Source organism: Mustela nivalis, assembly GCF_964662115.1.
Source record: "Mustela nivalis genome assembly, chromosome: 2".
Lineage (NCBI taxonomy): Eukaryota > Metazoa > Chordata > Mammalia > Carnivora > Mustelidae > Mustela > Mustela nivalis.
In genome coordinates, this window is record NC_139021.1 from 168,003,325 (window position 1) to 168,074,292 (window position 70,968).

The window sequence follows — 70,968 nt, forward strand, 5'->3', positions numbered from 1 at the left end:
TTCTTCCCATTTTACAGATAAGCAGATGGAGGCTCAGAGAGGTGGCTTGACTTGTTCAAGGTCACACAGCAAACAAGGGGCAGAGGTGGGCTTTGAACCAGGTACTTGGGCACTGAAGGTTTGTCTTCTGCTAGCACCTGGCTTGGAAGGAAGACCTAGTGCAGACTGAAGCTGACTGGTGGGAGTCGGACAGCACGTTGAACTGCTCTCCCACTGTGTGCGGAGCTCTGGCCAAGGCTCCTGGTGGAGTGGGGGTGGGATAGGGAACAACAAGGAATCCCTTGGCCCTGGCTCCAGGGAACCTGGTGCTGCCAGGGCTCTGGAAACAGACACAAGTGAGTCAGTTAATGCACTGAACAAAGGCCTGGGTGAGCCTCTCTGGTCCACCTGGAACAGCTTCTCTGATGAAGAGAGAAGCACCTTGGTCCGTGATTCACCTGGCAGTGGATGCTTTCATTCAGCACTTCCAAGGGCCAGGTTCCTGACCAATTTCTGTTTCCAATCTCTATTGTAAGTAACAAAGCACCCCAAGTCTTAGTGGCTTATGACAACAGTCATTTGTCCACAATGCTGCAGCATGGACAGAGCGTGAGGAGACGCCACATCTCCGGGCACCTGAGAGGCCCAGTACCTGCTGGGCGCCCTCCAGGCCGGTGCTTTTCCTCCCCTTGCCTGGGGTCGTGCGTGGGGCTGCACCCAGCTGGCAGGGGTGGCCTGGATGGACGCTGGGATGACTGGGCTTCTCTCCCTCACCATCAGGGTCACCTCCTCTCCTCGTGGTTTTGCCAGCAGAAGAGCTGGACTTCTTAGCTGGAAGCTCAGGGCTCATAGGAAGCTTCCAGGCCTGAATAATGGGGTCATCTTGTTTTTCCCCCAGTTGCTCAGAGGTGACAGTGGCTCCTCTGGTCAGTGGAAAAGCAGGGCCTGACACTTGTAGAAGCAGGATAAAGCAGCCCTGGGGGGAAGCTGCTCAGAGGCCTGGCCCTGACAATGACCGTAGGTCCTGGTGGTCAAACACAAGGAGGCCAAACACAACTCTGGACCTGGGCTCTGAGGTTCAAAGCACACTTACAACCTTTTAGGCTGTAACTTTTAGGTACCTCTGTTTTCTCCTCTGCCCGATGAAGATGAAATGGTGCTTAGCCCCTGTTTTCATAAGAGTTAAGTGAGAAAATTACATGGAAAGCACCTGTGTCCAGTGCGTGGTGAACGCTCCTCGGTTTCTGCTCTTACTGTCAATATGTGCTCCCCGTAGGCCAGGCATCCGACTCCCTCAAGAGCTGGGAGGGCACCTCAGCAGGACGGAACCAAGGCTGACCCCACTGCCACCCTCAGCCCCCTCCCAGCCCTGGGAGGGCAGCCGGAGCCACAGTGTGAGCTCACACAAGTGCCCCGTTGCTGAGCACCTCGTCCTCACCCCCTCCGGTCAGGGCCTCTGTACCTGGACCCCAGTCTGGGGGACGTCCACGGGAGACCACGGTCCTCCAGAAGCCGGGTCCTAATGACCTCACAGTCCTCGCCGCGTGCTGCAGAGCTGGAAGGGTCTGACTCAGAAGGAAAGGAGGCTGCCACAGAGTGTGGGGGTCATGTCCCTTTCCAAAATCGGACTGGTGGTTTGGTGTTAAGCTCACACCATTTCTCACAGGACCCCGAGGCAAATTTAGGGAGCATCCGACACCTTGGAATATGGGGGGCAGGGGAGGTGCTCATCTAGTTAGCTAATCAGCCATATTTGCTGTCCATTCTTTTCTTTACTCCACAGAGATTACCTGAGCACACGTGCCAGGCACTGTTCTAGACAGGAGACTGAGGGAACAGGCCTCATAAAAGCAGACGCCAAGAGAAGGGTGCCTGTGCCTGTGAGTGGGCAGCCTCTTTGTGGCCTTGAGTCTGGTCCCCACCCGTGCCTGGCCCAGGGACAGAGCACAAGAACTCCTCAGTCAGACTCCACTCCCGGCTCTGCCTCTTACTCACTGACTAGCAAACTGGCTCAACTCTCTGAGTCTCAGTATCCTCATCTGTGAAGTGGGAGCACATTTGGGAGGACCAAGGAAGCAACAGCCAGAAAGGAGCAGGGCTGTGGCAGACGCCTTCCAGCACACTCCAAACGGCCTCTGTCCACCCTCTGTCCCCATCTGCCATCAGCACAGCCCCACCTCCTCAGGCTGGAACCTTGCCCTGCCATCCCACTTCCTGGGGCTACACACAGTTTTGCTGACAATAGGCAAGTCACCTTCTGGCCCCAATGGATGCTAGAGACCTTTCCTGTAGGCCATTTGCCCCCTGAGGCCTGAGGTCACGGAGATCTTACAACCTGAGATCAGAGACAGAAGAGGGGGAGGGGGCAGGGACCATATATCGGGGACCTGTCCCAGCTGTTAGCAGGGATTCCTTCCCAGCCAAGAACAGATGGGCCCAGCCTTCCAGAGTCAGATCCAATCGATGGAGCACCTGGGGTGGGAGCCAACACCAAGGGTGAGGAATTCGTGTGACCCCATCATCTCCTGTCAGGAGACTCCCACGCTCCTCTTCCTGCAGCTGGGAAACGAAGTAACAGGTCATTCTGAGGGGCGACTGCTGACAGGCCCTTCTGTAACATTTATTTAGAACTGGCAGCCCTTCTGCCTTCCAGAAGGGGCCAAGGGAATGCTCCGACATGTGCGGAACACCTCCCAACTAGCCAGGCCTTCTTGCCGGCACACTTCCACAGAACCCCCACCAGGATGCCCGTTTTTGCGATGAGAAAACTGAGTCTCCGTGAAGTGATTTGCTGAGGTCACCCAGCAAGCCCAAGGCTGGGGAGCACAGGATACCTAGTTCCTCTGACTAGTTCTGAAATGCAGATGTGATGGGACAGGAAGAAAAAAAAACAACAACCATAAAAATGAACTATTAAACGATAGAGCAGCCCTCTTTAACTTCTGGGAGAACCTTCTATGAATAGGATATAATAATGCATTTAGGATGCTGACAAACGCATCAAACCTTTTCTGGAGGGATGCGTAAGAGGCCGTGAAGGGCACAAACCTTTAGGAAGAGGAACTAGAATCAGGGAGGGAGCCATGGGACACTTTGCCTTCGCATTCTATGTCCTTCTATAGCATTTCTGTTCTTTGCAATATGCATTTAAGAAGCAGGAACAAGGGGTTCCTGGGTGGTAAGGGTATGGATCGTTTTTTAATTTTCTTCTTGATTTTTTTCCAAAGTAAAAAAGAAATACGTTACTTAAAAAAAAGGGAAGCTGATGACAGCTAACTGAATCCCCCTCAATTTTTACAAACACACTTATTCATCTAATTAAGAACTCTTAAGGGGCACCTGGTTGGCTTAGCCGGTGGAGCTCACGATTCTCCATCTCGGGGTTGTGAGTTCAAGCCCCACCTTGAGTGTAGAGATCACTTAAAACAAAACAAAACAAAACCAAAAACAAACAAACAAAAAACCTCTTTGTAGGGAAGATCAGAGGGCCTGGGTAATGGGGTAGGATGGAGCCCTGTCCCCATCCTCATCTGGTGTCTGGGAGTGCTGGGCACAGGCAAGGTCTTCCCATCCCAATTGCCATTTTGGTCCAGTGCACAGAGGATAGGACACAGGACACACCCAGGAAGTGTGCACAGAGGATGTGCACACTTCCCTGACCCCCACCACCCAGTCTCGGCCCTCCACACCTCCCATTACTTGGCTCTCTGGTCCACGGTCCAAACTGCCAGCGTTCTTGTGGAGTCCATAAGATGCTATCTTCCCTGTTCCTCGAGGGCAAAGAGAGAGGATGTTGCAATTCTCACATATCTCCCATTCTAGCTCATTGCCACAGAAAGCTGGGGAAACTGGAGAGACTGGAACAGTGAGGCAGGGAGGACTTTAGGGCTTCCTGGAGGAGGTGGACATGCACCGACTCCTGGGGCCCTGCAAGGGGAGAAGGAAGGACCTGAAGAGCTGGCCCCACCTCCCTCTCCCACCTTGTGATCTTCCTGTTGCCCTTCTCACAAAGGCACCCTGGCCTCCTCCTCCCCGTCCTAGAGGGCATAGACCCCAGCTGAGGGCCACTGTGCCTTCCGGTGGGACTGAGAGCACAGCCAGCACGGGGCATGTGCGGAGCTGAATGACCCGATGGTGCCATCTGAACGGCTGGGTTCAGCTGTGTCTGATGCCAGCTCCGTTGGATCTGTTGCAGATCACGGCGGTTCCAGTAGGAATTTTCCGTCACTTGCAACCAGAAGAGTCTTAAGTGGGGTGTCACTGCTCCATCCGCCTGTGCTGTGCCACAGAGCACTGTGTGTTCTAGGTGGAGGCAAAAGAGAGATGCCTTGGGACCTGGGTGGCCAGGAACAGGGGCCACCGACAACAGAGAGATCTGGGCTTGGGCACAGCAGGCTGAGCTCTGGCAGGATGCGCGGAAGGAGATGCCCAGCAACCGGTGAAAGAAGTGTGGGTGCACATCTGGAAGGTGCTGGAGCCTCTGATCCAGAATGGGAGGTGTGGGAGGACGCGAGATCATGGCGGGGTGGGCGTGGGGACACGGTCAGAAGGAAAGAGGACCGAGAAGACAAGGGAGGCCAGGTCACAGGGACTAGGAGTCTTGCTGCAGCAGGAGAACAGTTAGGCATGAAAGGCAACCAAGGCGTAGAAGGGGGGCAAGCTCTGAGCCGCTCTCTCCCTCAGTTTCTTTTTTTGTTGAGTGGGTGCACAGTCTCCCCGCGTTGTCCTGTGACGAGGATGGAGAAGGCATGGCAAGCTCTGAATGCCAGAGCTCGAGAAACAGGAGCTGGCCTCTGTCCAACAGGGGAACAGAGACAGAGTTCACAGCCTGGATGCAGAAGAAGAGCTCCAGAAGGGGTTGCTTCCTTCTGGGCTCCCCGGACCCGGCGCTCACCTGTTGTGTTGAGCGGCCTGTTGCCAACTCTCTCCGTCCAAGACAGTGGGAACCCCTCGAATTGGAACCAAGACTCACTCCCTTTGCACTCCAAAGCCCAGCACGTTGTGGGCGGGCCGGGGGAGCACAGGCTGAGGGGTGGGGGCGGGAGGCAAGGGCTGTCCCTGGCTGACCCTGCAGTGGGGGGGGGGGGGGGGATCAGAGGCGCTGTGGAATTAGGCTCCCCAAAAGTCACTGGTAACTTACTGGCTGTTGGGCCGCACAGGGTTGACCTGGGATCTGCAGCGGCTCCATCTGTCCCTGTCCCTCCACAGGTCACTATCCACCCTCACCCGCCCCCAGCAGGTGAATGGAACTGGGGGACAGGCGGCTGCCAGGTCGCACCCCTCACTGGTCTCCCCAGGGGTGGACCGAACAGCCCTTTCTCCGGCTCAGTGGGCAGGTAGCCCCGGCTGCTGACCCTCTACTTGCGAAGGGCTCTTACCTCCAACTCTGCTAGAATTTGGCACGGCTGACTTCCTTTCACCACTTCGACAAAGGAACTCAACACCACAGCAGAGCTCATCCCCTACGGACTCACACACACAGGCCCCCTCCGTGGTGGCGCCCAGGGCACTTCCTCCAAAGCAAGCCCCGGGGGAACCAGCATCTTTATAACTCCCACTGAAGAGAGATTCCAGAGGGCAAGTCTGACGTGGGTTGGGGTGGGGAGGCCTCTGAGAACCCACTGCTCGTGAGTTCTGACCTTGCACAACCACTAGCCCCGAGGCCCCACATTCCATCCTTGGGGTTTAATTCTCTGGGCTTGTGAGTCCTCCCTTCAGCTACCCCCGGGGTGGGACACATTCACCTGAGGGAAAAAAACAAACCCACAACTGCTCCCTGTGGGCAGAGGGAGGACTGGGACTTGCTGGAGGGCAAGAGGCAGAAAGGAAGGAGTGGAAAAGTACCCCAGAAAGCCTTCCCCTGCCTCCAGCCTGAGGGGTGGGGCCGAACTTCCACCTTTCTGTCCTTTAATGCACTTTCACTGGGCGCTGACTCCGTGCCTGTTGCCATGCCGGGTGCCAGGGACACGGATTTGTTCAATCAAGTTCCTTGGGCGGGGAGGCGGGGGGGGGGGGTAAGACCCTTTCTCTCAATTCACAAGAACCTCAGAGCCTGGAAGAGAGAAAAGGGAAGCTCAGAGGCTACAGAGCTCCCCCCTTCCCTTGGACCCCTCCTGTCCTTGCCTCTGTGGCCCGACTTTCAGTCTCAGGGCAGAGGGGACACATAGGCTGATGGGTCAGGAGGGAGCAGAGCTTGGGGCAGGATGATCCGCTTCTACTGAGATAAGCACAAGTCGTCCAGGGCAGACATCTCTTCGTCCTAACCCCTAAGAGTGGAAGATGTTCCCCATCTCCCTGCCCCCAAGTGATTCCCAGGGATACTGTTCTTTCGCCTCACAGCCACACAGGAACCTCTGCTCCGCACTGGAGCCCCTCTTCACATTCCAGGTGAACCCTAAAAGGCACAACTAGTGTCCTTTGCCTAGAGCGGTGACTCTCCAAGTCTAGCAGGAGGACCGAACTCATCAGATCACCTGGACACTTATTAGAAAAGGGAATCTCAGACCCTACCCTAGGTGTGGGGGTGCTCCAGCAATCCACTTTAACAAGCCCCCCACACACACCCCGGTGATTCTGTTGCCTCTAGTCGGAGAACCACTGGCCCAGAGGATGGTCAGGCAAGAATTTACGGGGGGCTGGGTAGGAAGTGGGGAGAGGGGACAAGGTCATCCCAGCGGCCTGGCTGGAACAGGAGGTGGGCTTCTCCAAGGAAAGGAACTGTGTTAGTTTCAAGACTGGGGCACTAGTCCCCCCTCTAGCCTGGGGATTCTTATAGTGGGCAGGTGCCCAGGTGGAGAGAGGCCCATGGTTTTCAGGGCTTTTCAAAGGGATCTGATCCCCCAACTATCAAGAGCCTTTCTTTGACAAGCTGTTAAGTTATTTAATGCACAGTTAACATTTGAATACATTCCTACTGGAAAAAGTCAAAGCATAGTGAAACATAGGGAGCATCAAGGAAAGTGCTAGACCCCTCCCCAGAGGCAGCCACTGTTTTCTGTTTTTACTTTGGGAGGTCTCTGTACACAGTAGGTGTTTTTACACAAACAGGATAATGGTGGGTGTGTTATGCTTCAACTCCCCACCACCTCCCGTCTAATAACACATCTTAGGGAGCCAACCCAGGGCTGGGCTTCTTCTTGACAGTGTCTCTCGTGTGTAGCTACTGAGGCAGGAGAAAATGAAGTTCACACCCCATTAGAGTATCCTCCTTTACTTGGGCCCCCCACAACCCCACCCACCCCCACCCCCGTGATGTCTATTCTACCCCATGCAAGGTATGCGCAAACAGGAGCGTGCGTGTGTGCCCCCCCACACACACACACTGCCGATGATCCAATGTGAGGAAACCCTCCCTGGTCCTTGCCCAGGCTGACAACCCCTGACCCCGCTTTCGGCTCCTGGGCAGGCATTCCTCAGCCCTGAGAGGATCCTCCCTGGAACCTGGGGGCAGACGGACAGATGGACAGACGGGCACTAGAAAGCTGTGTCGCCACTGAAAGAGCCGTGTATGTGCATGCATTTATCCCAAGTGGGAGTCCCAAGCTTCCCCTCAGAGTCCCAAAAGCCTCCGAAACCCCCAAAAGGATGAATAATCCCAGTTGTAAGTGGATTTCCTCTTAATGGGGAAGAACAGATGGGTAAAAATCATTCCTGCCTCCTTTCGAGCGCTTTCTTCCTCGTTATCTCAGAAGTGAGAGGGAGGGAACCTCAAAGATGGCTGATGAGGGAGGCGGGAGAGCAACCCCCGCTCGCCGGGTCAAAGGGGGTCCTCCCCAGACCCAGGTCCTCCCGAGAGCCTCAGAATGTGATTTGATTAGGTCTTCAACAGGGGCGTTGTTGATACAATGACGTGGAGCTGAGGTCCTGCTGAGGTCGGGTGGGCCCTTAATCCAATGACCGCTGTCCTTTCGGAAGAGACCAGACATGGGGTCACAGAGGGGAGAAGGCCCAGGGAGAGGCAGGCAGAGCACTGGTACAGAGGATGTAGGTACAGAGGATGTACCTACAGGCCAGGAAACTGCAGGATGGCCGGCAGCCTCCAGAAGCTGGGAGACGGGCCTGGGACGGTGGCTCCCTGGGCATCAACTCCGTCCTGCCCCCACGCCCCATCTGGGACTCCCAGCTTCCAGAACTGGGAGAGCTGCGTCTCTGGTGCATCTCTGTTACAGCAGCCCTAGGTACTACAGCAAGATAGAGGGGCAAAAAGTAGAGTCCGACACTGGCTTCGGGGGAGACCCTGGAGCCTCTTTCCCAGCTGGCCCAGCTGGCAGGATCTAGAAGGGCCGAATGTCTTCGGGTCAAAGAGTCGACACCGTGTGCTCGGTTGTGCCCCCTGAGGTGTGCAGGCAGCTCTGGGCCCGGAGAGACTTTCCCTAATAAAGAGCCAAATCAAACACATGTTCCCCTCCAGGCCCCCGAGTCACCTGCCACTTGGCAGCGAAAGGACGTCAGCCCGGTTCCTGGCTGGCAGCAGCGCTGACAGGCGCCCATCTGCTCCGGAAGCCCCAGCCCGGATAAACACAGCCGGGCTCTGCCTCCCACGGTGGGACCAGCCGGGCCGGCCGTGCGCAAGGCCCGGGTCTCAGGCCTTAGCCCCCCAGGGCCGCTCCCCACCCCGCCCTGGCCACACCCGCCGCCCCAAGAGCAGCAGCGTCCCGGGAAAATGGGAGGAAAGACCCGGGAAAGGAAAACTCACGGCAGGACCCCGCCCACCCTCCACGTCACTTCCTCAAAGCCCCCCCTGCTGGGCCCGGGGTCACTGCCCCCTCCCACCTGCCCTCCCCTCACTCCCGCCCACATCAAGCCATCTGCCACCCTGACACCACCACCCCCCCCAGCCTTCTGACTCAGCGCCCAGCCCTGAGGCTGCTCTGTGGGTGGCCATTCCGGAATTGGGAAGGGGGCCTGAGCTGGGGGTGGGGCAGGGGGGAGAAGACACGTGCAGACCCCAGGTGGCCTTTCCCAGAGCAGGAAACCCTGACAGCACTGCCTCCGTCCAGTTCTTAAGGCAGACCCACTCTCCAGCAGAGGTGTTGCCTAAAACGTAATAGTCTAATTAGAAAGCACCTAATTCGGTTCCTTTTTGGCCTCCGGGTTCCACCACCTGTTCTTCCAGCCCTGACCCCAGGCCTGACTGGGGACTGTTTTCTCTAGCGCATTCTGCCATGACCCCTTCACAGGCCGCTCCCAATCCCTCACAGCCCCCAGAACGGGACATGGACTCCCCACACACTGTTGAGTGGCTAAATTCCCATGAAGGTACGAGACATTTCAGGGCAGCTCCCTGCAGACTTTGAACAAAGGCTCTGACTTCGAGTGCTTATCCCAAAGCACTAGCAGCAATGATGACAGTGTCAGTGACCTTCTGGGAAAAGGAGTGAGTCAGGGCGGAGAAGGTCACCCCTACAGTACAGTGGGACAAGGGCCTTGCCCTGTGCATCTTGGGCGGCCTGTGGTTCTGAATCAGGCACGGCCCCTAGAACTTGGCTCTAGAGGAAAAAACCTGCAGGCTGGGCCTGTCCCGCAGCAGGGGAAGGTTGTAGTTTGGAGCCTGGCTCTGCTCCTGCAGGGGAGATCCAGCCCCTGAAAGCCCGAGTCCCCAGGCTGTGGGAGCCTGCTTTGGGCTGCTGTCTCTGTTCACTCGGGCTGAGACACTTCCAAGGGTCCATCCAAGCCTCCTCCAGAGCCTCTCCTAAGCTGCATGGAGATTTCACCTCTTTGGCTTGAAAGAAGTTTCTTGGCGTTTGGCCCTGGTTCTCAATCTTACCTAGCAGCCCTGGGGGACATCCCCCTGCAGATTCTCCTGCAAAGCCAGGCAGTGGTGCTCCTTCTTCTCCCAAACCCTGTTCCCCCGAAACAAGCCAACAGCCTGGTTCACTTCAGAGTGGTTGTTCTCCTGCGGGTAACTACACAGAAGCAGCCACACAAAAGCAAAGAAGACTGGGAGGTTCCGAGAAACCTCAAAATTGGAAGAGTCTGAACGTGTGCAATCCCGGCTCTACAGCAAGACTCCCTCTCTGCCTCAGTTTCTTTAACTTCAAGCAGAGTTCCTAAGAGTACCCGCCCCAAAGGTTGTTGTGAAGGCGAGATGAAGCCGAGAATTGGGAAAATACAGCTGGACGTGACCTGTCTGGTTCGTACCTCCACGGAAGTGCTCTTGGCCTAGCAACAGTAATACTAACAGTCACCTTCACCATCATTCTTTCTGCGTCCCCAGAGAGCGTCAGAAATTGTCTGAGGGTTCAGTCCATACCGCCTCCCTGAAGTCTAAGCTCCTTTACCTGCATCTTTCTTTCTTCCCACTCTCTTTTCCAAGAGACAGTTCAACACCCCCAGGCATGCCTCTCCCTGCCCCCTGGGCATTGGGAGATTTTCCAGACCAATGTGTGCTGCTTCCCGGAGCAGCAAGGTGGGCAGAAAAGTGGCCCCAGCTGGAAAATCAGAGTCTGTGTTTCTGCCCAACTTCTTTAGAATAATAGACTTGGAGAAAAAAACCCAAAACACTCCACTCAGAGAGGTTCTCTGTTTGCCTGGGTACCCCCAGCCTGCTCCATCTCACAGCTGCAGAAATTATGATTTTCCTGAGGCCACACAGCAAGTAAGAAGCGGAGATTTCACCAGCACTGAGCACCTGTAACACCTGTAACATGCCAGGTACCGTGTCCACCCACTTAGTAAAGACCTGGGCAGTCACACCAGGCTCCAGGCACTGCTTAGAGCACCACGGACGTAGAGACAGGGAAGAGCACTGAAATTCTTTGGAGAAAGATCAGACCCCAAACAAGTCGCAAAGGTCCCCGTGGACACTGATAAATACTATAAGATAGTAAATCAGAATGGGATGGAATGGTGGGCGAATTTAGGGGAGGGGTGCCCTGTTTAGTAGTGAGACAAGTAACACCAAGCAGAGAACTGAATGATGAGGCACAAGGTTTGCAAAAAGTGAAGGAGGTGTCTGTTAGAGAGAACTGCAAATGCAAAGGCCCTGGGGCAGGAATATGCTTGCGGTCTTTAAGGAACAGGAAGAAAGCCAGTGTGGCTGGAGCAGTGAGAGTGAGGGGCAGTGGGAGAGGCAAGGAAAAGAGGGAGACAAGGGTCAGGTCCTGCTCTGGATTGTATTCTAATGGCAACGGGAAGCCATAAGAAGGTTTTTAAGCAGGGCAAAACTGTTATGACTTATGGTTTAGAAAGATTGCTCAGGCAGCTGCGTGAGGAGTGAACTGAAGTGGAGCAAGCAGCTGAGGTAGCTGCAGAGGCTGGGACCACCATGCCCGCTGGGGGATGGGAGCAAGCAGAAAGCAAATACCTTGGGGGGAGGGGGAGAGGCAGAGGGTGGTTGGGTGATGGACATTGGGGAGGGTATGTGCTACAGTGAGTGAAGTGTGTAAACCCGGTGATTCACAGACCTGTACCCCTGGGGCAAATAATACATTATATGTTTATAAAAAATAAAAATATATATATTTTTAAAAAGATGCTATTAAAAAAAAAATACCTTGACAGTAACACTAAGCCTGAGGCCTGGCATCCTGAGGCCTGGCATCCACCAAGTGATACTCAACACAGAGCTGGGAGCCTGTGAAGGAGTGCTGGCCAGAGTTAGGAGATGGGGTGTCGATGACAGGCAGCTGAGGAGACTCCCTTTCCCAGGCTTAAAGCCACAGGAGACCAACTGCTTTGGGGCGGGCATGGGCAAGGCCAAACCCACTTCCTTCTTTCGGTTCCCTCATATGTATGATGTCTTTCCATTCTTAAAAGGTCATTGTCAGAGCCACTATCTGTGACATATAAATGTTCCAGAAATAAAAACCTGGGAGTAATTAGAATAAAAAGCAGCTTATATTTATTTTTGTATTTCAAAATTGTGTTTAACTTGAACCTACACCTGACAAAAACTTCAGAGTGTAAGAGCACACAGCAAGAAATATCTCTCCCTCCACCCCATGCTCAGCCCTAGAAAATATTCTGCTATCTCTTCATCCTTGTCTAGAAATATTGTCAGCATATACAGACATGTATATTCCCAATCCTATTTTAAAATATGGAGATAGCATAGTATATGATTTTGTACCATCTTTTCACCAAACAATGTTTTGTAAACATCATTTCCTATGAGTCCATGAATACTATTTTATGCTTTTTCACTGGCTGCATCATATACCATTGTACAGCTCTATCTGATAGAAAAATAGGTATTGAGATCATTTCCAGGTTTGGGCAAATAGAAACCAGGTCTCCACAAACACTTTCATATATAGGTCTTTGGTGTTTCCATTAAACAAATCCCTGGACGTAGAATTTCTAGCTCAAGAGAGAATCAATCACTTCTTTTTTTTTTTTTTTCTGTCTAAATAAATATCCACAAATTGCTGTTTGGAACTGTTGGACCAATTCACTTCCCAGTCTCACCCCCAGCTGACCCTGCCAGCATCCCCATCATGATGTCCACCCAAGACTTTGTCTGAGGCATTGATCTTCGCCAATCTCGTGATGCCTGACGATGTGTGCCTGGTCAGTGTAAGCCCACCTTCACCGGCATGGTGGATGTTTTCATTCTCACTCTGTGGATCAGAAGCTAGCCCCAGGACAAAGCCCGAGTCCCAGGAGAGGGGCAGAAACCATGGGTGGGGCCAACAGTGGGGAAGCCAGGGCAGAGAAGATGATGGTTCCCTCCACAGACACGCAGGCTCTGGCAATCAAGATAGGGGAAGAAGGTCAGAAGCCAAGAGACCAGTCAACCGTCAGGTCTATAACCCACTCCTCCAGCACCAGTGCTGCCTCGTCTGCACGCCTGCCTGGGCCAGCCTGAGGCCCGGATGTGGGTGTCCCAGAGCCACATTAGGGCCATGGGAAGTAGGTAACTTGATGGAGGAGTAGGGAATTTAAGTGCAGAGATAAGAGTGGATGTTGACATCTGGGACCAAAACCCCAAGTTTTCTTTCATCCCAGTGAAAACAGGTTGGTGGCTATAAGGCAGCAAAATGCAGGCCCCATTAAAACTGAGAGAGAGAGAGGTCTCTGTCAATAAACCACAGTAGCGAAATGAACCTAAGTTTAGCATCTCTCAGCCTGTTTGGGAACCTCTTGACTGCCGACTCTTCTAATGGGCTCCACTTCCGTGAACTCAAAGGTAATGGAATCAGCTTCAGCAAAAACAATGTGCTAAATAAAGAAATGCAATCAGAGCTGCTGACCTTCAACAGAAAACTCTTTTTGTAGACCTTGGACTTGAAGTGAGGAATGTGTGCTTTGAGAGTGTGTGTGTGTGTGTGTGTGTGTGTACATGTGCACTCACGCGTGTGAGTGTTAAGATTAAGAATTTCAGGTGTGGCTGGAAACAGTGAGAAAGTTCTACCATGTTATTCAGACTTGCCTATTTAAAAACAAACAAACAAATAAACAAAAAAACAACTTTGAGAAAAGAGTCAGAGCAAGGATGGCAAGAAAACCAGACTACTTTGAAATGGACATTAGGGCCCATCTGGATGTAGGGGCTATTATTCATAGACAGGATTCCCAAGGAAGTGGGTTTTCAAAGTCTCCTCCCAGGCTCATGGGACATGCCTGAACAGGCATTTGAAAAGCTCCCTCTGGAATGTTCCAAGGTGGGCAGTGCCAGGCATGAGTTCCCCAGTACAGGCCCACACTAGACGTTTGTGTCCATAAAGAGCTTGCTGAGCACTGAGGCTCAGAATCAGGCAATCATGAAAGCCTCCAGAGGGTCCCAGGCCCTGGAGAAGCCCAGAGAGCAATTTCTGCTCAGCCTGGACCATCGGGGATACTGGGATTCCAGACAGTCTTCACACCTCCTCCAACTTCCAACTACTTCTGTCTTTCAGGTCACTGTCCCATCCTCTCCACTGTCTCAGGCAATCAGTAAATGAACCAGTTCATCAGTAAATGAACAAGTCCGAAATCCTTTTAGGTACAGTGGGGGAGACAGAAGTAAGGCACCAATTTAGTCAAGATGCTGGTAGTGGGAACTCTTACACAAGGTGGTGGGAAGGATAAGTAGGTACAATCGCTTTGGAAAATGATTTGGTACCCTCTTGTGTGGTTGAACTTGCACACACCAATAATCTAGCAAGGACTTCCTCTCCTGGGTATATACCCTGGGAATCTTGCACTTGTGTGAAAGACATGTACAAGGATGTTCAAAGAATAGCTTAGAATCGTAAAATTATGAAAAAGCCAGGTGTCTGTGACCAGGAGAAGGAAAAAATTCTGAATTATGGTCTAAGCCCACAACAAAGTATTACACAGCAGTACATTATAGCTAACTATAATGTAACTATAGTTATGTGCAATAAGATGGATGAATCTTAGAAATAACTGGTGTGTAAAAAAAAAATGAGTTTCAGAAGACTATGGATATGAAACCACTTTTTCTAAAGCTTAAAAACAATCAAAGCTAACCAGCTTTTTTCTAAGGAGTTCATGCAAATGTGCCCCAAAATTGTTCTAGTAAGAATAAAATGTAGGACAGGTTATGGATGAGGAGGGGCCCACACGCAGGGTCATGTCTGAGTCATGTTCTAGTTCTTAAAAAAAACAACTTTGAGAAAAGAGTCATAACAGGTTACAAGGGATCATTTTATTATTATGTTTTATTTTTTTGCCTATGTCCTTTTATATAAAAAATACACACAAAAAATTTAAAGCTTTTATTTACTTATTTATTTATTTGAGAGAGAGAGAGCTGGGGGGGAAGGAGCAGAGGGAAAGGGACAAACAGATTTCACACTGAGCACAAGCGCAAGCACAGATCCCACAGATCCCACAACCCTGAGATCATGACCTGAGCTGAAATCAAGAGCCAGATACTCAACTGACTGAGCCACCCAGGGGCCCCCACAGTAAGCATTTTTTTCAAAGATTTTATTTATTTACTTGACAGAGATCACAAGTAGGCAGAGAAAGAGAGGAGGAAGCAGGCTCCCTGCTGAGCAGAGAGCCCGATGTGGGGCTCCATCCCAAGACCCTGGGATCATGACCTGAGCTGAAAGCAGAGGCTTTAACCCACTGAGCCACCCAGGCACCCCCACAATAAACATTTTTAAAGAAAGAAACAATTCCTGCTCTGAAGGAGATTGCTATCCATATAAGGAGCCAGAAGCACAGACCCTCTCCCTGACCAAGAAGACATTTTGTATGGGATAGTATAAGAAAAAAGCCAATGAACGACTGTCCTTGTTTGGACTCTTGGCTGCAAATGCCAAAAACCAAATTCAAACTAGTTTAAGCAGAAGCAAGTAGTAAGTAAATAACAAGTAGATAAGTAAATCTGGCTCATTAATTGAGGTCAGGTCAGCTCCAGGAACTCTAGAAACGCAAATAATGAACAACTCACATCTTTAATCTCTCCACTTCTCTCCGCGTGCTGGCTTCATTTTTCCCGCCACGGACAGGTAGCTTCCATCTGGTGAGGGGAGAAGAAGAGATGCATGTAGATAATCCCAGCCTCTCTTGCATCATGCCAGATTAGCAAACCCAAAGGAAAGACAGAGAGGTTTTTCTCCCTGTGTTCCTCATCTAAAATCCCAGGCAAGGATTCTGATTGGCCTGCTTTGGGTCACATGCCCATCCCTGGGCCAATCATGATGGCAGGAGAAAGAGCATGATGTGATTGGAGGCCCCATCTAATGTCAGGGAGTGGGATGGGGGAGCTCCCTGGAGAAAAGGGTGTGCTGTCGTCAGAGGAAGGAGTGGAGAAGATGCTGGACAGACAAACCCAACCGATGCCCACTCTCAGGGGTCAGACGGCAAGGGTAATAGGAGCTCAAGGAGCGGAGACAGCAGGGAGGCTCTTGGAAGAGAAGGTCCTAACTGTGGGCTGAAGAAGGAGCAGAACTGAAGGCCCTGGGTAGGGAGGCGAGGAAGCGCCTGCCAGAACCTGGAGGCAGGAGACTGACTGTGTAATGCAGGAGTGGCTCTGGGTGACCCTGGGGGAGCCATTTTAATTGTTCTGTGGGTTGGTCAGCTCCAGAGTGTAAAAACAAACCCTTATGGGAGGGATTCCCTGGGAATGGAAAGTCGGTTCGCAGAAGGCAGAACACAGGATGTCACAGAAGCCCGGAGGACGCCCCCACACAAGCCTCGGGCTGACTCAAGCGGACGTCTGGGGCCATGGCAGGGGCAGGGCGGGAGGAGAACACAGCTCTTCCTTCTAGAAGGAGTTGCCTCGAAGGATGGTTGCCAGCTGGGCCAATTTGCCTCACCACCCCCAGACTATACCTCTTAGCTAGTCATGTGACAGAGGGCTGACTCAGCATGGCGACCAGTGCCCAGCAGACCCCGGGACCACTGGAATGGCCTGAGGAGAGGCAGGGACCCCCAGGCCCAGGAGTTCCTGCTTTAGAGAGATCGACAATGCCACACATCCATTATGAGTCTAGGGCTGTAGCGTTTGCCCTGGATTTGAATCCCCATTCTTCCATTTGACAAGTAAGTGACCTGAACGATTTGCTTCACTGTGAGTCTCTGTAAAATGCCACAAATACAGTAGTTGTACCTATCTGAGGAGTGATCGTGAGGCTCAGAGGAGAAGAGGTTATGTTTGGCACGAGTTTCTGCATCAGTGTTTGCCATAGTTATAGCCTTGATGTCATAACTTACAGAGTCTGTAAGACGAGAGCTGTGGGCCTTGGACGGGATGGACAGCTGCTCAATGACCCCTTGTTGAGGACTCTATTACATCTGAAGCACTTCCCCAGCTCAGGGCCTTTGCACATGCTGTACCCTATATTTGAAATATGCTTCCCTCGGACTCATGGTTGGCTCCGCATCACCCAGACTTAGGATAAATGTCACCTCCTCACAGAAGCCTTCTCCAATTGCCCTAACTAAAAAAGGAACCTCCCCCAACCCCCCACGCCCTCTGTCCTATTACCCTCTTTTATGGTCTTCCTATCATTATTATCCTCTGATTTAAATGTATATGTTTTATTTGTTTTTATCTAATTCCCCTCTGGAATACAACCTCACCATGGACAGACACCTGTTTTACCCCCTCTATCTCTAGGCTACCACGGCAGATGACAGGTGCTTGCATGTTTGTGAAATGAATAAAGGAAGAATGTCCTGATAACGCTCAGACCTTACCTTTCAGCCGAGGCTCGAGGCTCGGAGAGGTTCCCTCACATCTCCCAGGGGCTTATTTGCATCTGGCTCCTCAGGGTTTCTGGCTGTGAAGTCCTGGTTCAAACCAAGCAATGAAGACAGCAGAGCTGGGCACTCTCCTCCTGATCCCTCCATACCAACCTGGCCCTCGCTGGAGTTCATGTGGTCCCTACAGAACTGCTGTATGGGGTTCAGGCGAGCCAGCTGGGGATTAGCAAGAAAATCCGTTGGTCTATCAATGCGCCTTCGCAGACTGCCTCCGTATCTGACCTTGGGGAGTGTCCTAGGCTGATCTGGGGAGACAAGGCCTGCTGGATACCCTCCTTGGCCGCTGTCCTGAAGCCTTCTCTATAGCTCCTAGTAGGTGGTACCATGTCTAACTCTGAAGGACAATTTATGATTTCAGACTGATGAAGGTCATTGAGATGAAAGTCCGACCCTCCAGTCTGCTGACCAGCTTGACCTTCTCTCCCTGCAAGCCACTGTTTTTCCAGGTGTAGTCCATGCGCCATGTCTAATAAATCACGAGATGCTTGTAAAAAACAGAACGAAACTAAACCAAACAAAAAGCACAGGCTCCCAGCCAGCCTGGACCTGCTAGATCAAAATCTCTGCAGTGGGTTTTGAAAGCTGCATTTTTCTCAAGATTAAATAACTGGGCAAGATCACACAGCGAGTGCCCGCTGGAGGGGGATTCACTTCACACAGTTGGGCTCTAGAGCCTGTGCTCCTAACTTTTGCCCAGTGGAGGCTCTCCGTTCCCCGAGGCCACCTGCCCCACCAGGGACTCCGCAACAATTGCCTCGCTATCTTCCATCTGTAGCCTCCCCCTTCCAACAAGCAGGTCCAGCCCCGCTGCTCATGGCCTCCTCCTTTCTTTGGCTGTGTGCATTGAATATGTCTGTCTCGCCTGTAAACTCAGAGGGCAAGCATTTATACGGGTCACTTCTGCAAATCCCTGGAAGCCAGGACCAGGCCTGGCCCTGACCAACTCCAGTGTCCATAGGTGGCTAGAAGGATCTAGTCATCCAACCAATACTTCTTGTGGCTACCATGTGCCAAGCTCTTTTTAGGTACTCAGGATTCAGCATATAAAGCCAAATAAAAATCTCTTTCCTTCAAAAAGAGCTCCCGTGTTATGGGTGAAATGTACATGTGAAACAATAATGGCTTCTGCAAAGTCTGCTGGGAAGTAAATGAAACAAACCATGAATGTGGAGAGAAAGATGGAGCTCTGTGAGCTGAAGCAATCAGGGAGGGCTTCCTGTAAGAGAGTTCATCAGTACCCACCTTCCTTGTTGTTGAAATCACCTAAGACAAGGTCTCCTGAAGGCTTGGATATTCTTCCTAGAGCCTCAGTCCTAGCGGCCAATGCTAAGGCCCTGGTGTATCAGGTACTGTTCCTACAGTTCCCAGCACCTTGACTAGGATCTGCAGGAGAGGTATGGAGTTCTTGGATAGAGGAGCAGGACAGTTATTAGTGGTAACGTTATTCCAAGTTAAATCATTGTTGGAATCCAATCCTGACCTGCTTCTCTTGGGTTGTTTTAGAGTTAAATGCTTAACTCAGGCAAAGGAGGGGAATCTATTAATAGGAAACATCATTGCTGTTTGGGGTGGGAGTAGTCTCAAATAGTCCCACCTCATGTCTTACCTTAGTAGTCAAGAAGCAGAGGTAGGAGATAATCTGGGAGCTTCTCAGATTACGCAGCGCCTGGTGAAAATAACCGGATTTAACTGTGAGATGGGAAGCCACTGGAGGGTTTTAAGCAGGGTGACAACGAAAGATCACCTGCTGTTTCAAGCATGGACTGTAGGGAGGATAGGGCAGAAGCAGAGATCAGCTAGGAGGCTACTGTCTGGGTCTGGGTGGGGGTCGGTGTGGCTTGGACCAGTAGAAGGAGAGGAAGCAGAGAGAAGTGGACAGACATGACTTTTGGACACATTGGATGTGGCAGGGCTGAGACACGAGGGAAAGAAGAATCAAGGAGGACCCCAGGTTTGGGGTAGATAAACGGGGTGCCATATTCGAGAAGCGGAGACAGAGGAAGAGCATGTTCAGGGGACAGAATCAAGAGTTCCATTGTGTTCATGTTGGTGGTGGCAGAATAAAGCCCCTCTAAAAATGGAGACTGTGACTATGTGACTTTCATGGCAAAAAGAGCTTTGCAGATATGACAAAGTCAAGAATTTGGAGGTGAGAAGGTTATCCTGAACCCAATGTTAACACAGGGGGCCTTTAAGTGAAAGAGGGAGACTGGAGAGTCAGAGCGACTCAGTGTAAGGAAGACTGAGCCCCCATGGCTGGCTTTGAAGATGGAGGAAGGGAGCCATGAATCAAGGGAGGCACGCAGGCTCTAGGAGCTGGAGAAGGTAAGGACATGGCTTCTCCCCTAGAGATTTCAGAAGGAACATGGTCCTGCTGACAATGTGCTTTTAGCCCAGTAAGACCCATTTCGAACTTCCAACCAAGTTCTATTTTACCTCTCTCTCTTGCCCACAGAATTCCATCTATAGGAGCATCCGTGAATACTCAGACAGGCTGGCCTTTGGACCTGGAATGTTCTTTCCCTGATTCATACATGGCTGGCTCATTTTAATCATCCCATCATCAGCTCAAACGCCGGTTCTTCAGAAAGACCGGTCTGGCTCCTGCTCTGATCGCTCTTTCTTCTCTCCAACCCCGACCACAGAGGCTGGCTTTGCTGGGTGTATTCACGCATTTCCTGTCTTCCCCACTTCCGGGAAGGCCCATGACAGCAGGGAACTCATTTATCCTGTTTACTAATGAATTCCTAGTACCTGAGCAAGGGTCTAGAACATAGTAGGTGCCCAATAAATCAAATAAAAACAGATGCTATTTAAAGAAAGAGTGCCTGACTGGCTCAGTCAGCAGAGTGTGCAGCTCTTAATCTCAGGGTTGAATTCGAGCCCCGTGTTGGAAATAGAGATTACTTAAAAAACAAAATCTTTTAAAAAATACATAATAATAAGGAAGAAGAAAAGCTAGTCCTTGGTTTGTATCTGCAGAAATCTAGAATTTCAGTGCTATCCATGAGCTCCTCTTGAATTCACTGAGCCTACTTGGTGCTGCTTCCCAGGAGAGATGGGCAGACACCAGTCTCACTCCTTGCAGGAGTTCCCAGGAGGAAGGCGTCAGAAGGAAGGGAAGGCTGAGAACTCAGATCCAAGACCCTTCTGACAAGTGCTGCACAGCAGAGATCCCCAGAGCCCACAGAGGCCTGACTCCACCTGGGAAGAGAAAGGAGGAGATGCTTTTTGAGGAGGCTGGGGGTCTGCAGCCAGGAGAGCAGTCCAGAGAAAGCTCTCTTAGCTCTTTCTGAGAAGGCTAACCCCATTAATTGAAGACATTTCTGTCTTCCATTTAGTTTGTAATCTAGCCGTGGAAACTACCACCAGATGTGTCCTGCTCGGCATCAGGAGGGACACAGTGCCGAGAAGTGAAGGGCTCAGGGTTGGGGTCAGGCAAGCCTATGCTATATCTGCTCCCACTTCTGCCCTGACTGTTGGGCCTCCATTTCCCTATCAGAATTTTGCCTCCTTCCCCAGGTTTTTGTGAGGCTTGAAGGCAGATAATAAATGTCAAGTGCTCAGCACAGAGCACTGCACTCAGTAGGTGTTCAGTAAAAGGCAGCCATTGTTATTAAATTAAGTAGATGGGACACAGGGTGGGACTATCTTCATGTTTTTGAGATTCCAGGGTGGCATGGGGGGACCTGTCTAGGAGACTCAGTGAGGCAAAGGGTCTGTGACAGGATCCAGAAATCTGCCATTTCACACCACCACCCCCCGCAGTGATGTTGAGGCCACTCAAGCCTGGGAACACTTGCCCAGGCCGTGCTCAGCAGTCCAGACTCCTCGGGTTTTATCAAGGCAGCAGCATTTGGGTGCCTTTCTCTTGGAGGCTGGATGCCTTAACCTTGCCTTTCAATGTGCAGGCGTTGGGGAGATACCTGGACGGCAGATTCCCGGGCACTGGGTAAAATGCAGGCCGTGGGACCTGAGGAGACCCACAGAAGAATCTACAAGGATGAGCCCTAGAAATCTAATGAGAATGGAGTTTCTGACAACACGGGCTCACTCTGCCCGCTGCTTGGGGTGCCTGTTCCCCATAATCGCACCTCCTGAGGTCCTGTGTCTTCCAAGGCCTAGACACCACCTTTCCTGTCCCGCTCACACCCAAGGCTGAGCCTGGTCCTCTTGCCAGGCCCACACTATCTGTGACTGAGAGTATCTCGCCATGCTGCAGGGTCTGGGTACATCATCTCCCAGCCCAAACCCCTCCCTCACACACGTGTGCATTCATCGTTCTAACGTCAGCTCCCAGCAAGCAGTGTGCACTCAGCAGGGCCTGCATGAACGTTCCACGTATCAATGGAGGCGGTGAATCTTTCTCCCCTCCCCTATCCCTCAGCACATTAAACATTTTGGAAGGCAAGGTTTCCATGCAGACACTGGCCTTGCCCTACCACCAGCCTAACTGCTTGGTGAACCGAAAGTCTCCCTTCCTGGGAGCAGCTAGCAACTAAGGCTGGGCTCTTTGTCTATAATCCAGATGAACAACTTCTTAGCAAAGCTGGGATTTTACATGCTGATCCAGTCTTCTTTAATGACTGGAGATTCTCTGATTTCTACTCTCCAGCCCCGAGGGCTGGCCACAGCCAGGAAGCCAAAGGCAACCAGCACCTGGAACCAAGATCAAAGACCCTTGGCTACACATGGTCCTTATGTTAAAGCTACAACCAATGGCTTCCCATCTGGCTTAGAGTCAAGTCTTTATAGGCCCATAAGGCTCTAAATGATCGCCCTCCCTACCCCCATCCGCTAATCCTCTGCTTCTTATTTCTTGGACATGATCTCCTGCAACTCATTAAGACAAGGATTTCTCAAAACTGGTCCTAGCAATGTTTGGGGCTGGATAATTCTTTGAGGAGCAGGGGAGGCTGCCCCATGCACTAGGGGATGTTGGACAGCGTCGCTGGACACTAGTAGCACCCCACTACAGTTGTGACAACAAGGAAGTTCTCCAGACACTGCCAGCTGTCCCCTGGGGGCAACTCAGGAAGCAAAATCACCCCCTGTGGAGGCCCACTGTCTCCACTACTCCATTCCAGCCCCACGGCCCTCTTTGCTCTGTTCTCCTTGCTCCTCCCTCAAGGTCTTTGCATTTATTTGCTCTTCTTCACCCCCACCCCCCACCCCTGCCTGGATAGTGCAGAGCTCTCTCCTGCACTTCCAGGTCTTCACTCAATGTTATCTGCTCTAGGAGACCTTCCCTATTTAAAATAATAACCATCGGGACACCTGGGTAGCTCAGTGGGTTAAGCCTCCGCCTTCAGCTCAGATCATGATCTCAGGGTCCTGGGATCGAGCCCCACATCTGGGCTCTCTGCTCAGCAGGGAGCCTGCTTCCTCCTCTCTCTCTCTGCCTCCCTCTCTGCCTACTTGTGATCTCTCTCTGTGTCAAATAAATAAATAAAATCTTTTTTTAAAAAAGCCGCAACCATCCCAATAATCCCTAGAACTCTTCTTTGCTAATTTTTTTCCATGGCATTTCATTTATTGCCATCCCACATACCACAAGCCTTACTCATTTTGCTTAGTTGTCTACCAACCCCCACGAAAATGTAGCCCTCTGATTATGAGATTTCATTTGTTTCTTGGCTGTTTTGTTTAGGTCTTCTCTGCCCACTGCTGCATCCCTGGGCTCAGATCCGTGACTGTCACACCGCAGCACTCAGCATGTAGTCACTGAACAAATGAATGAATGCGACAGCTCTGGTTCCTTCCTACAGCAGAAGCTCCTGGCTCAAGAGACAGGACCAACCCGGGTCACTTTTCCAGCTCTCTCGCCATCTAACCCATGGGGCACTGCCGGGAGGGGGGACTATGTGCTGGGCCTGAAAGCATTTTACCCTTTCCTGCCTCAGTGTTTCTTTCAACTGTCCACTTTTGAAGACAGAGAAGATCACATGGGGCACGGGCTTTCAGAGCTGGCTATTAACAAGCAGACGTTCTCTTTTTTTTCTCGCCTCTGTTTTTATGGCTGTACAGGTCACAGGAAGGCATGTGGAGCCTCATAATATCCCTGCCCTTGGGCCCAAGCCACATATATATAAATATTGATATGTATATATGCATATACATATATATTATATGTATGCACACACAAGTTATACAAATAATAATACCAGCTGACCTTTTCTGAGTGCTTCCTGAATTCCAGGCTTTGTGCTAAGCATCTCCTTGCTTAACCCTCTAACACCCCTGCAAGGTTATCTGTGCTACTCACACAGATCTGAGTATGAAGCCATATAGCATGGTCTGACTCCAGTGTCCCCTCTTTCCTAACCACTAAGATAATGCCGCTCTCAAAAGATGTATTCATTACCAGAAAGGTAAGGAGTAAGCAGGGAGAGCCCACTGCGCTCCCCAGAAGGAACTGTTGTTAGCTGATAAGTTTTATACCAGCACAATGCAGGTAAGTGCATGAAGAGGTCTATGGTATACAAACACACAAACCTGTCTGGGTAAGCGGGTTTCCCTTTTTTCTGCAGGACTAGCACCAGACTCTTTGTTCCACTTGGTTTTTTCACTATCTAACAACACATTTTGGTCCAGACCTTTCCACTTTACTAAGGTGATGCCCCCACACCCCACCCCGGGAACTTTAGGCTGGTGGGCTGGCTTCTAGGGCTTGGGATGAAGGGATGTCAGGAAGACAAGCTAAGGCTGAAGCAGGGCGTGGTGTGTGCGATGTGCTGGCCAGACAGCAGCTGTATGCACTCGGGCTCTTAACGAGATCCAGAGATGTCTTTGGAAGGGATGTTTGGTTGTTGCTGCTTTTGCTTTTAGCTTAAGTGGTTCAGAGTACCTTTGCCTTAGCTGAGAAACGAGTAGGCTTCCCTGCCTTGATGAGAAATTCTCAGAGACAAGCTCTCTCTCCTGAGCAGCCCCAGGGAAACCCCTGGAAACCAGGCTAAGGGAGCCAAGGGCTTCCATTCTTCTGATCCTTAAGGAGGAGAAGCATGATACCCCGCTCAGCTTCCAGGCATAACCAGCTTGGTAGGTGCCCAGCTCCCGGCAGTTAGTTCATGTCATCCGCACAGCCCTACCAGGTGGGTCTCACTACCTCCATCTTAAAGATGAGAAACTGACGCTCAGAGGAGTTAATGACTCACCCAGGAGCGCACGGTGAGTACGAAGTGCTGTGTCTTTCTAAGGCCTGGAAGAATCACAGCGAAGGCTGCAGCTGCTTGAAACCTTGCAACTCCAGCTCCTCCTTACTCTGTGTAAGTGAAGCACAGAGCCCAGGACCCAGACAACGCTGGCTGCAGGCTGCATGGCTGATCTAAGGAACTGGCTCGGTTCTGGTTTTTCAAACTATATTTGCTGTAACAAACCTCCAGGGAAGTTGGTGGCACTGAATGAAGGAGAGTCAGTTCTGCATCCTGGTGGCCCACGGGCGTTGGAGTAACCGACTTCCGACTCTTCCGGAAGAGGATTTGCCCACAGCTAAACAGAATTAGTTGCCTGCCAATATGAATCAAGAGCGGGGGATCCTAATCTGTGGCTTCTCCCAAAGAGAAAAGCTCCACACCTGCCAAGGAGGGTCGGTTGATGGAGCTGCCCCAAGGCCAGTATGGGGAGTAGGGATATGATTGCCGGAAACCTTAGAGTCCAGAGAAATAGACCTTGATCCTTGAAATAGACCCAGTCACTCCAGCCGGCTGCTTACCAACAAGGACGGTCCCGGAATCTGGAGCACTAACCCCAGGCTGCCGGAACCATACATGGAGCTGCCTGGAAGTCCTTTTTTCTCAATCTGTTCGTGAAGCAAATGCAACCCTCTGTCCAAAGGGGTGTAGGGGAAAATGTCCTTCAATAGGAGACCTAGGTAAATAAATCATGCCAACTCTGTACCGTGGGATCACCCAAGCCCCCCCCCCCGCCAAGAATAAAGATATCCACGAGATGACGAAATCACTGAGGCCTATGGGTAAATGGCCGTGGGGGGTTGGTGGGGAATGACTGGCAAAATGATGAGCAGAATAAAGAACTGAAAAGTAAGAAAAGATACAAAAAGGGTACCACAACTTCGTGGGGAAAAATTTGGAAAATACAGAAAAGTGAGGGGTGGGGGGATCACCCCTCCCCCACCCCCCACTCTGACAAAGAACGGTTATAGGGTTCCATAAATTTCTCTCCGGTCTCCTTGCCAGATGTGGTTGTGTCATATAAGGTGGCGGTCAGCACACACCAGAGCTGGACCAGGGTGCCAATCCCCTTCCCACCTGTGTGAGCCTCAGTTTCCAAATCTGTTCCCTGGGAGTAACTGCCCCCCCCCCCCACAACAATCAGGGCTGTTGTATTGATTAAATGAGGCCAAATAGGAAAAGCACCTAGGAAGTGGCTTTAGGAAATAGCGCTCAATAAAGGCGGCTATTGTTATTATGTGTAACCTGCCATTTCCCTTAACATTTTAGCATAATTGATTCTGAATGTTATTCAGAGGCCTTGAAACATCACATTTAATGGCTGCTGGATATACTGATTTCTTTGCCATTCTCAAGAGAAATGTTTTGGCTGCTTCCATTTTTACCTTCTTATAAATAGCTTTGTGATGAACACTGTTGTGAATATAGCTTTACCTCCCCCGGATTTTGGAGATTTTCCTTAAGATCATTTCCCAGAAGTGGAATTACTAGGTCAAAGGGTAATAAACATTTTTCGACTCCATATACAGAACGCCTGCTTGCGCGAAGCAGGGATTAGTTCCTGGACCTAGCCTCCCCCACCTTCTCTCGGGTCCCAGAACTCCCCTGCCCCCCACCAGGGCGATCCCCCTGGAGATCACCTGGCTGCCTCCCTCTCCCACTTCCTTGCTGCCTCCTGTCTCCTTCAGCTACAGAGCCTTTCTCCTCTCTGTCTGAGTAACTGCTCCCTGGTTTTCCCTTCTTACACCTTTCCCCCACCTGCCCTGACTGCTTGGGCCCTCAACCATCTCCTCTCCCCCTGATTTTCACCCCCACCCCTCCCTGAATCTATAACCAAGCCCAGCCTGACTTGTGGACCTTTCTCTTTCAGGGTCGGGTCTGTAACAACCAATGGTAGGCCCCTAAAGTCAGCAGTTGAAGTCTTGAGCTCCTTTTTCTTCCCCACTCAGCCCAGAGCTGAGCAGTAGGGGGCTGGGACCATGCTGAATTTCAGGTATTCATGGGGCAAAGTGTCTTCCTAGGGTCAGCTATGGAACAGCCTAGAGATTATGGCTGCGAGGGCAGCTCTTTAGACTGAGGGAGAGAGAGAGAGAGAGAGAGAGAGAGAGAGATGTAAATAATCAAATGGAACCATGAAGGACAGGGCCTTTGATGCAAGTTTGTAACAGAGGAAAGGGAAGGGAGGGGTCAGCCCAACCTGGTGGGCTTTGCTCAGGGGATGATACTTGAAGGCTTTGCTGTGTGACCCTGAACAAGTCACTCAGCTTCTCTGAACCAGAGTGCCCCCATTTATACCAGACTCACCTTCCCTGTGAATGTAATTCACAGGTTAAATAAGGTATTCAGGTGACCTTGCCTAACCAGACCCATGCAGCAGGTGCTCAATAGGTGTCTCTCATGGTGAGACACACACAGTCTCAGCACAGACATGTGGGTTAATAAACTGTCTGGGGTAGCACTGACAAGGTGCTTGAGGTCACAGGACTTGTGCATTTTAGCTGGCCTGTTCTCACTTGGGAATTAAGTTGCTGGGTGCCTATTTCTTCCACCAAGAAGCAAGTATCTTGTGGGGTCTAGCTGCCTGGGTCTTGAGTCCAGAGTCTGGAGGGACATGCATAAGGGCAGACAACTGTTAGGTGTGATATATGCTTACAAGGAGTTTGGTCATGAATCATCTTTGCCTCCAGTGCGGTGAAGCAGTGGGTTATAATGTTGAAAGTGCGTCCTTTTAACATCCTTTTCCTGGGCATGCAGCAAACCGGCTCCCACTTAGGCTGCAAATCATCCCGCCCTAACAGGGAGGACTTCAGATAAGCTGGCCAAGGAACGGAGGCTTCCGGGGGTGATGTCACCCAGGGCTCAAGGAGCACCAAGGGCACCAGGCTGAGCTCTCTAGTTATTCATCTTCCCTGTAGTCAAGGCAAGCGCAGCACAGGCCCACCCCTACAACAGATGCAGCTCAAGGTTATGGCCAAGGTCAGGCCTGTTAGCAGTGTCTTTTTGTAGTAGGGGTAGAGCAGGGATTATTGGTCCCAAGTTTTGATTTAATGCTAAGTGAATCCTTAGACACCATCTAATTCAATCTCAGTTTCCTTCTGTGGAAGGAAAAACTGAGGCTCAGAAAGGTTAAGAGATGTGCCCAAACATGCCGTGAGTTATAAAGCTACAACTTGTACCTGACTTCTGGTACCTTGCTCTTTCCAAACCCCACAGATGCAATTAAGTCTCATCATTCTCTGTTCTACCTGGGGTTAGCTCTCCATCCACCACCCCCATACACACTAATCACTATAATATTGATTATTGTCAAATTGTCAAATTCTGAGTATTGTCTATTGTCAAATAGAGCCACTCTCTATCGGGTAAGTTCCTGAAGTTAGCACCAGGCTAAATGTTCAGGATGTATTACCTAATTTAAGCTTCGACACCTCTAGGTGTTAAGTACTAGAACACCTTGCTACTCAAAGTGTGGTCTGTGGGCCAGCAGCCATCAGCACCCCCTGGGAGCTGGTTGGAGATGCAGCCTCTCAGGCTCCACAGTGACAATCTGCATTTCAACAGGCTCCTCTGATTTCATGCATGTCAAGTTTGAGAAGGGCTGTCCTAACCCATAGCACTTTGGAGGGCACAACCCTGATGCACAAAGAGGGGAAGGGGTTCCCACCGTGTCCGTTTCCCACCGCAGGTCAGGCAGCACCTTGGCCAAAGACCTTGCTCTGAAGGCTGGAGGTTTAGTAAAGTTTTCCAGTAGTTCTGGGCCAGGGAGATAGCATTCCAGACCCCACCTCTCTAAGAGCAAGGAAATGCCTGATGATAAAGAAGATCCCAAGAGTTTTCTGAGGTACTTTCACATCTTTTATTTTGTTTCTACTTTACAACTTATTAATTATCCCAGCTTGACTCAAGGAGAAACTGTAGCTCAGAAGATACACTCCAGCCACTTTCAGAGCCTGGGTCTGATGCCGGTGTTCTCTGCTCCAGAACCCAATTTCTGTTTCCCCAAGCACCGGGTGGCATCCTAAGCGGAAGAGAGGACTGTAGGTAGCATGCGGATGAGAATCCCCCATCTGAATTGTCCTGTACTTTAATTTCTACTACAAAAAATAGAATTAGATTATCAAACCCCAGATCCTTTCTTTTGTTTAAGATAGAATAAGGGTTTTTTGTTTGTTCGTTTAAATGAGTCTCTGTAAAGTTGATTTCAGGAATGACAGAGGAGGTAGTATTCAGATATTACAAAAAAGACTGGAGTCTGAGTCTGCAAACACCACAAGACACAAAGGGAGAGGGAAAAAGCGAAAGGGAGGGAGAGAGGGAGGTTGGGAGGAGAGGAAGAAGGGGGAGGAGGGAGTGGAGGGAATAAGCCTCCAAGCAGAGCTGTACCCAGAGGCTGTGGACATTTCAGGTCTGGGTGGTTTCTCCCATCGTCCTTGCCCCCAGGGTGTCTTAGTGTGTAACTAATGTAAGGCTCACTCTAGGGCACACACTCACCGCGCACGGGCACACACCAGACATTTGTCTTTCTGGCTACAATCTAGAATTGAAGCTGGGGAGACCATGATCCTTCTAACCTCCTCCCACCCCAGCCTACTTCCTACAGCATTCAAAAATGCCCCCACTTTATCAAGACCAAGTTTGAACAACAGAATAGGCATTAGGGTGAGGCTGGACTGGAGGACAAAAATCCTGCTCCCATCCTTCAGAGACAGCCTGTGGCTCCTCCACTGTGGGGGAAGAACTGCATCTCTCTGCTTTCAGGTGTTTGCTCTCCCACATTATCTCTTCCTTTCTCTAACCATGTCCAGGGACTCTTTTTCTTTCTTTCTTTCTTTCTTTCTTTCTTTTTGGTAGAACCCAGGAACTTTGAATAAATGGAGATTTTCTCCTGCACCCTAGTTTCTTTTTTTTTTTTTTTTTTTAAAGATTTTATTTATTTATTTGACAGAGAGATATCACAAGCAGATGGAGAGGCAGGCAGAGAGAGAGAGGGAAGCAGGCTCCCTGCTCAGCAGAGAGCCCGATATGGGACTCGATCCCAGGACCCTGAGATCATGACCTGAGTCGAAGGCAGCGGCTTAACCCACTGAGCCACCCAGGCGCCCTGCACCCTAGTTTCATTTGGGCATCACAAGTAAAGAGTCCTGGCAAATAAACAAAAAAAGTCTTCTAGGAATCTGGAAAACCATTATTGTAAGTAACCATTATTGTCTCAGAAAAGAGATGGTAGGGAAGGGAGAAGATGACTATTCACATATTTCAAACAGGATCTAGACCTCTACTGTGTGTGTCTCCAGACCTAGAAGCAAAGGGTGGAAGATACAGGGAGGTCGGCTTCAGTTCTGTGACCCGGGTCAACTGTAAAATGGAGGCAATAGTACTTACATCATAGGGTGGTTGTACGAATAAGTTAAGTGCTCAGGGTATCCCTGGCATTTCATAATATCTCAGAACATGCTTGTTTCCTTTTTTGGCCTCATTCAAAAATGTCTCCTGAAGCAGTAAGCTTCCTTTCTGGAAAATTTCAAGGTAGAATTAAAATTCCTTACTGCCAAGATTCTGTGCTTCAGTGCCTCTTACCACTTTTCATATAGAAAAATAATGGCTCACACGGAATCTTCACCATGCTCCAGGCACACAGAAAAGGGCTTTTTGTATGTGCTTTATTTCATCTTCTCATCAGCCCTATGAGGTAGGTACTATTATTAATGCCTCCCCTCTTTTTTTTTTTTTTTTTTCTCTGAATGAGAGAATTGAGGCTTAGAGTGGTGGAGTAACTTACCCAAGGTCACACAACCAGTAAGAGGCAGACCAGGGACTTGAACTTCAGGATGTGTCACACTTGGGAGTGTGATGGGAGAATTGGTGGCATTATTTATCAAATCTCCACTCCTCTTCCAGGCTCAGGGGCTCTAATACTCTGGGCTTCATCCATCTCTTTTTGTAAAATGTCTTCATTTCTCAAAATTTTCAAAACCACCCTATTTTGCAACTATCATGTGAACAGCTTCTTGTCTCTCCTACCTTACTATAAGTGGGCGTGGGGATTTTTACTCTTAAATATCTCCCCACACTCAGTAAACTTTCCGAAGAACAAGTTCATAGGCTTCTAATAATTCTTTGATTGCCAGTGGAATGAGGCAGCTCCTCTTCTCTGCCTTACCTACCCCCATCTTTTCTTCCTGTGCTGTTAGAAAAGTCTTTTCTTGGCTCGAACAAATACTACAGTCTGTTCAAGGAGCTAACATTTATTGAGTTCTTAATAGGTGCCAGGCATTGTTCTAAGTACTTTACATATATTAACCTATGAGCTAAGTCCTATTTTCACTCCCATTTTACAGAAAAGGAAACTGAATGTACCAGTGCATCAGGATTTATCCGAGTAAACAAGTCAATGCTTTGCCGATGGGTAGTATTAGCAACGGTGGCCATACAAATATCTTTTGCTTGCATCATGCAATACAGCTTTATGTACACTCTGTCATCATCAGTCACCATTAGCAAACAGACACTAATGTCCTTGTTTTATAAAAGAGGAAACCATGGCTCAAAGAGGATGAGAGATTCTCACTAGTCACACAGCAAGTGGTGTCTGGACGCATGAGAAAGCACTGTATTGACCCCATTTCAAGAAACCTGGGGGCAAGGGAGAGAGGTCCATGGGGAGAAAAACACCCTCCCACACAAAAGGCACTTACAACTATTAACTAAAAAATAAAAGCTGGTCACAGCAGAGACTGGATGGGAAGCCAGATCTTTGACTCCTAGTCCAGTGCTCTTTTCTTTATGCAAGAGACTGGGAAGCAAGTCTGGGGTCCAGATTTGGCTGGCAGGCTTGATTTGGGATGATAAGCCTGAGAGAGCAGTGCTCTTAAGAAAAAGAAGAGGGGGGCCTCGGTGGCTCAGTGGGTTGAAGCCTCTGCCTTCAGCTCAGGTCATGATCCCAGCGTCCGGGGATGGAGCCCGGCATTGGGCTCTCTGCTCAGCAGGGAGCCTGCTTCCCTTCCTCTCTCTGCCTGCCTCTCTGACTACTTGTGATCTCTGGCTGTCAAATAAATAAATAAAATCTTTAAAAATTTAAAAAAAAAGAAAGAAAAAGAAGAAAAAGCAGCATTTTTATGTTCCTGCATGTTCTACATTTTCCACAATGAGCATGTGCTGCCTGCATCACAGAAACAAATACATGAAGAGGGGGACAAAATTCATCCTTCTGAGGAGATCCCTGGGCTGGCCCTGGGTCCCTCCCTGGCATTTTGGGGTCCTCTCTGATCCATCCCCACTGGCCAACCGGGCCCACCTTATGGGCAGGGGCCTGGGAAGCAGGGCTGGGAGGGATCCTAGAAGCTCCTACTGAGGCTGAGATAAGCAGAGACGGACACAGGATCCCTGACATTGGAAGCTGAATGCTGTAGGCCCACAACATTTCTCAAAGAGCCACCCATGACCCTCCAAAGGGTAAGAATCTCAGATCACAACGATGAACCGGGGCCTCAGGGTTAGGAGGACTGGTCAAACAAGCACCAAGAAACCTAAAAAAATCTCCTCGTCCCCCTCTGAGTATAACTGGCAGGGGGGAGAGGCCCTGCCTCATGTACTCACAATTTTAATTTAAGCTCTTTTTTCCCCTGGCCCATCCTTGTCCCCATTCAAAGCAAGCAGGGTGGACAGGCAGGATTATTCATATAATTCCAATCTCAGACACCCTCCTCTTCCTCCTAGGCCCGTAGCCAATGAAGACCAGTTCCTGACCCTAGGGACTGTGTGCCCACAGCTTCCTATCTTGCCTCTTTACCCAGGGTCTAAGGCTCTGATTGATATGCTGTGGCCAACTTTCTTCCCAGGTGTTTCCTAAAAAGCCAGCTGCAAGTCTCAGCAACCACTGAATTCTACCCGACCCCGTGGTTGGAGCTCTCACTATGTGCTGGTTGTTATGACACAGTTGCGGCTGGTGGCACAGACCCTCAGCGTGGCCTGGGAGGTTAATGGCAGGACAGATGACACTCACGTGTCAGGTCGGAGGAGGGAGAAACGGCACACAGGTGAGACTCCCCAGGAGAGCAACTGATTCACAGGTTGGGGATGAAGAGCATAGCTTCTTGGAGGTGCAATGGCAGCTCTGGAAATGCGTGTGAAGGTGAAGGGTCCCTATACAAGAGAATGAGTTGTAGTCCTGTCAAAAAGGTGGAGTCGGTAAAATGCTGGGTGAGTTTAGGAGACAGGCAACCGCTGGAGCCTGGGTTGGGGAGGAAGGACAGAAGGTTAGAGGTGGATTATGGCCAACTGGCCAGAATGAGGAGGACCTTGGTGTACTACTAAGGAATTTGGACTTTATCAGACAGTGTGTAGGTGTCATTGAGGGTTTCTGAGCAGAGCAGGTGGGCTCTGTGCTCAGATCTACGCTTAAAAAAAAGATCACAGTGCGGAGAGAGCAAGGAGAGGTCTTGGAGGTTGGGAAACAGGACACTACAGCCCAGTACAGGAGATAATGGAGCCTTTTAACTACAGCCACGGCCGGGACCAGCTACATAATTTATGGAACCTGGTACAAAAAGAAAATGCAGGGTTCCTCGTCCAAAAATTAAGAATTCCAAGAGAGCGACAGCGGAGCATTAAACTAAGCATGAGGCTCTCTGTAGCAATACAGGTCAGACACCCGTGAAGCCGGCCCTGTCCCAGGATGGGAAGGGGAAAGGGAACGACAGAAGAGAAATCTGGAAGGCAGGGTCCTGGGACCTGGTGATCTGTTGGACAAGAAAAGAGAGGCTGACAGATGACTTTTCTGCACCGGCTGCCAGGTCACCCCCCCTTTACTGGGCACCCCTTTGGGTGGTCCATGATCACCTCTAACTTCCTATTATGTCTGAACATCACACCCCTCTCCGCTGCTGCTACTCACCCAGATCTGTTCCTGTAGGTTCCCTATCTAAAGGTGTCACCGTGCACCTAATTACCCCAGTTGAAAACCTTGGCGTCACCCTCTACTGTCTCCCCATGCCGTCCCTTCCGGCAATTTACTTCCTAAATGTTTCTCCCATCTGTGTGGCCTCTTCAATCGCCGCTATCACTGCCAAGTTCCGGCAGGCCCTTATCAGCTCAGGCCTGGATTACCCACAAAAGCCTCCTATCTGTCTCCCTGATTCCAGTCTCCACCCCTACCCCCACTCTCAAATAAAATATCCTCCACAGTGCTGCCTCAGAGAGGTTCCAAGTGTCACCTGACCAGGTCACCGAGCAAGACCCAGTGCTGCTGCAGCCAAAGGATAAGATCCAAACGTCTTAAATGGCTCACAAGGCCCTCCGCCATCTGACCCTGCTTAATTTTCTAATAAATGCCAAAAGTGGTTTCGTCTCCCACATAGCTCCAGTGCAGGCCAAGCCACCAAGCCGGAATTTTGTTTTGTTTTGTTTTTCTTTACCTCTATCAGTTTCCTCTGCCTGGAATGCCTTCCACCCTCCCCCTCCACGGCCTGGCTAACCTCAGTTCATTCTTTGAAGTTCCTGTCAGCTCTCCCCTGGTCTGGGAGGCCTTCTCCAGGTCCCCACTCCTCACACCCTGGATGCTTTTCCATGCCGACTGCAGGAACTTACAGATGCCAGTGGCTACGCCAAGCCTCCTCTCTGCGCTGGGGGCAACCCGAGCAGAGAGTGGGTCCTGCCCACTTTGGTGTCCGGCTCCCAACACAGAGCCTGGCTCTCTGGGCGCTGCAGGCACGTATGGCTCTGGCTGAACTGTCTGGTGGTGGAGGTTACTGGTGACACTGGAAGATGAGCCATCTGCCCGGAAGGCTGGCAGGAATAGCCCTAAAGAGAAAGAAAAACCCCATGTCCCATCTTTAGTAAGTCTCCCCGGGCAGGGCCAGGACGGCGCCTCCAATTGAATGCAGCTGTGACCTAATAGCAACTATCTAGTGTCTAGTTTGTGTTTGATTTCAGAATTTGACTTCTGCTTCCTTCTAAAAACCTCATTCTCTTATGTCTATAGTAAACAAGAAGCCCCACCAGAGCAGAGGCAGCCTGTTTTCCACTGGGCTGACTCCTCCCCAGTCCGGTCATGGGTTAGACGGTAGAGAGACCCTGGCACAAAGCTGACCCTCAATAAATACTTGCTGAATGGGTGAATGTGTCCAGTTCACCAAGATTGGGGATGGGAAGCCCGAAGCTGCTGGGGACTGGCGGGGGCAGTCAGCCCGGGATTATTCTTGATCCACAGATAATCCCCCAAATCCAGAAGCCACCTGGACAGTTGCCTGGACTGAGCTCCATCAACGGATGCATGTTGATGCTGCAGCTGGTTCTGTGACAGATTTTCCAGGGGCCAGAAAACGGATCCTCAAAAAACAATTATTCTAATTATTATTGAAGTGTGACAGAGAGAAGGACTGTCAATCCTTTGAGAGCAGAATCTATTTGGGGAGATTAACTGCTGGCTCTTCTCTCCATTTTTACTTTGAGGTACTTTTATTATGGACCGTGTCAAGCAAACAGACAAGTGGAGAAAAGAGTATCATGAACCCACTGTAAGGTACCCATTACTGAACTCCAGCGGTTACCAACACAAACTCGAGGTCATCTCATCTATAATCCATCCCTTGAAGCAAATCCCAGCTAGCATCTCATTTCACGCGTTAAGACTTGGGTGGAGACCAAAATCTATTTCCGACTCATCTGGGGGGCACCGGCCCTGGGCTCCCCTTGGCCCAGCCTGGCTCCGTGCCCCGCACGGCCCCCACCCTGCGGGTTCCGAGCCTACGTCTATGAAACTCAAAGCCGGATTGTGCGGCGCCAGGCCCTGCCTCCTCCGCTTCCTCCTCTTCCCGCACAGCGTGGGTCACCTCGGCCTCGTGGCACCCCACCGGCAGCCCTCGGTGATGCGCGAGTGAGTGTCCCCGCGCAATGCCACAGAAAGCGGAGGGAGGCGCCTTCCACTTCCTCCTTCCCCGGCTGACTAACGCCCGGCGCCCGCCCCACGCCTCCGGCTCCCCGGGGCGTGGCCACAGCCCGAAGGGGCGGGGAAAGACCCATCTTCGGCCTTATATGGGCAGCCACGTCACAGGCCGCACACTCATTCACATAAAACGCGGCGCTGCCGGCGGAATCCCCGGCTTCTGGGGCGGCGAGTGGCCGGGCCGGCTGCCGAGCGTGCGGGGCGGGAAAGAAGAGTTGAGCTGCCGCTCCGGCTCCGGCTCCGGCTCCGGCGCCGGGCTCGCTCGCTCGCTCGGTCAGTCTGCCGGGCCGCAGCCTCGCGGGCCGCCCTCCCGCGCCTCGCCAGCGGGCACCCTGGCTGTGGGCACCGGCGGGGCGCGCGGCGCGGCACCGCTGGGCGGCGGCATGAAGGTCACGTCGCTCGACGGGCGCCAGCTGCGCAAGATGCTCCGCAAGGAGGCGGCGGCGCGCTGCGTGGTGCTCGACTGCCGGCCCTACCTGGCCTTCGCCGCCTCGAGCGTGCGCGGCTCGCTCAACGTCAACCTCAACTCCGTGGTGCTGCGGCGGGCCCGCGGCGGCGCGGTGTCGGCGCGCTACGTGCTGCCCGACGAGGCGGCGCGCGCGCGGCTGCTGCAGGAGGGCGGCGGCGGCGTGGCGGCCGTGGTGGTGCTGGACCAGGGCAGCCGCCACTGGCAGAAGCTCCGCGAGGAGAGCGCCGCGCGGGTCGTGCTCACCTCGCTGCTGGCCTGCCTGCCCGCCGGCCCGCGGGTCTACTTCCTCAAAGGTGAGCGCGTCGGGGCCGCCGAGCGCCTGCCACCACCCCTCCGCCCCCACCCCTGGGGCTCTGGGGTCCCCTCCCCGTGCGGGGCGCCTTCTGCGACCCGGAGCCCGGTAGTCAACACCTGCCGGAGTCCGCACGCCGAGGCTTGACGTGCGCTCGGGAGGGCGCTGCCAGTGTCAGCCCAGCCCTCGGAGCTTCCCCCTCCCCACCCGCGTTCCTCGAAAGCTCCCGGCGGCCGGCCCGCCTGGGTGGTGGGTAGGGTTGGTTGCGCAGCCGGGGGCGCCGCTTGTCGGCCGCGGGGGCCGTCGGCTCGTGCTGGGCGCGGGCCCCCGATTTGCTGGCGCCGGCTTAGCCGCCCTCGCTGGGGCCTGGGCTCTGAGCCTCTCTGATGGGCAGATCTGGCGGGATCAGCAGGTCGCGACCCCCCGGAGCGTGGCGCCGCGGCGTCCCCTTTCCTCCCGCCCGGACAATTAACGTGTGTTAGGCAGTCTGTACCGACCCCTCTTGCCTTTTTGACCCTGGCGAGTCCCTCCCCTTCCTTTCCACTTCAATTTACTGCTGTTTATTGTTTTCCTCCGGCCGTTCCTTCTCCCCTCCCAGGCCTTTCTCTAGCTCCATTTGGAGCTGACAGCCTTCCCACCCTTTTCAACCCTTCCCTCAAACCCTCCCCCACGCCACCCCCGCAGATCATTCCCGGGACTGGCCTCCTGCTATCTGCCCGGGTTTGGAGGGGGCGGCCGGCCAGCCCGCCCCGGGATTTAGGAGAGGTGCAGCAGGGTGGTGGTGGATGGGGGTTCCGTCGCCTTTGGTTTGAGGCGCCCCAGAAGCTGCCCCACAAGTCCGTCCATTACACCTGCTGGAGAGAGGACTTTGACTTCCCTCACTGTGTAGTCAGTGAGTGACTTTCAAATTACAGAGCATTGATTTCTGGGTCACTTCCTATGACTACTCCCGCCTTGTATTTGAGTCTTTTGTAAACTCCAATGTATGGGAAACTCAGTTCTTAGAGCAGAGATGAGTGTTCCGCCCAAGCTGTGCCCCAAGGCCCTGCCAACCCTGTTGCAGACATCTTGAGATACAGCAGTGATGTGGTTCAGAAATGAGCCTGAGGGCCCTTTTTAAAACCAAGCAGCCTGGGGAATTTCACACCTGCGGGGCCTGGAGATCACACACGGAGCCCCTACCTCTGTTAGCACCTCGTGTAGACTGTTCCCTGTTGATTTCTGTTCCGTAGATGATCATCTTCTCCACCAGCCTCAGCTTGTCTGGGAAGGAGCAAGGCCCTCCTTAAGACGTTTCACACTTAGCCCAGGGTGGTGGTCTTTGTCTCCTTTCTTAGCAGTGAGTACAGGAAAAGCTACTGCCTTCCCAGGAGTATGAAAGATATATTTCAGGAAACCCCTCCTGGTCCTGCCTCTGCTCCCCAGGCCTCTCCTCTCCATGGGGGGGGGGGGGTCATGTTGACTGTTGCAAAGTTACTGCCACAGGAAGTAAGTGGCTCTGTAGACTCACATCTTCGGAAATTCGTGTCTAAAATGTTTATTTAAATGACAGTAACGTACACAGGTAAAAATTTTAAAAGCACAAAGCCTGTACAATGAAAAGTGGGTCTTCTTCACACCCTTGAATCCAGTTCCACTCTCCAGAGACAGCCACCAAATATTTTCTGTTCATCTTTAGACAAGTTAATTTTCCCCGAGTATCTTTAAAAAATAGAATGATTTTGCATATTTTGTATTCTTGCTTCTTGGACGCAACTAGACCTTGGGAGGTTTGCCTTTATCAGAACATACATGTCCGTTTTGCTTTTTATTTTATTTTTTAAAATTTATTAGAGAGAATGCATGCAACATGAGGAGCAAGGGGAGGGAAAACAGGGAGCAGGGCCCAGGGCTTGATCCCAGAACGCTGGGATCATGACCAAAAGGCAGACGCTTAACCTACCGAGTAAGGCGCCCTTCACTTTTTAAACTGGTCCCCTGTTGGTAGCCAGTAGGTTGCTTTCAACCTCATTATTTGAGGCAATGTGGTAGGGTATATTTTTGTTCAAATGCTTTGCATGTGCACTATCTTTCAGTAGGATTCAGAGAATTGGCAGGTTGATAGTTGTGTACATTTTAAATCTCAGTAGGAATTGCGGGATGCTTAACCGTTTACAACACAACGAAGGTTAAATTGTTGTCCAAGAAAATTTTGATTTCCTTACTGCCTCATGTCCAGATACAAATTCAGGTTTTAATCTAGTGGCATTTCAGATCTTGGGGACAATGCCTTTTATACTTCCCTTTATTCTCTCCCCCCCCCCCTTTATTCTCTTCCCCCTCCCCAAACATAACACTGAAATGGCATGGCGACCGGATGGCATTGTCAGTGTGTATTTAAATACAGTGTTCTTGCAACTTCTCTGCTCCCCTGGTCATGCAACGGTGATCAAAAGCCCAGTCACTCTGAAGAGGGCTGAAGCAGCAAGAAAAAGGGCCACAGCTCTTGAAACTCAAGAGAATGGTCTGTCTCTCCCTGCCTCTCAGGGAAGAGTGGCTGAAAGAGACCGTCTAATCCGAAGGACTCCTGACCCCAGCTTGAAGAGATAGGCCCGCTTTTATCTGTCCCTCTACTACACTGAGCTGCTTTGTCCGCCTGCCTTGTTTTGTCAACAGGCAGGCAGGACCCGGCCCACACCACACCTCCTGTCTGTCCTGACAGCCATCTCTTTTAAGTGTGCTATTTAAAGACAAGAGATGGGGCAGCCTGAAGGCTTGTCTTTGCCAAGCCTCATTCTTGGGAACGTTTGGGAGGGCATGGACCACTCTTAGGCCAGATTCCCATTCCCGTCACTCAGTTTGTCTCCTGGAATCGAGAACTTTGGAGGCCCAGGCACAGGAAGTGATTTACTTTAAGGTCGCTTCTTCTAATGAAGCTGTGGGTCACTAAGTTTGACTGACCTTCAGTCTGTATCCTAGGAGGGTAAGGGTCCAGGTGCTACAGTTGGGGGGAGGGGGGAGGCCAGCAGGAAACTAAGCCACGAACACCATCACCTCCCTCCATTACTCTCTGGCATGTGGTCTGTTTATCATGACCAGGAGGACCAGAAGCTCATCTGGGGAGGCCCAATGGGCTTTTTGTTGAAGTGACCACAGAGGAGATTTGAGTGTACTCAATGGGGGCGGGGGCAGTTCCAGCAAGCGGGGAGGAAGCAGTAATGGCAAGATGACTCATTCTAGGAATTGGCTGCAGCTTCTGGGAGGGAGCTGGAGACCGCCATGTTATCCATTAACCATTTGTCTACCACAGGGGCTTAAGGCCACCATGTGCTCCTCTGTGGGCTATCAAAACGCCAAGAGACAAAAGAAGGAGGGGACTTTGTGGAAAATACATGGGCTCAGAATGCATATTTAATTGATGGTTTGAGGGGCGCCTGGGTGGCTCAGTGGGTTAAGCCGCTGCCTTCGGCTCAGGTCATGATCTCAGGTCCTGGGATCGAGTCCCGCATCCGGTCTCTCTGCTCAGCGGGGAGCCTGCTTCCTCTCTTTCTCTCTCTCTCTCTGCCTGCCTCTCTGCCTACTTGTGATCTCTCTCTGTCAAATAAATAATAAAATCTTAAAAAAAAAAAAATAGTTGATGGTTTGACCCTAAGTGAATTCTCTGGGTCAGAGAAAAATAGAAGTGGGTTTTCTGGAGGCTCCCGGAAGTCCCTTAGGTCCTTCTGGATTGAGAGTGAGAGTTTCCCCAAGTGAGGCTGGCCTGTTCACCTGGCAGCACTTGGCATGTTTTTCATTTGGTTCTTTACTGCTGAGTGCTGGACCTGAGACTTCTTTAAGATGACCAAGTTTCTGTGACCCAGTCATAGAGTAGTTTTTACCTTAAGTGACCCATCTGAAGAAGTTTAATAGTAAGGATTTTTACAGTCATACCTGCTGGTAGTTATCATTTCAGGGTTTGTTGTAGGGCAGGAAGATCAGGAAGGGAAGTTGAGGAAGATAGAAAGGAAGGGTTAGGTGGTCTTGAAGGGGAGAGAAACAGTTTTTACTTAATTGGGACTGAGAATTAAGTTCTAAAGCCTTGTGTGTCCAGTTTGGTTTAGAAGGTAATTAACTAGATTGATTACTCAAAATTGGACCTATAGAGAGTATTGTCAGCAGTGTTTTTTAGCACCTTGGGAGTGAGAAAGGGCAGGGCTGTTTTATTGCACCTAGTTTAAACCTCCTATTAGCCTCCATTCTCTTACGAATAGAGCGGTTCCATCTATAATCCAATTCAGAGCTAATGGGCTAGGAATGAAATAGACCAATTCAGGAGTCTCTTCTTGCAAATGAATGAAATTCTGCATAATCACACCTGCATTTTAGACCAAGGAGTGAAAATAGCTTTTGTTTTCTGGAGGGATTTGGTTAATATTTTCCAGATGCCAAATAGCTTTCCTTTCAGCTGCTTCTGATAGACATAAAAAGTTAATCATTGCCTCTCTGAACTATAACTTTTTAGAAAAGAGAGAGTGTGTGTTTGTGTCTGTGTAGCCCATTTCTGTTCTAAAGCTATTAGTTGGTTTGGCTTAATTTTTTTTTATAAGATCAGAATCTATGTTAGCTTGATATTCTTGACTCTTCCCCACTTAGGGTATTGATTAATTCTGGACATTTTCTAAAAGCTGAGCAATCAGTGTTTAACATCTATCTTCCTTTTTTTTTTTTTTTTTTTTTTTTTCCTTGCAGGAGGATATGAGACTTTCTATTCGGAATATCCTGAATGTTGTGTGGATGTACAACCCATTTCACAAGAGAAGGTTGAAACCGAGAAAGCCCTCATGAGCCAGTGTGGGAAACCAGTGCTCAGCATCAGCTACAGGCCAGCCTATGACCAGGTAAGTGGTGTGGAAGTGCCATCTTGGCTGCTGACTCTGCTCCTTCCCCAGCCCCCTGGCTCTTCCTCTCCCCGCTCAGTAGCACTGGTGCATTCTTCTGTGGATAAGGGTGTTGGCAGAGCCCTCTAGCTTCAGAGAGCTGTTGCTTGCCAACTTGAGTTTTCCATCCAAGAGTATATGGGCTTCTTTCCAGCAAACAAGCTGACAAGAGCAAACGAGCCCCAGGATGCTTGACAGCTTCTGGAGAAAAGAGGAAGTGAAAGATACATTCTTATTAGCTGGCCTAGGAAGCAGAAGCTTCAAAATATCAGTTTAGGTTTCCCTGAAGATGTTTCAGAGCGGACTATCAGGCTTCCTGTGTTAATCTTCTTTGTAATTGTTCATGCTGGGCAGTTTCAGCAAACCAACCCAGTACCTGTCAAGATGTGTCTTTTTGTTATTTTTAACTGAACCGGGGCTGGGGGAGGCTTGTGGAGACACTACTGTTTGGATGGCTAAGCAGAGGCTGAGGGTTTCGGGTGCCTACAGTTCCATATATTCTGAAACCAGTGAAGATGAAGAGACACTGTAGAGGAGTTCATGCTCCTACAAACATGTGGTGTTTTTTTCCTTTGAAGAATTTAACTTTCTGGCAGGCTGTAAGGGCTGACTGTGTGGAAGGCTCAGTGAGGGGTCCTGCCCTCCAGTGCTGCAGGGTGAGGGGAAGGTGGGCAAGGACCCAGATCTGGCAGAAACCAGAGCCCAAGCCCTCCTTCCCACTTCACAGGAGGGGAGAAATCCCTGTCTCAGAACTGAAGATGATCTCTTTGCAACGAATCCGGTAGCTGGGCTCCTAGCAACAGTAGGCCCAGAAGGACTCCCTTCTCTTAACTCTGGCTCTTTTCAAGACCTTGGTGTTTTCCACAGAAACAGAACTTCTTTTGGAAAGGGCCTGTCCTAGGCACCTGACTTGGAGGGAGAAGCTTTTCAGGTCTTTCCCACAACATAAGTGCATGTCCAGATCATAAGAAGGAAGATGTCTGGAAGCTGCCCGGTGTGAACAGAGATCTGCCCCAGTAAAGCCAAGTGACTGCCCTTGAGTGGGATCCCTGGTCGGGAAGTCTATTAGCTTGGCCAGGTTCCAGGGTTATTATATTGTTTGTTTTCCTTTATTAAACAGCATATTGGGGCGTCTGAGTGGCTCAGTGGGTTAAACCTCTGCCTTCGGCTCAGGTCATGATCTCAAGGTCCTGGGAATGAGCCCCGCTTTGGGTTTTCTGCTCAGCAGAGAGCCTGCTTCCCCGTCTCTGCCTGCCTCTCTGCCTACTAGTGATCTCTCTCTGTGTCAAATAAATAAATAAAAATTAAAAAACAAAACAATACAAAAAAAAAAAAAAAAAAGCAGGGACGCCTGAGTGGCTCAGTTGGTAAAGCCACTGCCTCCGGCTCAGGTCATGATCCCAGGGTCCTGGGATTGAGCCCCGCACCAGGCTCCTTGCTTGGCAGGGAGCCCGCTTCTCTCTCCCACTCCGCCTGCTTGTATGCGTTCTCTCTTTCTCTGACAAATAAATGAATAACATCTTAAAAAAAAAAAAAAAAACAGCATATGATGAACCCTCAGCATTCAAGTCATGGGCATGTGGCTTAGCTGGATTTCTGTTTTCTGTTTGTTTGGGTGTTTTCCCCTCACTTCTCAGAAAGTGAAAGAGAAACAAGAATTGTCAGGATGTTGTGAAGGCACAGCAGACCTTTGGCCAAGAAAGGACTGGGGAGGCCCTGACGTGTCTCCAGGGTTCATCTGGGGAACCCCCTAGTGCTATTTCTTAGAAGCGCTGCTGCATGGAGAGAAGCCAAGCAAGGTCGTGTTAACCTTTGGGGTTTCTGAAGGCTTCTGGTTCCTTCCTCTTGAGTCAAAACAGAGGATTCAGAAAAAGAAAGACGTGGTTTCAGGGCTATGTTGTTCTAGGCTTTAGAGGTAATTGGATAAGGTCCCAGGCCTGGTGTGTCCATGTGTTCCGGGCCTAAACAGGGAGAGATCTGTGTAGATGCATGGGAAGCGTTCAGTCCAGGGGCCAGCTATAGTCGGTGCGAATAAAAATACTGGTTGTTGGGGCAACCTGGGGGCTCAGTCCGTTAAGGATCCAACTTTGGATCTCAGTTCAGGTCTTGATCTTAGGATTGTGGGTTCAAACCCCTCCCTGAGCATCAAGACTACTATTAAAAAAAAAAAAAAATTCCTGGTTGTTACTCTTACTATCTTTGGTAAAATCCTCTATGACTTTCTTCCAAGCGGCCCCACTGGCCTTTGCTGGAACACTTGATTTCTCAGGAAAGAAAAAGCGCACACCACACGCCAAGTAATTGGAGAATTGCCTTCTGCTGGCCCTCATCCTATGCCCCTTTCCCTGTTATGAGTCTGGCCGAGTTTCCGTTCCACTTTTATTCTGGGACAGGAAATGGAAACACAGGAAGCGGATGGATGATACAGGAAAGGCTCCCAAAGACACAGCCCCTGCCCCCCGCCCCTCCAAGCCCAGTGTTTCTCTCTCAGTCTCTGGGGCCTCCCTTTGTTCCAGTTATCGCTGGTTTTTCTTGCCACCTGGGAGCTGCTACGAGTGCCAGAGTCTGACCAGCTAGCTGTTTTTAACTTTGCCTCAGGGTAGATGGTCTCCGCTTCTAATTGGGAGCCTCCTTAACTGGAAACCTGGTGTGTGGGTGGCCTTCCAAAAGGGTGATGATGTAAGCATCTCTCACGAGCCCTCAGTCCCACGTGAGGAAGATAAGGGGAGGAGAAGCCCCTCTGGGTAAACAGTGGGATTCTGGGTAAACAGTGGTCATTTCCACTTCCAAGAAGCATCCGTGCTGGGGATGCACTCTGACCTCTCCGAAACCCACGTGCATCTTGAGATCAGTCATGGGTGTCCTAGTTTTGATAAAATATACCATGAAGATACCCTGACTGCAAAGGGGGGGGGACCTCGTCTTGTAGCTTCCTCTTCCTTTTTAACCTGTTTCATCTCGAAAGAAACAAAGGCTGCCCTGAGGTTAGAAGGCTTGCACTGGTGCCGTGGGGGCAGCGGGAACGTGAGCGGGAGCCTCTCGGTCCTTCCCCTTCGTGCCCATCTCCTCATCCTTGTCGGCGTAGGAAGGCTGCTCGCGTTTCCCACCTCAATATGTGTACAGAAACGAGGAATCTTTGCCGTCCCTGAGAGTCGCAAGGCAGCAGCAGTGGGTAGAGAGTTTGCCAGAGTGGAGGCTCCACCCACAATCTGGGCTGAACTGCCCTGGCGCCGAACTGTCCACCTGGAAACCAGAAAGGGAACCTCCCACCTGACAACAAGTAGGTCAGGGTGGTTTTGTTTCCTCTCCTGAAGGAGCAAGCTAATCCACGATTTCCTGGGTGTCCTCTGCCCCTCCCTCCAGGGCGGCCCGGTTGAAATCCTCCCGTTCCTCTACCTTGGAAGTGCCTACCATGCGTCCAAGTGCGAGTTCCTCGCCAACCTGCACATCACGGCCCTGCTGAACGTCTCCCGGCGGCTTTCCGAGACCTGCGCCACCCACGTACACTACAAATGGATCCCCGTGGAAGACAGCCACACAGCCGACATCAGCTCCCACTTTCAAGAAGCAATAGACTTCATTGGTAGGTTCAGTCCTTCGCCCTCTGCCGTCTGGGAGCCCCTGCTCTCGCTTCTGCGGTACTGATGGGGGCGGCCTTTGCCAAGGAGGACCGTGTCTCGGACGTGCGTCTGCCAGGAGCTGGAGCCGGGACGGCATGCGGCCACCAAAGAGGCGGAGGGGTGGACGCGCGCTGCTATTCATAGGAGCTTTCATTTGCAAGATAAATGAATTAATATTATTTTATGGCAGGACTCACTGCCGTTCTTGTTGTTCTTCCGAGCCGGGTGGGAAGCAGAGTGTGTCCGTGTGTGATGCTCCGTGCCAGGGAAGCCAGGGAGCGAAAGAACCGTCCTCGCGGTGCTCCTACGTAGGCTGGGGCATTTTTAGAAAGCCAGCAGAAGGATTGAGAGAACACTTCTTACACACCGAGCCCCGAGGGCCCTGGCAGCTTTTCACAGTTTTTGGCAGACTGCTTTAGGGGCAATTTGTTTTGCATTTCAGCTAATTTTGGATTAAAGATAGCATTTGACCGAGCTCCGTGCTCTGTGCATAGGGAAGTTGGCATCTTTTGTACGTTGTGTTAGGCGGTTACCGTTTTCTCCCCTGGGCAGGCCTGGAAAGGGCTCTGGGCCTTGGGTTTCCACCTCTTCAGCACAGGCTGGACTGTTCCTGCATTTGACAGCTTCGCTTTCCCCCCCTCCCTCTCTCGTGGCAGCGAGGCTGACTTTTTTTCTGTTTCAGATTTGCAAGTATCACTCCCCAACCTTGGGGCCTTGCCTTTCTTTCCCATTAACACGCATAGTTGTTGAAGCTGAGATGTGATTTTCCTTATCTTGTTTTGAGGGCTTTTGGAGGGAGAAGGGCAGGTGTTGAGCCCAGCAGTAACTATGGAGGGCAGGCAGCAATTACGGGGACTCCCTTCAGCCACAGGGTGGGCCCTGTGCTCATCACACGTGATTTCATCCCTATAGGAAACCCACTGGGAAAGTCACCAGAGGCAGGAGGCTGAGCCTATCCTGGTCTTCTGAGCCTCTGGGCTTAGAGGATCCCTTTGGATCTCTGAGAGGCTGCCCAGTTGATGGGTTCAGAATGGGAAACCCTTGACTTGTCTCCCTGGCCCTGGGAATGCCTTGCCCTTCTCTGCCTGTTATTTAATTACCTAGATAGCTACTCAGTGAGGTCATGAAACCCACCCCCATCCATTTCTCAGAAGCCTTCTTCCCCGTCCTGTGAGTTGTGTACACAACCGCATGAACCCACAACCTCCTGAGAGCACAGGATGCTTTTCCCCAGACTTCTTGCCTGCTGGTAAAAGGCGGGGACTGAGCCCATACCATGCTCTTGGCCCCTTCCCAGGGGAAGGGCCCTGGAGGGCCCCCGTAGTAGACAATCCCTGAGGGGCAAAGCAGGAGCAACACAGTCTAGGCCCTTTGCTTTCTTGGTCATGGTACCAAGCAATTAAAAGCTCATGGACAAGGAGCAAAGGAAAATTGGGGTCATGACCCTACAATCCAAGGGCTGGGGTCCCCTTTGAACTCATTTACAGGAAATTTTTTTCTTTGGAGTCAGACTAAGTTGGGGGTACCTCTAATGAGCTATGAGCTACACTGAGCATGTCCTTTGGGACTTCTGTTCTGTTGGGGAAACTCTGGGCTTCCTCCCTGTCTTTAGATCTTACGGATCTTACAGATACATTTTAGATCTTACAGATACATTTGCAAACTTTTAGAGCTTACAGATACATTTGCAAACTTCTTAAACCGGAGGAGGGAGCTGGGTAAGGGAGGGGACTTTATTTGCCCTTCAGAATCTTAAGTGTTTTTGCACACTGTGGCTTTACCTAGTACCGGGTACCTCAGACTTCCTGTGTTGTAATGTTGTCATTGTTTCCTCACTCGAGAGAGAGGGAATTGGAAAGACTGTTTTTTGTGGTTTTTAATTGATGTGTATATTTATGCATAACCTTTTGGCCCTCGGTTTTAACTGTTGTAGTTCCCTCGGTCGGGGGAGGAGTGGAAGAGAAAAGGAGGCACCCCCTTGTCATATTGAGCTAAAGAATGCCAGCCGATGGTGGTAGCTTTACAGCAGTGACTCCCATTGTTGTGCAAGATGGAGTTTGCGAAAGCCATTTCTATCCTCCGGTCTAGTAAGCGTCACTTGGCCAGGGCTGTAATTAGTGGCTGTGCACTATTTATTGTGTGTTTGGTGGTGGGAACCCTGGGAGCTGAGCCAAGCATCCTGCCCTGGCACAGCCAGACTGGGTACCCAGGGAGGCTGGCAGGCCTCTAGCAGGAGAGGGGCTGGGTCCTCCCGCTGAGAGTCAGATCCCAAGAGGCAGTCTTTGAACCTGGGACCCTCAGAAAAACGTACCTACCCAAGAAATTTGCATGTAATGTCAAGGATTTTCTGATGCCCTGTTGAAACCCATCCGTGGAACCCAAGTGAAGATGGCATCTCCAGGAAGGGATTCTTTCCCCTGATCTAGCACCTCTGAAGATTGGAAAGGCACTACATGGGGATAGACACTCGGGGGCCCCCATAAGCTCTGTCCTTGCCGGTGGGCATTAAAAAGACTGCGTGGGAACCTCAGCTCTTGGACAGGTGTGACATTTTGAGGACTTGGTCACTTTTGTGTTTAATTCTCGTATCTTGGCCTTTTGGTTTCCAGTCCCAACTCATCCTCCCCCTCTTTTCTTCCTTCCAGATGGTGTCAGGGAAAAGGGAGGCAAGGTCCTGGTCCACTGCGAGGCTGGGATCTCCCGCTCTCCCACCATCTGCATGGCTTACCTCATGAAGGCCAAGCAGTTCCGCCTGAAGGACGCCTTCGACTACATCAAGCAGCGGCGGAGTGTGGTCTCCCCCAACTTCGGCTTCATGGGCCAGCTCCTGCAGTATGAGTCTGAGATCCTGCCTTCTACGCCTCAGGCTCCCTCCTGCCCCGGGGAGGCAGCCGGCTCGTCTTTCATAGCCCATTTGCAGACACTGAGCCCTGACCTGCAGGCTTCCTACTGCACCTTCCCTACCTCGGTGCTGGCGCCCGTGCCCACCCACTCAACAGTCTCGGAGCTTGGCAGGAGTCCCATGGCCACGGCCACGTCCTGCTAAACCCGGGATGGGGGAGCCGGCCCAGCCCCAAGAACAACTGTGATTCTGCTTTTTTTTTAAACTCGTGGACATTTCATACCTGTGCAATACTGAAAACCTCACTCTGTCCCGCTGCCCTAGCGGGACAGTGAGCGGTCACCAGGCTTGCAAACGAGCTTTATGCTGACAGTGGGGATAGGTTTTGGGGACCGAAGGAAGCCCAAGCCATGATGAGAGCACAGTGCGTGCCGACTACTGTACTTCCAGACCCCCTGCCCTCTCAGGACCGCCCGGGCCCTGCACCTCCAAGCTCGCCTTTTCATTTCAAGTGCAAGGCAATATATACCCACGGCAGCGTGGGAGAGAGCAGTTGCTAGACCGGGAGAAAAGGCAGTGACGAAGCCAACTCGTTTTGAAGGAAGCACAATTTCCACCTTACTTTTTTAACTTTGGCAGTCTCTGTATCTGTTGCTTCAGGGCATAAGCTGATCACCGCCCAGTCAGGAAAGGAACCCCTCCAGGACTTGGAAGGATGCCATCTAGATGCTGGCTTGAACCCTCCCGCGCGTTTCCGAGACTCCCTCTTGGGTCCGGGGTGGAGCCGGATGGTTGAAGTAGCGAGATGTCGACCTATCTGGGTGTCCTTTCCACTGTGGGTTCTTCCCTGACTTCGGACTTCGCATGATTCTTTATTCATACTTGAACCTTTCTCGTGGCCCTTCTCCTCAAAGCATCTCTTGCGTCGTTGGAAAAGAGTTCTTCGGACCTTAGACCAAAAATCACCCCTTTGAGGGGGCGACAGCGGGTGCCAAGAGACCGAGGGACCCGCCGTGTCCGGGTCAGTGGCATTGACACGATGGTCTCCCCAGCCTGCCGTCCTTCATGTGTGCTTGTCTTGTCTCTTGTGACACACGTTTTCTTCTTCCCTGCCCCTGGGGCTTGTCTTCAAGCTGTGGACTTCTGGGGTTTGCAGATTTTGTATTGTGGTACTTCTTTTTTGTCCGTTGGTTCTTTCTCCAGGGGAAACGGCAATAATTTCCTAAAATCCATATGAATGTGAAGAAAAGCAGTATGTTACTGGGTGTTGTTGTTGTTGTTTTTTATAGTGCAAAATAAAAAGATGAAAAGAAAAAAGCCCCGCTTCGTGTTGGTGAGTTGGGGTAATACGGCCGAAAATGGAATCTGCATCTGCTCGCGGCTGGTGATAGGAACAGAATGTTGCTTTCCAGCCCAGAGGCTTCCCTAAGCTCACTTGCAAGAGGAATCTTTAGGTGCTGGCCACACGGAGAGGTGGTCGGAGCACCCACCCGCTCTTGCCTCCTATGAGCCCAGGCAAAGTGTTCTTGAACCTCAGACGCTTCATCAGTGAAACGCATTAGAGGTTCCCCAAGGTTCCTCAAAGCTCAAGGCCCTTGATCATAGCAAACCTGAATGCAAAGCTTGTGGTCAGCCTCATAGTGCCGGGCACATGGCAGACACACTCAGAAGAGGCTGGAAAAATGCCTAAGGGACAGAGAAGTGAACTAGGTGACAGTTCATCCTAAATACCTGCCCCCTCCATTGTTTTCCACTCCTGGAACTAATTTCTGTCAGGTAATTCCCTCAGTCAATGAGTGGGTTTAAATCCCAACCTGGATTGACTTGTCCACTGAGTTCTTTCCTCTGTTGGTGGAGGAAGAAAGGAATAATACTGAGTTCTTCCCACACCTGGCGAGGCCTCTGGCCCAGCCTAGCTCTTGGGGCCTGTTTCCTAATCAGGACCTGATGTGGGAATTCCAAACATACCCCTCAGTTCTGGGGGGCCCAAAGAGACAGCTTCCCTGTCAGTTACCACGTCCGCAAGATGGCGGCCTAGCCCAGGGTAGCCCAGCTCTTTCTAAACATACCACCTCAAAGGCTTGACTTGAGGCCTCGTTCTCTGCAAGCCTTTTCTTTTCACCACTCTCCCTCCACAGATTTCCTTGGCAAGCCCTCAGGTAAGAAAGCCACCCACACTAGAGAGGCTGCGTGCCACTCTGCATAATAATCCAAGCAGGACTTTCACGAAAAGTGGAGGGAAGAATGTTGGATGGGCGAGGGCAGTCCTGGCTTCTAGCCCTCACCTTGCCCCTAACTCTAGCACTTTGGTGCTAACCTCTAATAACCTCTCTGGGCCAACATCCTCCTGGGCTTGGTCTAGTTGATGCCTGAGTCCCTTCCGGGATTCCACATCCCTGAATCTGTGCTCGGCCTTGGCACGTGACCCAGAACCCTGTGCAGGCGCTGAGTGGCTGGAGCGGCCTGGAGCAGGGAGAGCCAGAGGGGGAAAAGCTGGGTGCAGGCTGGGGTGATGTGCTAAGCTGCGTCCCACTTGCTGACATTTGCTTTATTGCATTAAAGTCTTTCTCTGAAGGGTGAGTAAGTCCTCTAAATCAGGCATATGAGGATTGCTCATAAGCCAATGAGTCACTGGGGGGGTAAGCCAAGTGAAGCCCCACAGCTGGGGACGGCTTTTGACTCTCACTCCCTTAATAATCTCATTAATTACAACTCCTTTTGTGTCAAGACCAACTTCACACTGGCTTCCAGGGCCGGGTGGGGAATTCAACGTGGTGGTGTCTGGCTCCTTCATCCCCAGATTGCGAAGAACCTCCTTTGTTGGTCCCTAGCACCAGTGCTGGGAGAACAGAGAGAGCAGTTCTCCCCTGTTCCGTGTCCCAGCTGGGTCTGCGGGTGAGCCCCTTCCGCTTCACCCTGGCTGCTGAGCCGGGCCCGATGGGGGCCGTTAATGTCTGAGCAGCCACAGGCCAGCGTGCTGGCAGAAGCTCTGTGTGTCCCTGAGTCTCCCTCCTGAGAGCATCCGGGGAAAATGCGCCCAGGTCTCCGGACCTTAGAGGCTCTAACTCTCCGAATTGCTGGTGGTTTCTCTTCCCAACACCAGTAAAGCTCGTGCCTGCCCTGCTTCCCTCCCTGCTCGTTAGGCAGTCCGGAACAAAAGTTTTCGCCTACCTTGTGACAATTATACAACTGTCTGCAGTGACTTTATGGCGTGTTATTTGTTTCCATTGAAATTTCCCAACTCTCTTTTTCTTTTACTTCCATTTCCACAGTGACTTAAAAAAAAAACACACACAAGACAGGCGGTGCCTGGGTGGCTCAGTCAGTTAAGCATCTGCTTTTGGTTAAGCGTCTGCCATTCGTAGATCTTTAGTAAAGTAACTATTGAACATTTTTTCTAGGGGCACCTGGGTGGCTCAGTTGGTTAAGTGTCTGCCTTTGGTTCGGGTCATGATCTCAAGGTCCTGAGACCCAGCACCGCATCAGGCTCCCTGCTCAGTAGGGAGCCTGCTTCTCCCTCTCCCACACCCCGCTCGTGCTCTCTCTCGGTATCTCAAATAAATAAAATCTTTAAAAAAAAATTTTTTTTTTTAAAAACACATAAAACATACCAACCCTTGGGTGGTAAAGATTAGACATACCACGATGCATTTATGGAATGAGGTGGTGTATAAAAACATGTGGAGAGAAGCCTGTTTCTCCTCAGTGTTGCAACTTTTCATCTCACTCTGAAAGATTCATCCTTGGGACTGGGTTCCTTTGCCTTCTCAGTAACTCTGCTAAGGTCTGTATTCTTTCTGGAGTAAACCCTGTCTAGACCCCAATCCCCATGGCTAGGGCCCTCATTCCTAGTCCTTTAGACTCTGGCACTGCCCTCCACTTCAGCCCTGTATTCTGCTGCTGGTAATCTTTTATGGGCAGAACGCTGGCAGGGATGGACAGATTGCTCAAAGTCCCAATACAGCCCCTCCTGATCTCTACACACCGGATGTGAGGGATTTGCTTCCATGCCTAGATACCCATCACTGCTTCAGTCTGGGACAGAAAGTCCAGTGACAGTCATTAGTACTTATGAACTCCATGAGGGTAGGATCCCTTGGCTCCTAGCAGGTTCTAGGTTCTAGCAGGTTCTAGCAGGTTCTTCTCAGGTGCTGCTCAGTGTTGAGTGGATGGAGCACACACGCTAATTCCTCTGCCTGGAACACATTTCTCCCTCAATTCACCCTTCAACTAAGTAACTCCCACTGGTCTTCATGTCTTAGCTCAAACTTCCCCTCTCTAGGGAACCCCTCCCAGACTTGCAGACTAGGTCAGATGTCTCTGTTCATCTTTCCTAGCTCCCTATCTATATTTTTTTCTTCATATTTCACCAAAGTTTAAAGATTATTTATCCATGATCATTCTATTAATGTCTCTCTTCTCCAGACAAGAAGCACCAGGAGAGCAGATTACATTGCATTTCAAGAGGGATGCAGGTGCCTGGGTGACTCAGTGGGTAAGCCTCTGGCTCTTGATTTCAGCTCAGGTCATGATCTCATGGTCCTGAGATCTGAAATCGAGCTCCGTATTGGGCTCCCTGCTCAGCAGGGAGTCTGCTTAAGATTCTCTCTTGTTCACCCTGTGCCCCTCCCCCAGCCCACATGCTCGCTTGATTGCTCTCTCTCAAAAATAAATTAATTAATTAACATAAATCTGAGAGAGAGAGAGAGAGAGAGAAGGATGCACTGTGGGCCTGATTCATAGGGGTATTTAGTTAAGTACTGAGTAAAGGAGTGAATGAACGAAAACTGGGAATGAAAAACTGTCAGAACCAGAATCTGGGCTCTTCATCTTTCTCAAGGCCTGTGCCATCCTCTACACATAAGCTCCTTTACCCCGTGCCACTTGCCAGTTCTTTCCCAATCCTAGAGGAAACAAGTTTCTTAGATTTAATGACTGCTACCCTATTGGTCAGAGTGCATGTCACCCCATCACCCTGTTAGTCACAGTTCAGCTGCCCTTACATCAGGTGTCCATTCTGGAACCAATCCATTTCCTCTAAGTTCAGAGACTTGCCTAGGACAGACTCCCTGAGCAGGGCTAGAGATGGGGCGGTTTCAGCGAGAAGGGGCAGGGATCCTGCCATACACTTGGCTAACTTGCCATGTAAAGGACTCAGTTAATGCTGGCCAACTGAGTATTGGATAAGAAAGCCCAGGAAACCACCACATAGCCTGGGCATAATGAAATTCAACCCTACTGGTCTTGTCCTACCGCCAGTGAGCACCCTAAGGGGATGAATTATGGTACCTAAATTTAATATTCTGGTAGTATTTATTTATAGCAGTAGATCAAATCGCTTCCCACCCACACACTCACCACCATTCACTTTTAAAGTTTACAGAAACCAAGAAGCCACTAGGTGGGAGCTTAAAATAGACCCTTGAAGCATCTGTACACTTTTCATTTTGGGCCGCTCTAGCAGCCAGGAGAAAATGTGCTGCTTGAGAGGAAAAACCTCTCAGATAGCGAGCCTCAAATATATCTCTATGGGAGGAAGATGAAAAAAAAAATCAAAAATTATTTCCAGCCTTCGAGTAGACTTAGAATAAGGAAGCATAGCTGCCAGCCCAGGGAACCTAATGAGTTAGAACCTTTAAAAAGATCTTTTAAAAAGCACTTACAATGGGCTGGCTGGATGCTGGGTATTTTGCATATGTTCTCTCACTGTGGATACTGTTCGTGGATACTGTTAGGCCCATTTACAGGTGAGAACAGGTGAGAAAACAGAGAGGTGACATACCAGCTTAAGCTTACATAGCTCGAGCCTGTGGATGCCAGAGCCAGGATCCCTAACTCGCACTGGACTCCCAAAGCCATACTCTTTCCTCTATACCACGCTTTTGCAGAAAACGAAGTTGTGCGTCACTGTGTCTATACCTCTTAACGGTCGTTATGAAATCTATTTGTTCTTCAGAATCGGGTTTCAAGAGATCTCATGGCAAGATTTCATTAACTTGACAGCCTTCTCTTCCAACAGAAGAGAAGGGCCGTTGGATTGGGAGCTGGATTTCAAGAAGGATGTGGACAAACCAGTGTGTTTACAGATAATGGACAACAAAGGGATGGGAAACTATGTCAAATGAGGAAGAGCAGGGAAATGTCGAGATGTGTGGCCACCAGAGGAGAGTCAACAAATTGTCTGACTGAAGTTGTATAAAGTGGGTTCTAGGGAATCGGGGGCTAGAGTTTCATAAGTCTGAGTGTGATTCTGGCTCTGGTATTTGCTATATGTGCGGACATGGACAAATTACTTCATGTCTCTAAATTTTGAAGTTCTTATCTATAAAAGGGGTATATTAATTGAATCTACTTTGTGGGTACAAATTTGAAGAGTAAATATGAAGAGGAATAATTGCCTGGTGTGAAGTCAAAGACACAGTAAGTCTTCCAATGAATAGCGGCCATGATTATTAATTACTATAATTACAGCCATGAACTACCCACTGGTGTGAGGGTTGGACAAGCAGAGTGGGATTTCTATTGGAAAGGCTGTTGTGGAGAGGATTCAAGCCTCAGGGCCTTTGCACACATTCCTTCTTCAGCTTCATTCTTCCCCTCTTCATCTGCTCATTTTGGATCTCCTTAGTACCTCACTCATGATTTCACTTCTTCAGGGAAACCTCCCCAGATTTCAGGATTCCATAATAAATGTTCCCTTGGTACTTATGCCTGCCCCTAGAGCGCTATCATGATGGGAATTAAATAATGATGTTCATTATCTTTAAAAATTAGCTTTATTAAGGTATAATTTACATAGTATGAAATTCACTTATTTAAATTTTATGATTAAATGAGCTTTGACAAATGTATACATACAGGCATGTTGACATCACTGCAATTAAAATATGGGCTATTCTATTGACCTGCAAAATTTCTTTATGCCCCTTTGCATTTGCTGGGTTGTTTCTAGCTTTTGGCTGTTATGCATAAAGCTGCTATGGACATTTGTGGACATATTTCTGGTCACATGTTAAGTTGCAGTCCTACCATTAATGAATGAGAGTTCCATTTGCTCTATATTCTAGTTTATATTTGGTATTATTGGGGTTTTTTTGTTTTGTTTTGAGTTTAGCCATTCTGGTCGTAGATAGTGGTAACTCATTAGATTGTTAGTTTTTATTTCTATGACTATTAATTAACAATTACTTCATGTACTTACTGGCCATTCATAGATCTTCTTTAGTAAAGTATCTATTGAAAATTTTCTTTAGGGATGCCTGGGTGGCTCTCTTGGGTAAACATCTGCCTTTGGCTTGGGTCATGATCACAGGGTCTTGGGATCCAGCCCTGCATCAGGCTCCCTGCTAAGCAGGGAGCCTGGTTCTCCTTCTCCCTCTCCCCCTGCTTGTCTTCCTTCTCTGTCTCTCTGTGTCAAATAAATAAATAAAATCTTTTTTTTTTTTAAGAAAATTTTCTTTAAGTGAGTTATATGTTTTATTATTAATATTTAGTACCACACTCTCTTCATTAGTTTAGTTTTGTAGTAAGTTCTGAAATTGGGAAGGGTAAGTCTTTCAATTCTTTGTCCTTCTTTCCCAAAATTATTTTGGCTGTCCTGGGTCTTTTGAATTTTTGTAGCAGCTTGTCAATTTCTGCCAAAAAATTGCTGGGATTTTGATCGGGTGTGTGTTGAATCTGTAGGTCAGTTTGGGGAGTACTGCCACCCCAACGATGTTAAGTCTTCTGGTCCATGAACATGGGACATCTTCCCATTTACTTAGATCTTCCTTATTTCAACAGTTTTGTAGATTTAAGTATATAAGCCTTGCACTTCTGTCATTAAATATACTCCTAAGTGTTTTCATGCCATTGTAAACGGAGTTCTTTTCTTAATTTCATTACAGGGATTGATTTTTTCAAAAATTTATTTATTTAAGTAATCTCTACACCCACTGTGGGGCTTGAACTCACAACCCCCAAGATCAATAGGCACAGACTCCACCCATTGCGCCAGCCAGGTTCTGGGACGTAGATTGATTTTTTTTTTTTTTTTTTTTTTTACCTAGATTGATTTTTGAGTGCTGATCAAAACTTGCATTTCTGGGATAAACCCCACTTGACCATGACATACTATCTCTCTTAAGTATTGCTGGGTTTTACTTGCTAGTGTTTTATTATAGATCTTTGTACTTTGTTTATGAGGGATGTGGTCTCTGGTCTTTTCTAGTATTTGTATCAGGATAATGCAGCTCTCATAAAATGATTTAGGAAGAGTTCCTGGCTCTTCCAACTCCTATAATAGATTGTATAGACTTGGTATTATTTCTTCCTTAACCCATATAAACTATCACAACTGAACCAGGAAGAAATAGAAAACCTGATCAGACCCATAACCAGTAAGGAGATTGAAGCAGTCATCAAAAATCTCCCAACAAACAAGAGCCCAGGGCCAGATGGCTTTCCCAAGGGAATTCTACCAAACATTTAAAGAAGAACTAATTCCTATTCTCCTGAAACTGTTCCAAAAAATAGAAATGGAAGGAAAACTTCCAAACTCATATTATGAGGCCAGCATTACCTTGATCCCAAAACCAGACAAGGATCCCATCAAAAAAGAGAATTACAGGCCAAGATCCTTGATGAGCACAGATGGGAAAATTCTCACCAAAGTACTATTCAATAGGATCCAACAGTATATTTCTTCCTTAACCAAATTCAGTTTTTTAGTGGATATAGAGCTATTACAGTTATTTATTTCCTCTTAAGTGAGCTCTGGTAGTCTGTATCTTTCACACAACTTGTTCATGTCATCAAAGTTGCTGAACTGTTTAGCATAAAGTTGTCCATAATGGTTCCTTATAATCATCTTACAACCCTGGGACCTAGAGTGGTGTTCCCTCTCCTATGCCAGATACTAGTAATTTTTGTCTTTCCTTGTTTTTCTCCTAATCAGTTTGGTTAGAAATTTATCAACATTATTTATATTTTCCTAAGAACTAGCTTTTGGCTTTATTGATTTTTCTGTACAGTGCGTTCATATTCTACTTCATTGATTACCACTCATTTTTACTTGTCCCTCCTCTCATTTATTTTGGGTTCAATTTTCTCTTCCTTTTCTAGTTTCTTTTCTTTTTTTTTTTTAAGATTTATTTATTTATTTGACAGACAGAAATCACAAGGAGGCAGAGAGGCAGGCAGAGAGAGAGGAGGAAGCAGGCTCCCCGCTGAGCAGAGAGCCCGATGCGGGACTTGATCCCAGGACCCTGGGATCATGACCTGAGCCGAAGGCAGAGGCTTTAACCCACTGAGCCACCCAGGTGTCCCCTTTTTCTAGTTTCTTAAGGTAAAAATCTGTTATTGCTTTTGTACTTTCTTCTTTTCTAATATAAGCATTTAGAGCCAGGAATTTCCCTGTAAACACCCCATAAATTATTGATAGTTTATATTTTCAGTCTCATTTCTTTCAAAACATATTCTGATTTCTCTTATGATTCCCTTTTGTATTTGTTTAGTTAATTAATTTAATTTAGAAGATTTAGTTTCCAAAATTTGGAAGGTTTCCTATATTTCTAGTTTAATTCTATGGTAGTCATGGAACATACTTTGCATGGTTTTGCTCCCTTACATTTATCGAGACTGATTTTACAACCTCAAATATGGTCTGTCTCAGTGAATATTTCATGTGCACTTGGAAAAAAAAATATATGTTCTGCTGTTTTGGGTGGATTGATCAATGACTGAGAAAAGAGTGTTGAAGTCCTCAACTACACTTGGAATTTAGCTGGTTCTTCTTTTAGTTTGTTCGTTTGTTTGTTATTTGTTTGTTTATGTAGGCTCCACATCCAGCATGGAACCAATGTAGGGCCTGACCCTGAGATCAAGACCTGAGCTAAGATCTAGAATCAGATGCTTAATGGACTGAGTCAGCCACCCAGCTGCCCCTCCGTTGGGTCTGTTTTTGCTGCATGATTTCTGAAGCTCTGTTAAGTGTAGCAGTGTTTAGGTCTGGTGTGTCCTCTTGATGAATTCGTCCCTTCATCATTGTGAAATGTCTGTCTTTATTTCTGGTCATATCCCTTGTTCTGTGGTCTATATTGCCTGATACGAATATTGCTACTTAGCTTTCTTTTGATTAATGTTTGCATGGTGCATCTATTTATCTTATTTTTAATCTATCTGTGTATTTGCATTTACAGTTGTTTCTTGTACACAACATATACTAGGGTATTATTGCTTTTCTTGTCCAATCTATCTCTTTTAAATTACATTTAATGTAATTATCAGTACACTGAGCTTACATTCTACTATTTTGCTGTTTGTGTTTTATTTGTCCCCTCTGTTCTTTACACCTCTTTTCCTGACTTCTATTAGACAACTTGAGTGTTTTCCTTATTTCTTTTAAGACTTTATTTATTCATTTGAGAGAGAGAGAGAGAGCGTGAGTGGAAAGGAGAGGCAGTAGAAGAGGGAGAAGCAGACTCCCCACCAAGCTATTAGAGTTATTTATTAATAACCGAGCAGGGAGCCCAACTTGAAGCTCTATACCAGGACCGGGAGATCATGACCTGAGCAGAAGGCAGATGCTTAACCAACTGAGCCATCCAGGCGCTCCAGTTGCTTATCTTTTAAATAGATTGAAAAACGAGGGGGAAAAATTAGATCCTTGATTTGTATAATAATTGGCTAGCCCAGGGAGTATGAGGACGGCCTCACTTTTATATCTCGGGGGGACTCTCAGTGAGAGTCCCGGAAAGTCTCTGAATCCCCAGCTGCCTACAGCTCCACTCCAGGCCACATGGCCTCCTTTGGGCGATAGTCTGTCTTGATTCCTGCCCTCGTAACAGACACGGCTCACACAGCTCCATAGCTGGGCTTCCAAGTCCCTTTTCCCTACAGATGTCGCAGTCAAGGACAGCTGTGATGTTCCCTTACACTCTTTTTAAAGCCTGCGAGAACACTGACCTTCAACGTCATAGCATTAATAATCACGAGGGCTCACATTTACTGAATTCTTTCCCTAGGACAAACACCTTGCTAAACTGTTGGTGTGCATTATCTCTCAGATCTCACTGCAATCTGATGTGGGAGATATTACTATTATTTGCTTTTTACAGATGAGAAAAGGAAGCAAGAAGGTTTAAGTCAAGCGCCTACGGTCACGCAATAAGGTCCGTAAGGGAAGCAAGATTTGTTTGGTGTCTTGGTGGTCTGACATCAGAGCCAATCCCTCTTAAGGACTCTGTTCTGTGCCTCCCACGTGACCTGCCTGAGGACATTTTGCTGCTCTCTTAACACACACTGCTCCAATGATATTATACACCCAGAGTACTGGGTTTGGGGCCTCGTCTCTCCCTGTTCCCTTCAACACATCAGGGCCTGTGACTGAAGAACATAGCCACTGTTGATCAGCATAGGTTAGTGGCAAGAGCACCGGAATGGGAGTCAGGGCTCTGTTCTCATTCCAGCTCGGTGGCTCACCAGTCAGGCCTCTGTGGGCACATTAGTTAATGTCTCTGGGTTTGTAGTTTCTCAATACCTAAGTCAAGGGGATGGAATTAGATAATCTCAGAAGCTTCTTTAAGACCAACATCCTGTGAGTCTATGAATTAGTGACCTTGCTGATAGAGAGCTAATAATTACCTAACCTGGCAGGACATCTAAGATTTATTTGCTTTAATAATATTTATCAAAACCACAGAGCTTAGCCACTCACTTTATGCTCATATATCTTCTTTGGCTTCCTGTTTATCCCAAAGGTTATCTTTTCAAACTGCCCTTTGGGCTTATAAAATTTCCTTTGTGTTCACTACATATTATTAAGTGAACAAAAAACAGGTTACAAAACTATATGTATTCCATTTTATTAAAAAAACAAATGTGTGTGTCTACTTACATATATACAAATACTGTTTATACGATATATACAACAAAATATATAAACATCTATAATAAAATTATATAAATACATAAATATATGTGCATATATATTTATATTGATGTTTATGTTTATAAACATATAGCCTAAAAGGATGTACATCAAATGTTAGAATGACTTTTTCTGGATGGTAAAAAAACTGCTGATTTTCATTTTATACTTTCTTTATGTTTCTTTGTCCTTTGATATTTCTTTTTTTTTTTAACTTTTTAAAAATTATTTTCTTATTTTTAAGGAATCTATATCTCCAACATGGGGTAGAACTCACAACCCTGAGGTCAAGAGTTGCACATTCCATGAAAGGAGCCAGCCAGGTGCCCCTGTCCTTTGCAATTTCTTTCTTTCTTTTTCTTTTTTTTTTTTAAAGATTTTATTTATTTACTTGTCAGAGAGAAAGCATAAGCACAAGCAGGGGGGAGCAGCAGGCAGAGGGAGAAGGAGAAGTAGACTCCCCACGGAGTGGGGACCCTGACCCAGGGCTCCACCCCAGAACCCCGGGATCATGACCTGAGCCGAAAGCAGATGCTTAACCAACAGAGCCACCCAGGTACCCCTGTCCTCTTGCAACTTCTGTCCAGTGGAATGGCTTATATAGTTAATACTTTTTGCTTATATATACAAGAGCTCACAAACCAGTAAATAATGTCGCTTTTGGACTCAGAATCTCCTTGTGCCTTTAACTTCGTCTCTAGTGTCTTCTCCTGACCACATATCTTTCTGTCTTAAGTGACAAGACAAGCGGGGCGGGGTACTTGACACATGGGACAGAGTGATCGAGGAGTCAACCTTCTCTAGCCCCTACTTTCGGCTTTCCCACACTGCAACCCCTTCACTCACTCTCCTCTTCTCTATATGGACCAACATCTTCCCCCAGTGGCCTTGCTGGTTCCAGTTTCCCCCTCCACAATGGATCTTGAGCACTTTGAGCATCCATCCATTCATTTGTCAGCAATTATGCAGACATCAGAATAATAGTGGAATCATTGTTGCATTAGTGTGTCGTGTGCCGTTTGGAGAAGAGAACTGAGGTTCGAGTCCTAGGTATACCTGGACGGTGTAAAAAGCACTTGGAAAACTATAAGACTGGATCAGTGGGAATTGCCATTGCCCAGGCCCTGTACTGAGCCACACTGGGAAATGGTAACAAGGAGCCTCTTTTAGGAGTTTAGAATTGTTTGAGAGGGTCAAGGTGTAAAATGCAAAGAGGGAGGAGGAGGACAGGGAGAGATGCAGGGATCATAGCCACGGACATGGGAGAGAGCAGCCGGATCCTGCAGAGGACGAAGACAGACAAGTCAAGGGGCCACAGTGGCTGAGAAAATGGTGGTACCATTTATCCATTTATCAATCCGCTTATTCATTCATCCCACAAGGGAGCCTCTGCCGCCAGCCCAGGCTGTCCTAGGTGTTAGCGACTCAATAGCAAACAGGAGACACGCCCCGCCTACCCCATTCTGCTTAGATTCCCAGGAAGACAAGAGAAAAAGGAAGGAAACAAGTGCCAAACAAGTTCATTTCCAAAGGTGATAAGTACTGTGAAGAAAATAACACCAGGTAGCATGTCAGAGAGCCCCCGGGGGAGGTGACATTTGTGCTTACGTGTGTCAGGAGCTGAAATAGATGTCAGCCGTTGGACGAAGGAGGAAAATGGTGAATTTCAAGGGCCTCTGACTCAGAGATGGGAAAATTCACCTCCTGATGAAAGTAGTTTAACCTCTTCTCAAACTCTGCATCATCTCATTCTCTGGTTCAGAAACATTCAGGAGTTCTTCACTGGCCTCTGGACAAAAATCCCAGTTCTTTAGCTTGGCGTTCAAGGGCCCTTCAGTGTCACCCAGCCAGCCCATCTGCCTGTCCCCGTTCTCACATGAACCTTCCATTCTGGCCTAGTGGCCTCTTCACTGTCTCCACTAAGGCCATGTCCCTTTGCATTTCCCTGCTTGGGTCCTAGGAAAGTCTCCTGAATTCTCTAGTCCACAACTGTCTTACTCTTCTTGGGGCTCAGGCATTTTCTCCATCAGTTCTCTGACCTCTCACACAGTTTAAATGTCTTCTAAGCAAGGGAGGATCTAACTCTCCAATAAGAAGGAAGTCTCCTTGAGGGAAAGTTTGGCCCCTTCATGATCCTTTCTCCTTTGGGTTTGCCCTGTACCCCTGCCCGGAAATACATGAAGCAGCTTTTCCAATCAATTATCTTGCCTAAAATTTGGAGGGAAAGACAGAAAACAAAGAATCCAGGAAACCGAAGAGTTTCCCACCCAAATTCACAGAGCCAGGAGATGACAGAATTCATCGTGGTCAAGCGTTCGAAGCAACCAACAGAGAATCCTTCCACTTGCTGGAGGAATTAGAAGTCAGAGCAAAATCTATCTACCTTGCATTTCCGGGGATGAAGCTCCTGGGCACTGTGTGCCCTGAGCCAGAGAGCTCTGGGATCCCTTCCATCCCTCAGTCCATGAGAGGGGCAGAGGCCTGGGTTCTTGGATAGACTAGATAGACTAATCCACAACTAAGTCTCCAAGTCTTCTTACCTCACTTTTCTCAATTTTGTCCTATTTTCCCCTGGGTTCTTGGATAGACTAGATAGACTAATCCACAACCAAGTCTCCAAGTCTTCTTACCTCACTTTTCTCAATTTTGTCCTATTTTCCCCCTCTTAGCTGGGGGGACAGGGCACCTCAGTTTACCCATCTGAGATACGGGATGATGGGGGATCCACGCCCCCTGCCCTTCCCTTCTCCCCTTCAGCAGCATTTAATACTGATGCTCCACTTCTGGTGCTTTGAGGCCAGGATGTCAGGGCAGGGGGAGGTGAGGAGAGGAACACGTGATTGTCATGACGGGTATTTGCGATGAAAGTCCATACCATAAACACGTGTTCATCGTGGCACTCCTCTGCCATCTCTTTCATCTGAGGAATCTCAAAGCCCTGGACAAATGGTAATTAATTTTCACAGCAGCTCCACAGGGGGACACAGTGCCACCTGCTGAGGCTGGAGGGGCATTTTCCCAGCACCCCTCCCCCAACCCCCCGCTGCTCCCTCCCAGCAGCGGCCCACAGCAAGGAGACAGGATGCCTAACTCCTAGACTCCTTTCCAGGACTTCTCTGCCTAGAAGGCTTCAGGGGTGGATGGAGACTCCCAGCTACCCTCCTGCCCCCACCCCTACTCTGCTTTCCCAGAGGATGACTAAGAGTGAACCGGGGCAGGAGTGGGAGCATTTCCTGCTTCCACGGGCAGGCTGGGACCAAACAACTAGTTAGTTGACTCAGCAGGAACCACAAGGCTCCAAAAATACAACTGCCTCTGCCCCTTTCCACCTCGGGCTCCCTTGTCCCTTTGGACACAGTCACCTGCTCCTCCTCCCCCTCCTTCGTATTCCAGAGGCGCTACTGAAATGAGGTTTGCCTTAATTCTGATTATAGAAGAGCTGTAAGTTCATCGCAGAACACTTGGAAAATAGGGAAAAATATGAAGGAGAAAATTGTTTCATTAGTTCCATAATTCTACCACTCCCCAAATAACCACTGTTGAAATCTTGTTACCTCTCCTTTCTATTTCTTCTGCGTTTGGGGGTTTCTATTTATAGATTAATACATAATCATGGCAAAGTTTTTATTTATATTATAAGATGATATATTCTCGGGGCACCTGGGTGGCTCAGTGGGTTAAAGCCCTGCCTTCAGCTCAGGTCATGATTCCAGGATGGAACCCCGTATCGGGCTCTCTGATCAGCGGGGTGCCTGCTTCCCCTTCTCTGTCTCTGTCTGCCTCTCTGCCTACTTGTTATCTCTCTCTCTCTCTCTGTCAAATAAATAAATAAAATCTTTTAAAAAATTCTTTAAAAAGATGACATATTTTCTATTTTTCTAAGTATAAAATAAGGGCAGAAGATTATAAGGTGAAAAAAATCAAAGTCCAACCTAACTTTCTATTCCCACCCAAGAGGAAACCACTGGTAAGAGTTTCTTGCATATCCTTCCAGAAATTGCCTTTTTCATGTACGAGCATGCATACGCATACTCATTTCACATGGCTGAGGTCATGCTGTATAAATCATTTCGCCCTTTCTTCACTTCACATGAATATACAGGCATCTTCTGATCCGTTAAAAATTTTGGTTGAACCACATTTTTTATTGACTACCGAACAATTTCTCTTATTGGTATGCCATAGTTCATGTAACCTTTTCCCCACTGTTGGTTATTTACTCAGGTGGGGGCGGGAAGAGAGAAGCAAATCAAAATCAAGTATTGGGAGGAGGAAGCCAGCTAGGATAGACTGAGGCCTCTGCTGTGTGCCCACCACCCTTTCTGTTTTCCCGATCACTTGGGGTAAGACTTTAGCTACTGTCCCCATGCTGCAGATGAGGAACCTGAGGGTCAGGGAGGTCAAGGAAGAATTTGCTTGTAGGTTAGAGAGCCATGGCTTAAAGCAAGATTTGCCAACGCCAAAGCCTGTGATGGTTCTATTTTGCCAAGATGCCTTGGAAAGCTCCCAGGGTTTAAGGTTTCCCATTGCTGGGTATGGGGAAGGGACGAGCCCCTCGTTCATTCATTCTCTCATTCATTCCATTAATACTGATGTGCCAGACAGGAAGGATCCAGGGGGGAATAGTCCAGTGCTTGCCCTCTAGAGATTTACAGGTGTGGCAGGGTGGAGGTGGGGGGTGCCTGTAAACCAGTGATCATAACCTAGCGTTGGTATCGTGGGGAATCAAACCTGAGGCTCTTCTCCCAGACGCCAAAGGTCAAAGAAAGCTTCTGGGGGAGGAGACCCCATTCTGAGTCAGTTCTCTTGCAGCAGTCAGGAAGTGCCAGGGAGGCCTGAACCGCCTCTGCTTCCTCTCTGCCCGGATCCCAGGGTAGGGCAGTCACTGGGGACCTGGCTTGGTTCCTCCCTGACCTGGCTTTTGCCTTGAGCTTACTGCCCTTCAGGGCTGACCTGCCAGGCTCCCGTGGCAGTAGGGTGGGTGGTTGGGGCCCTCATTTCTTAGAAAAATTTCAAAACGATGTTTCTGGTTTGTTTTCTAGAAGCTCAAGAAATGTTTATCATAAGCTGGGGAAGAGTGGGTAGCGCAGGACTGGTTAAATGCTTGGGCTCTCTGGGGTGCCTGGGCGGTTCAATTGGTGAAGGGTCTGCCTTTGGCTCAGGTCATGATCCCGGGGTCCTGGCATTGAGCCCCACCTTGGGCTCCTTGCTTGGTGGGGAGCCTGCTTCTCCCTCTCCCTCTGCCTATTGCTCCCCCTACTTGTGTGTTCTTTCTCTCTGTCTCTCTGACAAAATCTTTAAAAAAAAAAAAAAAATGCTTGGGCTTTGGATGGATAGATCTGGACTGGAGTCCTGCATCCACCATTTGCTCAGGAACTGCTGGAAAAATCACTGATCTCAGTCAGAGGTCTTGGGAACAAGCCACAGAAACGGACCCTGCCCAGATCTTAAACGAAGAAGGGAGTCAAATGCAAGGCAGTTGGCAGGGGTTCGAGAGGCACTAGTCTCAGAAAAGGACCAGAAGTGAAGGCAGCGCTGAAGGTTCAGAGCAGGAGAAGGCCCAAAACTGGCACTTGGCCAGAAAGGGTCTAGTCAGGACGTTGATGCCACTGGAGGCAGATGTCACAACAAGTGGAGCTCTAACCCTTCAGCATTCAGGGGTCCACAGTGCAGGCCTCAGTCTGGAACAATCAGCGGCTGTGCACAGGTCATGTACCCACACCCACCACCAGCTGGAGGTGGGAGGATTTGTTCTTGGACCTCAGGGGTTGGAGGGGGTGGGGGTGCTTCCTTGCTTCAAGCCCACACACAAAGGCAAGTCCTGCATGCCAGCCAGGGGGCTTTGGATCCAGGATAGCAAAAAACTTAATGTCTAGGACATGCCCTTATAACTCAGGGCCTTTGTATAATAGAGACATTGATAGTATCCACCTCACAGGATTGCTCTGAGGATTTTTTTTTTTTTTTTAAGATTTTATTTATGACAGAGATAGTGAGAGACAGAACACAAGCTCGGAGAAGCTGGAGATGGAGAAGCAGGCTCCCGGGGCTCAATTCTAGGACCCTGGGATTCTGACCTGAGCTGAAGGCAAATGCTTAAAGACTAAGCCACTCAGACACCCCATGATCTTTTTTTTTTTTTTTTTAAAGCAAGTAAATGACAGCAGGTATATGCTTGGTAAATGCTGGTTTACTATTGTTGTTGTTGTAATTATTGTTACATTTCTATTATCATGCACTTTCTCTTTTTAAAGTATGGCTAGTTTCTACTATGAAGTAGAAAGTAGCCATAGACAGAAAAGTTGAAAAATACTGGAAAGTTGAAAGAAGAAAAAGAGATCACCTACCACCCACAGAAAGCCGCTGTCAACATCTGGGTGTTTCTTGCTGGTCTGTTTTGTATGTATTGGTTTGGGGTCTTTCATTCTTTCTTCCCCCCCCTTTTTTTTGTCCTTTCAAACAGCTGTGAAGGTCCTACGTGTACAGTTGTGCCTCCTACCTTATAGCATATGCATTTCCTTATGTTATTAAAGACTTTTCATCATCATTATTCTTTTTTTTAAGATTATTTATTTATTTTAAAAGATTTTATTTATTTATTTGACAGAGAGAGATCACAAGCAGGCAGAGAGGCAGGCAGCAAGAGAGGAGGAAGCAGGCTCCCTGTCGAGCAGAGACCCTGATGCAGGGCTCGATCCCAGGACCCTGAGATCATGACCTGAGCCGAAGGCAGCGGCTTAACCCACTGAGCCACCCAGGCGCCCTTCATCATCATTATTCTTAAGAACAACAAAATATCCTGCGGAGCGGATAGAATTATTCCCTAAATGTTGCTTCTACTATTGGGGAAGCGGGAGAGGAGAGGGAGTGGTTTGTACGCATTTATAAGTGGAGTGCTTTTTCAAAAACTTTCTGACTCTGGAATGATTCTTTGGAATACTAAGTAATGCTTAGCTGACATGGATTAAGCACTTGGTTCCAAGAAGTCTTTTAGGATTCTGCCTCTTAAAATTCCCACCACTCAGAGCCAGGTCAGGGGGACACAACCCTCCCAGATGCATACCACCTCACTGTGTTTTGATGGGACGTTTTCCCTGCCACCAAGAGTATGACCCGCAGTCCCACTGACACCTTGACACGGCTGGCCTGCCCACTGCTTTCTCACGTTCCCAATACGCTCAACCACTGATTAGACCAGAGTGGTTTATCCTGCCTGTGAAATCACCTGCCATTAGCGTCGTGGAAAGCGCCCCAGCTCTGCCTCTCGCCAGCTTGGGACTTGGGGCAATTTTCTTATATCTCTCAGCCTCGTCTCCAAAATGAGGAGAATCGCGTATACATTTGCTTGGACAGTGGGGTTTTCTTCTTTCTTTCATCCCGTAGAGTTTCACATTCTCCGCTTCTCCCATTCTCACCTCCACCACAGCCCAGCCCCTCCCTGCACTTGTGGGTCTCAGGCTGGGTTCCAGGAAGTGGCCCTGGCTAAAAAAAAAAAAAAAAAGCAATAGCACCGGTGGTGGTGGCGGCGGGGAGTGGCCTGGCTCCCCCACCGGGGGAGACTAAAATGCCAATGGTGGCTGATTATTTGGATTTCCTGGGCAGGGCCCAGCGCCCGCCAGTGGTGGGGCTTTGGAAGCAACAATAATTAATATTTTGCCGCGTGTGATTCTGATCGCCCTGCCAAGGAGGGGGTCCCACCCTGGGCTGGGAGCCCCGTGGGAACTGCCCGGGCTGCATTCCCCGGGCGGCAGTTGTGCAATGCGCACCCGCGCCCAGCCAGGGCGGCTCCGAGGGTGGGGCGGGCGGAGGATGCGCCCCAACCTAGCCGGGTTCCCATAGGCTGGAGGGACGGAGCGTTTACCTTTACCTCCCCAGTCTCCGAGGCCCGGACACCCACGTGCTCCTGAATCCATCCTGGGCCTGCCGGGGGCCCTGCCCTGGGGCCAGCTCCTGCGGAGGCTGTGTGAGAGGCAAGAGAACAGAGAGGTTATCTAAGAAGGGCAAAGGGAAACGAAATAGGCGTCTTTCCCCTCCTGCCCTTCCAAAGCACCATCAGAATCTCAAAGATGGGGAGGGGGGGGCTCAGAGGACAGCCGTGTTCGGTTCTCTCCTTTCATATGCGAGGTGAGGCCCGAGAAGTGAATAGCTCTACCCCCGCGATTCCATAAGAAATGACCCAATGGAGAAAGTGGCTGGAGCTTTTGAAAGCACTGGCCGAGCCATCGTTTATTAGATGGGCTATCAGTGACTCAGAAAAGGTCTCCCACCCCCAAATTATCCTCCTCAGCACCTGAAATTCCACTTCATTTCCTTTACTTTGAGGCTTTGGTGCCAATGAGAAGTTAAGCTTCGCCTGGCAGGGATCACTTCCCATGTCAGGAAGGAGTTTCTGTTCCTTTTCCCGAGAGCAGGTGCAAGGGAGGGAGGGAAGAAAGAGAGCAAACTTCATCGTGGTGGGAGGCGTCCCCGGGTGGCTTCCCCACTGTGGTGCTCATCAGCTTTCAGTGCACCAGCAGGGACAGTCTCCAGTCGCCTTCACGACAACGCTGTGAGGTGGGAGAACTCTGAACTGTCATGCCCACTCATAGGATGAGAAAATGGAGGGAGGTTCTGCAAGGTTTAGTAACTTGCCCTAAGACACACAGCCAGTAAGTGGCCAGGTGGGGTTGGAATCATGGCACTCAGCTGCTCCCCACGCACAGTACAAGGTGTGATGTTAGTATTTTTGTCTACTGGCTTATAGAAAAAGTGTGAAAGAGAGTCCTACGGTTCAAGGTTTGAGAGGGTGTAGAGTAATGCAGAATGCTCGCCTTCTCACTTTGGAGCCTCACAGCAGCGCAAGGCAAACACCATCCTGTTATCCAGAGGGAAAATGTACAGTTCAGAGAATTACTAAATCCACCCAAGTAGGACTACCTCCAGGGCAAGGAACTGTCTGATCCATAATTTTATTTGTGAATGTTTCTGGAGTGTTTGCAGAAAAAAAAGACCCTGCAAGATCATCTAATAGAGCCTGTGCATTTTACGGATGAGAAAACTGAGGTCTGCGGAGTGAAAGAATATGCCTAGATCACATCATCAGTGGCAGAGTCTGGCCCTCAGAGCTCTCACTTCCCAGTCTGGTGTTCTTTCCACTCCATTCACTGATTCATTTATTCATTCATCAAACCTTCAGGTAATATGCTGGGGCTCTGGGGATGCACAGGGGGCAGGGAAGAGTGTGAGGAGAGTGGGGAAGTTGCTTTGAGTACAAAATCTAAGGAGGGGATGCCCAAAAACTCAAGGACCAGGATAAATGATATTTTAATGCAATATTTTTTAAAAAGTCAAATCAGCAAACTTGAGCCCATAGGCCTGCAGCCTATTTTAATAAATAATGAAGACTAAATCCCAGTCCCTGTTCTGTCCAGAGAGATAGGCCCACATAAAGTCTTTATTTAATTCCCCAGGAATGTCCTCAGACGGCAAGCAGGGGGTAGGAGGAGTGTTTGAGGCAGGGAAGGAAATGAGCAGAAGACCAGATGTATGACACCCCCAGGTTTATTGGAGGAAATTGCAACAGATCTTGTTGGTGTAAGAGAGACGGGGTCAGGAGCCAGAGGAAGGAGTGGTGAGTGACCGGGTCCCAGAGATTAGGGACAGAGGAAGGAGTGATTCTCCCACCAGGCTGAAAATGGACGCTGAAGATTTTGGACTTTACACCACAGACCTGGCCAGCTACCTTCAGGCTGACCCTGAAACTGAGGGGGATCTGATCCCAGCAAGAGAGGGCAGGTCTCTCAGAAATATGCTTAAAACCATAATGGATGGGTTTGATTGGTTGTTCCCAGATGTACCTGGGGTCTTTGTCCCCATCCCATCCTTGTCCCCTATCCTGGTGCTCTGTGGCTTTATCTGAGACTGGATGTTTCCTGACAGTGGAAACTGTCCACAAGCCACTACTGCCTGGGGTGAGCTGCCAGAAGCCAGGGAAAACCCTGGAAGGGTGGAAGCCATTGAGGAATCTGCCTCACTTGTTGAGAATATTATAAATGCAGATTTAAAAATATTCCCTGTAAATCACCCAGAAGAAATCTTGGCATAAAATAAACTCAAAAAAGAAAAAAAAAAAAAAAGGTGGCTATCATTACTACTTTATGTTTATTATAAAAGTAGTTTTAATAATTTTTAAAGTTATGATTTGAAAGACCCATTTTTATTTTTTTAAAAGATTTTATTTATTTATCAGATAGAGATCACAAGTAGGCAGAGAGGCAGGCAGAGAGCCCGATGTGGGGCTTGATCCCAGGATGCTGGGATCATGACCCGAGCCGAAGGCAGAGGCTTTAACCCACTGAGCCACTCAGGCACCCTGAAAGACTCTTTTTTTTTTTTTTTAAAGATTTTATTTATTTATTTGTCAGAGAGAGCAAGCACAGGCAGACGGAGTGGCAGGCAGAGGCAGAGGGAGAAGCAGGTTCCCCGCTGAGCAGGGAGCCCGATGTGGGACTCGGTCGCAGGACGCTGGGATCATGACCTGAGCCAAAGGCAGCCACTTAACCAACTGAGCCACCCAGGCATCCCTGAAAGACCCATTTTTAAAAAATATTTTAAGTAGGATCTACACCTAACATGGGTTTTGAACTCACCACTCTGAGATTAAGAGTTGTGTGCTCTCCCAACTGAGCCAGCCAGATAGCCCTGAAAGACCCATGTTTTACCAATGTTGTCCTCTGCCCCTATATGTTCATGTCGATTGTTGACGGTTGCAGAAGTCCTTGCCAGAGCAGGCTGTCCACTAATAGCTGAGAGGACCCAGCGTCTCAAAGTTCTGGAGGAGCTTTAAACCAGGGGGACTTCCCGGAGGGGGGAGGGCAGCGAGGGCTGAGTTCTAGAGAAATTGATGAGAAGATGGACAGAAGCATTCTGAATGGCCTGGTATCTGAGAGATGGAACAATTTTGCCTGCCTTTTATAGGAATTAGCGGATGATTGACACAGTGAATGGTGTGATCAAGAAGGAGGGCTGGGGGAAGGGACAGAGGGACTGAGAAGCAGGAGCCCTTGGTTTTAGGCACAGCTGCATCTCCAGTTAGTTATGTGAGACCGTGGGGACATCAGTGTTCTCTTGACACTCCAGATTTCTTATCTTTAAAATGGGTTATTCAGGGGTGCCTGGGTGGCTCAGTGGGTTAAAGCCTCTGCCTTTGGCTCAGGTCATGATCAACGTTCTGGGATTGAGTCCCATATCGGGCTCTCTGCACAGCGGGGAGCCTGCTTCCTCCTCTCTCTCTGCCTGCCTCTCTGCCTACTTGTGGTCTCTGTCTGTCAAATAAGTAAATTAAAAAAAAAAATTTAAAAAAAAAAAAAAAAGGATTATTCAGGCTAAGGTTTCCACCTCTGAGAGTCTCTGGTTATAATAGCCACAACATAGTAACAACTACTGTTTCTTACCACTTACCCTATGCCAATCTCTCTTCAGAGTGATAATCATGTAAATCTCACTTGATCAGCACAGCAACCCAGTTCATGGACTCCATTATTATTCCCATTATATTGATAAGGAAATAGAGGCTCAGAGAAGCAACCTGTCCAAATGGCAGCTCTGGTGAGTTAGGTCCCTGACCCCAGGAAGGCAGAGAGATGCTGCCTCCCGGGGGGCTGTTCCACCTCTACAGAGAAGCACT

General features: G+C 49.3%; 1 protein-coding gene across 1 annotated transcript; it reads left to right on the forward strand.

Moving 5' to 3' along the window:
* The first annotated feature begins 35,398 nt into the window (after nucleotides 1-35,398).
* DUSP5 (dual specificity phosphatase 5) lies at nucleotides 35,399-48,655 on the forward strand. Its single transcript, XM_082720196.1, has 4 exons — nucleotides 35,399-36,039; nucleotides 40,746-40,894; nucleotides 44,297-44,516; nucleotides 47,199-48,655. Exons 1-4 carry the CDS (start codon nucleotides 35,661-35,663, stop codon nucleotides 47,597-47,599), a joined length of 1,149 nt encoding a protein of 382 aa, XP_082576322.1. The 5' UTR covers nucleotides 35,399-35,660; the 3' UTR covers nucleotides 47,600-48,655.
* The last annotated feature ends 22,313 nt before the right edge of the window (nucleotides 48,656-70,968 follow it).

Excerpts from the sequence above, each read along its gene's own strand:
- DUSP5 (XM_082720196.1), top strand. The coding sequence starts at position 35,661 with ATGAAGGTCACGTCGCTCGACGGGCGCCAGCTGCGCAAGATGCTCCGC. Across the intron at positions 36,040-40,745 it reads GCGGGTCTACTTCCTCAAAG|GAGGATATGAGACTTTCTAT; the intron begins GTGAGCGCGTCG and ends TTTTCCTTGCAG. Across the intron at positions 44,517-47,198 it reads AGAAGCAATAGACTTCATTG|ATGGTGTCAGGGAAAAGGGA; the intron begins GTAGGTTCAGTC and ends TCTTCCTTCCAG.